Raw genomic sequence first — 51986 nt, 5'->3', positions numbered from 1 at the left:
CCCTGTCTCCACAACAAGCAAACAAAAACCCAAAATAAAAAACAAAAACAAACCCACTATGTGTTGTTATGAAAACCAGCTTGGTGTGGGGTTCAGAGCCTGACTCTACCTTTTTCTTCCTTTTCTTTTTTCTTTTCTTTTCTTTTTTCTTTTTTTTTTTTTTTTTTTTTTTTTTTTTTTTTTTTGAGACGGAGTCTTGCTCTGTCGCCCGGGCTGTAGTGGAGTGCAGTGGCCGGATCTCAGCTCACTGCAAGCTCCGCCTCCCGGGTTTTAGGCCATTCTCCTGCCTCAGCCTCCGGAGTAGCAGGGACTACAGGCGCCCGCCACCTCGCCCGGCTAGTTTTTTGTATTTTTAGTAGAGACGGGGTTTCACCGTGTTAGCCAGGATGGTCTCGATCTCCTGACCTCGTGATCCGCCCGCCTCGGCCTCCCAAAGTGCTGGGATTACAGGCTTGAGCCACCGCGCCCGGCTTCTTTTTTCTTTTCTTTTCTTTTTTCTTTTCTTTCTTTTCTTCCTCCCTCCCTCCCTCCCTCCCTCCTTCTCTCCCTCTCTCTTTCTTTCTTTCTTTTTTCTTTTCTTTCTTTTTTGAGACGGAGTCTTGCTCTATTGCCCATGCTGTAGTGCAGTGGCATGATCTCAGCTCACTGCAACTTCCATCGCCTGGGTTCAAGCAATTCTCCTACCTCAGCTTCTTGAGTAGCTGGAACTACAGGTGCTTGCCACCACGCCCAACTAATCTTTGCATTTTTAATATAGGCAGGGTTTCACCACGTTGGCCAGGCTGGTTTCGAACTCCTGACCTCAAGTGATCCGCCTGCCTCAGCCTCCCAAAGTGCTGGGATTATAGGCATGAGCCACTTGGCCTGGCCGATTCTACCTCTTTCTAGTGGTATGACCTGGTGCAAGTTGCTTTACCTGTCTGGGCCTGTTTCTTCATCCATGAATGGGAGTCATGGACTACCTACCCCCATAGGGTTGCCGGGAGAGTAAAGATCGTGCACAGAAAATGCCGCATAGGTGCTCCATCAATGCCAGCTGCTGTTTAATTAGTGCATGCTTCCCCAGCACACACTGTGTGGCAGGAACCACGGCAGGGCTTTTAGATGATTAATGTACTTAGTAGCAGTGGGGCATAGTGGCTCATGCCTGTAATCCCAGTACTTTTGGAGGCTGACACAGGCAGATCACTTGAGGTCAGGAGTTCAAGATCAGCCTGGCCAATGTAGTGAAACCCTGTCTCCACTAAAAATACAAAAATTAGCCGGGCGTGGTGGTGGGTGCCTATAATCCCAGCTACTTGGGAGCTTGAGGCAGGAGAATCGCTTGAACCTAGGAGGCAGAAGTTGCAGTGAGCCAAGATGGCGCAATGCACTCTAGCCTGGGTGACAGAGCCAGATTCCATCTCAAAAAAAAAAAAAAAAAAAAAAGTTGGGGGGCCGGGTGTGGTGGCTCACGCCTGTAATACCAGCACTTTGGGAGGCCGAGGCAGGTGGATCACAAGGTCAAGAGATTGAGACCACCAACATGGTGAAACCCCGTCTCCACTAAAAATACAAAAATTAGTTGGGTGTGGTGGCACATACTTGTAGTCCCAGCTACTCGGGAGGCTGAGGCAGGAGAATCACTTGAACCCAGGAGATGGAGTTGGCAGTGAGCCGAGATTGCACCGCTGTGCTCCAGCCTGGGTGACAGAGCAAGACTCCGTTTAAAAAAAAAAAAAAAAAAAACAAAGCCGAGCACAGTGGTTCACGCCTGTAATCCCAGCACTTCGGGAGGCTGAGGCAGGTGGATCACCTGAGGTCAGGAGTTCAAGACCAGCCTGACCAACATAATGAAACCTGTCTCTACTAAATACAAAAAATTAGCTGGGCGTGGTGGCGCATGCCTGTAATCCCAGCTACTCGGGAGGCTGAGGCAAGAGAATCGCTTGAACCTGGGAGGCGGAGGTTGCAGTGAGCTGAGATTGCGCCATTGCATTCCAGCCTGGGTGACAGAGCAAGACTCCGTCTCAAAAAAAAAAAAAACACTTACTTATTTGCCACAAAAACCCTATCAGGTGGGCATCTTTATCACTTCCATTGTACAGATGGGGAAACAGGCTTCGGGGTGGGGGCGTAGCCACTTATTGACAACTCCCCAACCAGCAGGTGGTGGTTTTGAACTGGGGCCCTCTCACACTACCTAACAAGGCCAGGACAACCTCTGCCCCTCTCCACCGAAATCCAAGAGGTCAAGTGGATGTTGGAGGTGGCGTGGGCCCAGGGAGGTCTCTGACCTCTGCCCCAGTTCCAAGGTCAGCATGCAGAGAGGGCTGTGTGTTTGCTGTTTGCTGCTTGCAATGTTTGCCCATCTCAGGGACGGGAACAGGCTGAAGGTCATTCAGGCTGGACTTCAGAGGCAGCACACAAACAGCTGCTGCAGGATGGGAGCTAAGAGGTCGGAAGGGGGCAGGGTGGGCCCCAAAACCCAAAAACAGAGCCTGCAACTCTGTTCTCTAAGTCACCAAGCCCCCAAACCACTCTCATCTCTTTTCTCTTTATCCCTGGATCCTGTCCCTGGTCTGAATCCCACCCCCTCATCCCCCAAATCCCTGCACCCTCCTCCCTGCTAATCTTCTGGTGTCGCTAGCCACTCCCCTCCTAGCTGGATACTCTGGGTGATGGTAGGGAAGGCTGGGGTAAAAAAGAGTTTGAAGTGTCCCTCCTAATGCATGTTGAAAAATTGAGTTATAATTCACATTCCATAAAATTTACCTTTTTTTTGAGATTGAGTCTCACTCTGTTGCCCAGGCTGGAGAACAGTGGGGCAATCTCAGCTCACTGTAGCCTCTGCACCCCCAGGTTCAAGAAATTCTCATGCCTCAGCCTCCCAAGTAGCTGAGACTACAGGCACCTGCCACCACGCCTGGCTAATTTTTAAATTTTTAGTAGAGATGGGGTTTCACCATGTTGGTCAGGCTGGTTTCGAACTGTTAAGCTCAAGTGATCTGCCCACCTCGGAATCCCAAAGTGCTGGGATTACAGGCGTGAGCCACTGCATCCGGCTAAATTTACCCTTTTAAAGTGTACAGTTCAATGGTTTCTCCTACACTGGCAACGTTGCACAATCATCACCAGTATCTAATTCAGAACATGGCTCACTGCAGCCTCAACCTCCTTGATTCAAAGCCATCCTCCTACCTCAGCCTCCCGAGTGTCTGGGCCCACAGGTGTGCACCACCATGCCCAGCTAATTTTTCTTTTCTTTTTTTTTTTTTTTTAGGAGGGATGGGGTCTTGCTATGTTGCCCAGGCTGGTCTTGAACTCCTGAGCTGAAGCAATCCTCCCACCTTGGCCTCTCAAAGTGTTAGGATTATAGGCGTGTGCCACCACGTCTGGCAGGGGATGATTTTGGAAGAGAACTGGAGGAAGTGAGGAGGGAGCCAGGCAGATATCTGGACCCCTGGGAAGAGCATTCCAGGAAGAGGAACAGGAACTGCAAGGGCCCTGTGGTGGCAGTGTGCCCAGTACATTGGAGGAATAGCGAGGAGTTGCTTGTGAGTGATAGACAGAGAGACAGAGATGAGGTCATCGTGGACAGGGTAGTGTTCCGTTTATAGGCCTTTGGTAAGTTCTTCTGGGTTGACTCTGAGAGAGTCAGGAGAGTTCTGAGCAGAGGAAGAGCATAGTCTGACTTGAGGCCGGGCACGGTGGTTCATGCCTGGAACCCCAGCACTTTGGGAGGCCGAGGAGAGTTGATCGCTAGAGCTCAGGAGTTCGAGACCAGCCTGAGCAACATGGGGAAACCCCGTCTCTACTACAAATACAAAAATTACCTGGGTGTGGTGGCACACACACACCTGTAGTCCCAGCTACTCAGGAGGCTGAGCAGGAGAATCGCTTGAACCTGGGAGGCAGAGGTTGCAGTGGGCTGAGATGGTGCGGCTGCACTCCAGCCTGGGCAACAGAGTGAGACTCTGCCTTAAAAAACAAACAAAAAATCTGACTTGAGTTCTAACAGACTGCTGAGTGAGAAGAGAGGAGAGTATAGGAGTTTGGAGAATTGATTTTGGGGGAGAAGGGAATGCATTAACCCCAGAGAGTAATATTTATGTATTATTATTAATTATTTATTATTATTTATTTATATATTATTATTTATTTATATTTTTATTTATTATTTATTTTTATATATTTATTTATTATTTATTACTATATATAAATATAGTAATATTTATTATTATTATTAATTTTTATTTATTTATTTATTATTTATTTATATATTTTTATTTTTATTTTATTTATTTATTTATTTAGTTTTTATATATTTATTTATTATTTATTTATTTATTATTAATTATTAATAATACCTTTATTCTTTTTTTTTTTTGAGACGGAGTCTCGCGCCCAGGCTGGAGTGCAGTGGCCGGATCTCAGCTCACTGCAAGCTCCGCCTCCTGGGTTTAGGCCATTCTCCTGCCTCAGCCTCCCGAGTAGCTGGGACTACAGGCGCCCGCCAAATCGCCCGGCTAGCTTTTCGTATTTTTCAGTAGAGACGGGGTTTCACCGTGTTAGCCAGGATGGTCTCGATCTCCTGACCTCGTGATCCGCCCGTCTCGGCCTCCCAAAGTGCTGGGATTATAGGCTTGAGCCACCACGCCTGGCCTATTTATTCTCTTTATATCTTCTTTTTTTTTTTTTTTGGTAGAAACAGTGTCTCACCATGTTACCCCGGCTAGTCTTGAACTCCTGGCCTCAAGTGATCCACCCACCTCAGCCTTCCAAAGCGCTGGGATTACAGGCATAAGACACTGTGCCCACCTTCAGGATTTCCTTTTTTTTTTTTTTTTGAGACAGAGTCTTGCTCTGTCCTCCAGGCTGGAGTGCAGTGGCCCAGTCTTGGTTCACTGCAAGCTCCACCTCCTGGGTTCACACCATTCTCCTGCCTCAGCCTCCCAAGTAGCTGGGACTACAGGCGCCTACCCCCATGCCCCCACGCCTGGCTACTTTTTTTGTATTTTTAGTAGAGACGGGGTTTCACCATGTTAGCCAGGATGGTCTCGATCTCTGACCTTGTAATCTGCCTGCCTTGGCCTCCCAAAGTGCTGGGATTACAGGCGTGAGCCACTGCACCCAGCCCAGGATTTCCTTTCTTCTTTTTTTCTTTTCTTTTTTTTTTTGAGACACAGTCTTGCTCTGTTGCCCAGGCTGGAGTGCAGTGGCACGATTTTGGCTCACTGCAACCTCTGCCTCCTGGGTTCAGGCAATTCTCCTGCCTCAGCCTCCCGAGTAGCTGGGACTACAGGCGCCCGCCACCACGCCCGGCTAATTTTTGTATTTGTAGTAGAGATGGGGTTTCACCATATTGGCCAGGCTGGTCTCAAACTCCTGACCTTGTGATCCGCCTGCCTTGGACTCCCAAAGTGCTGGGATTACAGGCGTGAGCCACCATGCCCAGCCCAGGATTTCCTTTCATGTTTTGAGATGGAGCCTTGCTCTGACACCCAGGCTGAAGTGCAGTGGCATGATCTTGGCTCAATGCAGTCTCCACCTCCTGGGTTCAAGCGATTCTCACGCCTCAGCCTCCCAAGTAGCTGGGATTACAGGTGCACGCCACCACGCCTGGCTAATGTTAGTATTTTTAGTAGAGATGGGGTTTCACCATGTTGGCCAGGATGGTCTCCAACTCCTGGCCTCAAGTGATCCTCCTGCCTTGGCATCCCAAAGTGCTGGGATTACAGGCGTGAGCCATCACACCCAGCTTCAGGATTTCCTTTTCTTTTTTTTTTTTGAGACTGAGTTTTGCTCTTGTTGCCCGGGCTAGAGTGCAATGGCGCGATCTCTGCTCACTGCAACCTCCGCCTCCTGAGTTCAAGTGATTCTCCTGCCTCTGTATCTTGAGTAGCTGGGTTTACAGGCACCCGTCACCATGCCCAGCTAATTTTTTTGTACTTTTAGTAGAGACAGGGTTTCACCATGTTGGCCCAGTTGGTCTTGAGGTCCTGGCCTCAAGTGATCCGCCCGCCTTGGCCTCCCAAAGTGCTGGGATTACAAGGGTGAGCCACTGAGCCCAGCTAGGATTTCCATTTTAAGGCTGCGTTACATTCCATTGCATGTATAGACCACATTTCCTTGACCCATTCATCTGTTGATAAACATTTAGGTTGTTTCCATATCTTGGGTATTGAGCAGAGCTGCAGTGAACAAGGGAGGGTAGATATTTCTTCAAGGTCCTGATTTCAATTCTTTTGAATAAATACCCAGAAAGGAGATTACAGCATCATTTGGTAGTTCTGTTTTTAACGTTTTGAGGAACCCCTATACTGTTTTCCACAGTGGCTGCAGTGTTTGGTGTTCCCACTAGCATTGTAGGAGGTCCCTTATATATTTTGAATATTAACCCCTTATTAGTTATATGGCTTACAAATATTGTTCTTGGCCGGCGCGGTGGCTCAAGCCTGTAATCCCAGCACTTTGGGAGGCCGAGACGGGCGGATCACGAGGTCAGGAGATCGAGACCATCCTGGCTAACACGGTGAAACCCCGTCTCTACTAAAAATACAAAAAAGTAGCTGGGCAAGGTGGCGGCGCCTGTAGTCTCAGCTACTCGGGAGGCTGAGGCAGGAGAATGGTGTAAACCCGGGAGGCGGAGCTTGCAGTGAGCTGAGATCTGGCCACTGCACTCCAGTCCGGGCGACAGAGTGAGACTCCGCCTCAAAAAAAAAACAACAACAACAACAACAAAACAACAAATATTGTTCTTATGAAATCTTAAGCTGGGCAAGGTGGCTCACACCTGTAGTCCCAGCACTTTGGGATGCCAAGGCGGGTGGATCACTTGACGTCAGGAGTTTGAGACCAGCCTGGCCAACATAGCAAAACTCCATCTCTACTAAAAATACAAAAAAATTATCTGGGGGTGGTGGCACATGCCTGTAATCCCAGCTACTAGGGAGGCTAAGGCAGGAGAATCCATTGAAACCAGGAGGTAGAGGTTGCAGTGAGCTGAGATCACACCATTACACTCCAGCCTGGGGGACAGAGTGAGACTCTGTGTCAAGAAAAAAAAAAAAGGCCAGGCACGGTGGCTCATGCCTGTAATCCCAGCACATTGGGAGGCCGAGGCAGGCGGATCATGTGAAGTCAGGAGTTCGAGACCAACCTGATCAACATGGAGAAACCTCATCTCTACTAAAAATACAACAATTAGCCAGGTGTGGTGGCGCACACCTGTAATCCCAGCTACTTGGGAGGTTGAGGCAAGAGAATCACTTGAACCTGGGAAGCAGAGGTTGCAGTGAACTGAGATTACGCCATTGTACTCCAGCCTGGGCAAGAGGAGCGAAACTCCGTTTCAAAACTTCAAAACATAAAAAAAACCTCAACTCCTCATCTCGGGTAGACCACACCAGGAAAAGAGTAGCATAGTGACATTGCCAGGTTGAGGGTTCAATCTAGTCCCAGTTCTCCACTTCCTGGCTGTGTGACTTTATACAAGTAGCCTTACCTCTCTGGGCCTCAATGCCCTTATGGGATTAATAAGGCCCAGTTTGCAACGTTCTTAGGAAGATCCTTTTGAGACCACGGAGTTAAAACATCCTTAGCACAGGGCAAGTAGATGGGGCATTGGAGGGCTTGTGAGGAGTCCCTGAGGTACAGCCTCTGCCCTCTCCCGCAGCCCCTACCCTCTCCGGCACCCCTGGCCCACAGTGAAGAAGCACTCAGGAGAGAATTTTCTATAGGCTTTTTATTGGTGGCACCTGGCGCCACATGGAGGCAGTCCTCAGCACAGGTGCTGGGGTGTGGGAAAGGTGCTCATGAGTTAATCTTGAGTTTCTCCTTCACTTTCCAAATATCTCTGAAAACCAATCCCTGTGGGGAGGGATAAGGAAGGGGGTCACTGTGTGCAGCTCCCTCCCAGGCTGTCCAAATTCTACCTGCTACCTGACTCCCACCTCTTCCCCTTCCTGAATCTCCATCCCCACTGTCTGTGGGATTAAGAGGACTGCTGGGCTGGGTGGGCCAACTTCTGTGCTTTAGTTTCCCAGATGGACCAGAGTACGATGAAGTCTAAACACTTTACCCTTGACTGGGCATGGTGGCTCACGCCTGTAATCCCAGCACTTTGGAAGGCCAAGACGGGCAGATCACTTGAGGTCAGGAGTTCAGGACCAGCCTGGCCAACATGGCGAATCCCTGTCTCTACTAAATTACAAAAATTAGCCACACATGGTGGTGCACGCCAGCTACTCAGGAGGCTGAGGCAGAATTGCTTGAACCTGGGAGGTGGAGATCGCAATGAGTCAAGATCACGCCACCGCATTCCAGCCTAGGCAACAGAGCGTGACTCCGTCTCAGACAAAAAAAAAAAAAGAAAAACTTCACCCTGGAGAAGAAAAACTTCACCCTGGCTTTCAAGGCCTGCCATCTCTTGCTACCAACTCTTTCTTTCAATCTGCCCTTGCCTTAGCTCTTCTCATTCAAAGGTACTTTCCAGTCTCCCTGCCTATGCCCAGGCTGTTCACATGCCTGGAATGCCACCCGCTCTTGATTATGATTATCGATCAACCTTCTTGGCTTAGGACCTTTGCCTCTCCCTTCAGCCTGCCTTCCTTCCTTCCGTCCGTCCGTCCGTCCGTCCGTCCTTCCGTCCGTCCGTCCGTCCTTCCTTCCTTCCTTCCTTCCTTCCTTCCTTCTCCCCTCCCCCCTCCCCTCCCTCCCCCTCCCCCCTCCCCTCCCTCCTCCTCCCCCCTCCCCTCCTCCCCCCTCCCCTCCCTCCCCCTCCCCCCTCCCCTCCTCCCCCCTCCCCTCCTCCCCCCTCCCCTCCCTCCCCCTCCCCCCTCCCCTCCCTCCCTCTCCCTCCCCCCCTCCCTCTCCCTCCCCCCTCCCTCCTCCCCCTCCCCTCCCTTCCTTCCTCCTCCCCTCCCCTCCCCCTCCCCCTCCCTTTCCTCCTCCCCTCCCCCTCCCTTTCCTCCTCCCCTCCCCTCTCCCCCCTTCCCTCCCCTCCCCTCCCCCCTCCCCTCCCCTCTCCCCCCTCCCCTCCCCCCTCCCCTCCCCCCTCCTCCCTCCCCTCCCCCCTCCCCTCCCCTCCCTCCCCTCCCCTCCCTTCCCTTCCCCTCCCCTCCCTTCCCTTCCCCTCCCCTCCCCTCCCTTACCTCCTTCCTTTTTTTTTTTTGACAGAGTTTCGCCTTTGTTGCCCAGGCTGGAGTGCAATGGCGTGATCTCGGCTCACTGCAACCTCCGGCTCCCAGGTTCAAGCGATTCTCCTGCCCCATCATCCCGAGTAGCTGGGATTACAGGCATGCACCACCATGCCCGGCTAATTTTTTGTATTTTTTTAGAAGAGACAGGTTTTCTTCTTGTTGGTCAGGCTGGTCTCAAACTCCCGACCTCAGGCGACCCACCCGCCTCGGCCTCCCAAAGTGCTGGGATTACAGGCATGAGCCAACAGGCATGAGCCACTGTGCCTGGCCTAATTTTGTATTTTTAGTGGAGACGACAGTTTCCCCGTGTTGGTCATGCTGGTCTTGAACTCCCGACCTCAGGTGATCCGCCTGCCTTGGCCTCCCAAGGTGCTGGAATTACAGGCATGAGCCACTACACCTGGCTTCCAATCTTTCTAAGTTTAGTCCTGGTTAGATTTTCCCTCCCTCCCTCTCTTCCTGCCTCCCTCCCTTTCCCTCCCTCCCTTCTTTCCTTCCTTCCTTCCTTCCTTCCTCCCCCCTCCCCCTCTTCCTCCCCCCTCCCTTCCTTCCTTCCTTCCTTCCTTCCTTCCTTCCCTCCCTCCCTCCCTCCCTCCCTCCCTCCCTCCCTCCCTCCTTCCTTCCTTCCTTCCTTCCTTCCTTCCTTCCTTCCTTCCTTCCTTCCTTTCTTTTCTTTCTTGTTGAGACAGGGTCTCATTCTGTTGCCCAGGCTGGAGTGAAGTGGCACAAACAGCTCATTAATCTCCTGGGCTCAAGGGATCCTCTTCCCTCAGCCTCCCGAGTAGCTGGGACTATAGGTACATGCCATCATGCCCGGGTAATTTTTTGTATTTCTAGTAGAGACAGGGTTCTCAAACTCCTGACCTCAAGTAATCCACTCACCTCAGCCTGCCACACCTTCCGAAGTGCTGGGATTAGAGGTGTGAGCCACCGTGCTCGGCATGGTCTTCACTGTTTTATTGCCCACAATGAAACAGTTTCCAGCACTTAGCAGATGCTCAATAAATATGTGTTAAGGAATGATTCTCTAACTTGCCACAGAGAGCAAGGGTGGATTTAAAGATGTACTGAGCATCTACAATGTGCCAGACACCCTGTAGACCTTCTCCTTCACTTCCCCTCAGAACCACCATTTTACAGGAAGGAAACTGAGGCTCACAGTAACGCCTCTCTCTTAAGATCACACAGGGAGTAAGGGGCTCTGTGCCAGCCTGGGGACACAGGTCTGGCCAAGTTTGGGTCCTCCATTACCCCACAAGGCCATCTTTTTTTTTTTTTTTTTGAGACAGGGATTCGCTATTGTTGCCCAGGCTGGAGTGCAGAGGCATGATCTCGGCTCACTGCAACCTCTGCCTCCCAGGTTCAAGCGCTTCTCCTGCCTCAGCCTCCCAAGTAGCTAGGAATAGAGGCATGCACCTCCATGCCCGACTAATTTTGTATTTTTGATAGAGATGGGGTTTTTCCATGTTGGTCAGGCTGGTCTTGAACTCCCAACCTCAGGTGATCGCCCCGACTCGGCCTCCCAAAGTGCTGGTTTACAGGCGTGAGCTATTGCGCCCGGGCTTTTTTTTTTTTTTTAGAGACAGGATCTCTGGGTGTGGTGGCTCACACCTGTAATCCCAGCACTTTGGGAGGCTGAGGCAGGCGGATCACAAGGTCAGGAGTTCAAGACCAGCCTGGCCAAGATGTGAAACCCTGTCTCTAATAAAAATACAAAAAAAATTAGCCAGATGTGGTGGCAGGTGCCTGTAATCCCAGCTAGTCAGGAGACTGAGGCAGAGAATTGCTTGAACCGGGGAGGTAGAGGTTGCAGTGAGCCGAGATGGTACCACTGCACTCCAGCCTGGGCAACAGAGCGAGACTCTGTCTCAAAAAAATAAAAAAATAAAAATAAATAAAAATAGAGACAGGATCTTGCCATGTTAGCCAGGCAGGTCTCAAACTCCTAGGCTCCAGCAATCCTCCCACAGTCCTGGGATTATAGGTGTGAGCCACTGTACTTGAGCAAGACCATCTTTTCTTTTTTTTATTTTTAGACGGAATGTTGCTTTGTCGCCCAGGCTGGGGTGCAGTGGCACCATCTTGGCTCATTGCAACCCTCACCTTCCTGGTGCAAGCAATTCTCCTGACTCAGCCTCCCGAGTAGTTGGGATTACGGGTTCACGCCACCATGTCAGGCGAATTTTTTTGTATTTTTAGTAGAGACAGGGTTTCACCATGTTGGCCAGGCTGGTCTTGAACTCCTGATCTCAGGCAATCTGCCCACCTAGGCCTCCCAAAGTGTTGGGATTACAGGTGTGAGCCACGGCGCCCAGCCCAAGACCATCTTTTAAAATGTGGCCTGGATGGGAGTCCGGGAAACTGTCCCTGAAGTCTGAGATCCTTGAGATCTAGCTGTGTGACCAGAAGGATGTTGTCAGCCTCTCTGGGACTTGTTTTTTTTCAATTTGTCCATCTTGGACCATCCTCCAGGGCTCCACGCAAACACACCCCAGCCCTGCTTTGCCCTGGGAAGGGTTCTAACCGCGTCTTGGCAGGAAGTTCACTCTGTGTGATGAGTTTGATGACTTCCCGAACATTGTCCTCCAGGGTCTTTCCAAACTCCTCCAGGACATCAAAGGGGTTGGAGACGTCCGGAACCCCCTGGGCTGGGGTTGGGCCTGCCAGGAAGATGGGCAGCGGTGCAAAAATTTTTTTTCTTTTTGAGATGGAGACTTGCCGTGTCAAGTGCTATGATCTCGGCTCACTGCTACCTCCACTTCCTGGGTTCAAGCAGTTCTCCTGCCTCAGTCTCCCAAGTAGCTGGGATTACAAACGCGCGCCACCACAACTGGCTAATTGTTTTGTATTTTTAGTAGAGATGGGGTTTCACCATGTGGGCCAGGCTGGTTTCGAACTCCTGACCTCAAGTGATCTGCCCGCCTCGGCCTCCCAAAGTGCTGAGATTACAGGCATGAGCCACCGCACCCTGCCAAAAATTTGTTATTGGAACCTCCTTAGGATGCGATCCCGGGATGGATAAGGAGATCCTTGGGGATCATGTGGTTAGAATGGGGAGGATACTGGAGTGACCGCGTGGGGCTGAAGCCGCTGGGAATTGCCTTACTCAGCACTGACCTCCTCCCACAGCCCCTCGCCCTGATCACCCACTTTCAAGGCTGTAGAAGGAGGACAGCCAATCCCAGAGGTGTGGGCGTCAATACGTCATCAGATGCTAGGGCTCTCGTGGGCAGATTTGGCGCCTGCCGGACTGAACCTGGGAGAATCTGGAGACCCACCCGACCACGATGGGGCAACCACGACCCGGAGGGGGCCCCCAGAGCTCTCAGAGGTCCTCTAAGCCGGGACCCAGGCCTGTAGCCACCTTCACTCTTCCAAAAGTCCAACTCCGCAATTCTCTCATTCCACTTTTACCTTCCAAGACCATCAACAGAACCACCACCAGGACCGGGAGCCACAGGAAGAGCCTCAGGGCGGGGCCGGAGGGGCACTCTGGAGGCAGAGGGATCAGTAGCACCCTCCTCCGTGCCTCCCTTTCTCCCTCCCACGATCCCCTCATCTCCTTTTTTTGAGTTCTTGCAGCGTGGAGGCTGGTGTCCCTCCCAAGCACACAGCACCAACCTGACTTCTTGCTGGAGGGCTCGGTTGGGAGGTCCTGTACCACCAGCAGGACCTTTATCAGGCTGGGGAGGGGGCGGGGCAGGTTGATGTTGATCTCTCTCCTCCTGAGCCTGCCTCCTTCTGCCCACCCAGGTTTTTCTCCTCTGCCCCTGGCCCGTGAGCGCTGGGGTCAGGTGGGGTCCTGGGCACTTCCCTTAGCCCCAAAGCCCTTTACCATTCAGCACCCTCACCTCCCAATCTCCCTGACTCTAGGGGGTCCTCAGACTACCATAGCCCCTTTCCTCAACTCAGAGGACAGCCTCGTCCTGTCCCTGTGGACATCTTCCCTCAGGGGCCTTCCAGTAATAACCCTGTGATCTCATCCACCCCTCATTCACACTGTATCCCTAGACCACCTCTTTCCCCTACTTCTCTCTTAGCAAGCCTCCTCAGCCCGAACAGCATTTCCTTTATGTTGCTGGGGTCTCTCAGTTGGCCCCGCACTCCTACCCCGCGTGCCACCTCCAATTTCTTTCAGATCAGCCCTTGAAGCACCCCAGACCACCCTGATATTCTCTGGGCTCTTAACTTGATGGTTCTCAGTGTCCCTTTTTTGCGAGGGGGTCACCTTAGCTGCACGACACTGTAAAAACCTCACCTGCATTAGCCAGGCGTGGTGGCTCATGCCTGTAATCCCAGCGCTCTGGGAAGCTGAGGAGGGAGGATCGCTTGAGACCAGGAGTTCAAGACCAGCCTGGGCAACATAGGGAGACCTCATCTCTACAAAAAAATTCAAAAATTAGCTGGGTGTGGTGGCGCACACCTGTAGTCCCAGTTACTCAGGAGGCTGAGGTAGGAAGATTACTTGAGCCCAGGAGTTCGAGGCTGCAGTGAGCTGTGATTGCTCCACTGCACTCCAGCCTGGTGGGACAGAGTGATACCCCATCTCAAAAAAGTAAAACCCTCAGCTGAAAAGTTCTGAGTGTATGTCCCTTCCTCCCTTCCACCGGGACTCACCCCCTTTGCCTCACCCCAACACTCTTATCTGCTCTTATTCACCCTCCAAGGTCCCTCCTGGCACCAAGCCTACTTCCCCCCATCACCAGATCCGTCCCCCAAGGCTGGAGTCCAATTCCTTCCCCACCAGCTGCCTTTGACCGCCAGTGACCCTGGCAGCTGGTGGGGAGGGTGTCCTCGGCCCAGCCTCAGACTCTAGGTTGGCTGGCCTTGTGCCCCCACAACCACGTGTCAGCCTGGTGGTAGGGGGATGGTTGTGAAAGGGACGACATAGACAAGACCCTGGCAGGATTGCAACATCCCTCTGGCCAGTTCAGAGCTTCCAGTCCCTGTCAGCCCCAGCCCCATGGGGCCCCCCTACTTCCCCACCTGAGCCCAGCATTCCCCAAACATCCACCCAGATGTCTGCTTCCCTGACCCCACAAGAATAGAATAACAGTGCTCCTGCTTTTCCAGCCTCATCCTCTCCTCTGCTATAGGGGTTTCAGTTTTCTAGATGGGGAAACTCTCGCCCAACCAAGAACATTCAGTAGGGCTCAGTGAGGGGCAAAGAGGGGGCTACTGACTGGGCGCAGTGGCTCACACCTGTAATCCCACCACTTTGGGAAGCTGAGGCGGGAGGATCTGCTTGAGCCCAGGAGTTTGAGACCAGCCTGGGCAACATAATAAGACCTTATCCCTAGAAAAAAAATAAAAATTTGGCCAGGCGCGGTGGCCCACGCCTGTAATCCGAGCACTTTGGGAGGCCTAGGCGGGTGGATCATTTGAGGTCAGGAGTTTGAGACCAGCCTGACCAGCTGGTGAAACCCTGTCCCTGTTAAAAATAGAAAAAATTAGCCGGGTGTGGTGGCACAGGCCTGTAATCCCAGCTACTTGGGAGGCTGAGGCGCAAGAATCGCTTGAAATGGGGAGGCAGAGGTCGCAGTGAGCTGAGATGGTGCCATTGCACTCCAGCCTGGATGACAGAGCCAGACTCCATCTCAAAAAAAAAAAAAAAAAAAAGGCCAGGCGCGGTGGCTCAAGCCTGTAATCCCAGCACTTTGGGAGGCCGAGACGGGTGGATCACGAGGTCAGGAGTTCGAGACCATCCTGGCTAACACGGTGAAACCCCGTCTCTACTAAAAAATACAAAAAGCTAGCCGGGCGAGGTGGCTGGTGCCTGTAGTCCCAGCTACTCGGGAGGCTGAGGCAGGAGAATGGCGTAAACACGGGAGGCGGAGCTTGCAGTGAGCTGAGATCCGGCCACTGCACTCCAGCCTGGGCGACAGAGCGAGACTCCGTCTCAAAAAAAAAAAAAAAAAGGCCGGGCGCGGTGGCTCAAGCCTGTAATCCCAGCACTTTGGGAGGCCGAGACGGGCGGATCACGAGGTCAGGAGATCGAGACCATCCTGGCTAACACGGTGAAACCCCATCTCTACTAAAAAACTACAAAAAACTAGCCGGGCGAGGTGGCGGGCGCCTGTAGTCCCAGCTACTCGGGAGGCTGAGGCAGGAGAATGGCGTCAACCCGGGAGGCGGAGCTTGCAGTGAGCTGAGATCTGGCCACTGCACTCCAACCTGGGCGACAAAGCGAGACTCCGTCTCAAAAAAAAAAAAAAAAAAAAAAAAAAAAAAATTCAGCCGGCTGCAGTGGCTCACGCCTGTAATCTTAGCACTTTGGGAGGCTGAGGCTGACCAACATGGAAAAACCTGGTCTCTACTAAAAATACAAAATGTGCCAGGTGTGGTGGCACATGTTTGTAATCCCAGCTACTTGGGAGGCTGAGGCAGGTAGAGGTTGTGGTGAGATGAGATCATGCCATTGCACTCCAGCCTGGGCAATAAGAGCGAAACTCCGTCTCAAAAACAAAACAAGCCGGGCGCGTGGCTTATACCTGTAATCCCAACACTTTGGCAGGCCGAGGCGGGTAGATCACCAGTTTCAGGAGATCGAGACCATCCTGGCTAACACGGTGAAACCCCGTCTCTACTAAAAGTACAAAAAATTAGCCGGGCATGGTGGCGGGCGCCTGTAGTCCCAGCTACTCGAGAGGCTGAGGCAGGAGAATGGCGTGAACCCGGGAGGTGGAGCTTGCAGTGAGCCGAGATCATGCCACCGCACTCCAGCCTGGGTGACAGAGCGACACTCTGTCTCAAAACAAAACAAAAGAAAAAAACTTACTTATTTGCCACAAAAACGCTATCAGGTGAGCATCTTTATCATTTCCATTGTACAGATGGGGAAACAGGCTTCGGGGTGGGGGCGTAGCCACTTACTTCCCTACCAGCAAGTGGTTTTGAACCCAGACCCTCTCACACTACCTAAACCACGCCAGGACAACCTCTGCCCCTCTCCACCAAAATTCAAGAGGTCAAGTGGATGTTGGAGGTGGCGTGGGCCCAGGGAGGTCTCTGACCTCTGCCCCAGCTCCAAGGTCAGCACGCAGGGAGGGCTGTGTGTTTGCTGTTTGCTGCTTGCAATGTTTGCCCATTTTAGGGATAGGAGCAGGCTGAAGGTTGTTCAGGCTGGACTTCAGAGGCAGCACACAAACAGCTGTTGGAGGATGGGAACTGAGGGGTTGGAAGGGGGCGGGGTGAGCCCAGAAACTCCTGTGTGCCTCTGAGCCTACAGCTCTGTTCTCTAAGTCACCAAGCCCCCAAACCACTCTCATCTCTTTCTCTCTATCCCTGGGTCCTGGCCCTGGTCTGAATCCCACCCCCTCATCCCCCAAATACCTGCACCCTCCTCCCTGCTAATCTTCTGGTGTCTCTAGCCACTCCCCTCCTGGCTGGATGCTCTGGGTGATGGTAGGGAAGGCTGGGGTAAAAAAGAGTTTGAAATGTCCCTCCTAATGCATGTTGAAAAATTGAATTATAATTCACATTCCATAAAATTTACCCTTTTATTTATTTATTTTTTTGAGATGGAGTCTCACTCTGTTGCCCAGGCTGGAGTGCAGTGGGAGAATCTAGGCTCACTGTAGCCTCCACCCCACAGGTTCAAGAAATTCTCGTGCCTCAGCCTCCCAAGTAGCTGAGACTCCAGGCACCCGCCACCACGCCTGGCTAATTTCTTAATTAATTATTAATTTGTTTTTTTGAGATGGAGTTTCGCTCTTGTTGCCCAGGCTGCAGTACAATGGTGTGATCTCGGCTCACCGCAGCCTCTGCCTCCTGGGTTCAAGCGATTCTCCTGCCTCAGCCTCTGGAGTAGCTGGGATTACAGGTGTGTGCCACCATGCCCGTCTAATTTTTTGTATTAATAGAGATGGGGTTTCTCCATGTTGGTTAGGCTGGTCTCAAACTCCCAGCCTCAGGTGATCTCCCCACCTCGGCCTCCAAATGTGCTGGGGTTACAGACATGAGCCACCGTGTCCGGCTACATTTACCGTTTGAAAATGTATAGTTCAATGGTTTTTCCTATATCAGAAAGGTTGCATAATCATCACCAGTATCTAATTCAGAACATGGCTCACTGCAACCTCATCTTCCCTGATTCAAAGCCATCCTCCTACCTCAGCCTCCCACATAGCTGGAACCCCAAGGTGTCCACCACCATGCCCAGCACATTTTTTTTTTTTTTTTTTTTTTTTTTTTTTAGGACGGATGGGGTCTTGCTATTGCCCAGGCTGATCTTGAACTCCTGAGCTGAAGCAATCCTCCCAACTTGGCCTCTCAAAGTGTTAGGATTACAGGCATGTGCCACCACATGTAGCAGGGGATGATTTTGGAAGAGAACTGGAAGAAGTGAGGAGAGAGCCAGGCAGGCTTGAACCTGGGAGGCAGAGGTTGCAGTGGGCTGAGATGGTGCCACTGCACTCCAGCCTGGGCAACAAGAGTGAGACTCTGTCTCAAAAAACAAAAAAAATCTGACTTGAGTTCTAACAGGCTGCTGAGAGAGAAGAGAGGAGAGTATAGGAGTTTGGAGAGTTGATTTTGGGGGAGAAGGGGATGCATTAACCCCAGAGAGTAATATTTATACATTTATTTATTATCTTTCTTTCTTCTCTTTTTGGTAGAGACGGTGTCTCACCATGTTACCCAGGCTGGTCTCGAACTCCTGGCCTCAAGTGATCCTCCCAGTTTAGCCTTCCAAAGCGCTGGGATTACAGGCATAAGCCACCATGCCCCGCTTCAGGATTTCCTTTTATGTTTTGAGATGGAGTCTTGCTTTGATGTCCAGGCTGAAGTGCAGTGGCATGATCTCAGCTTATTGCAGCCTCCACCTCCTGGGTTCAAGTGATTCTCATGCCTTAGCCTACCGAGTAGCTGGGATTACAGGCGCCGGCCACCAACCCTTGCTAATTTTTGTATTTTTAGCAGAGACGGGGTTTCACCATGTTGGCCAGAATGGTCTCCAACTCCTGGCCTCGAGTGATCCTCCTGCCTTGGGATCCCAAAGTGCTGGGATTACAGGTGTGAGCCACTGAGCCTGGCTTCGGGAGTTCCTTTTTTTTTTTTTGAGTTGGAGTTTTCCTGTTGTTGCGCAGGCTGGAGTGCAACAACGTGATCTCCACTCACTGCAACCTCTGCCTCCTGGGTTCAAGTGATTCTCCTGCCTCAGCCTCTTGAGTAGCTGGGTTTACAGGAACCCGCCACCAGGCCTGGCTAATTTTTTTTGTACTTTTAGTAGAGATGGGGTTTCATTATTTTGGCCAGGATGGTCTCCAACTCCTGGCCTCAAGTGATCCGCCCGCCTTAGCCTCCCAAAGTGCTGGGATTACAAGCATGAGCCACCGAGCCCGGCCTCAGGGTTTCCTTTTTAAGGCTGGGTTACATTCCATTGCATGTATAGACCGCATTTTCTTGACCCATTCATCTGTTGATAAACATTTAGGTTGTTTCCATATCTTGGGTATTGAGCAGAGCTGCAGTGAACATAGGAGGGCGGGTATCTCTTCAAGGTCCTGATTTCAATTCTTTTGAATAAATACCCAGAAGTGGGATTGCTGGATCATTTGGGAGTTCTATCTTTAATGTTTTGAGGAAACCCCATACTGTTTTCCACAATGGTTGTGGTGTTTGATGTTCCAACTAGGATTGTAGGAGTCTCTTATATATTTTGACGTGTTTTTTTTTGTTGTTGTTGTTGAGATGGAGTCCCACTCTGTCGCCCAGGCTGGAGGGGGTAGTGGTGCAATCTTGGCTCACTGCAACCTTTGACTCATGGGTTCAAGGGATTCTCTTGCCTCAGCCTCCCGAGTAGCTGTGATTACAGGCATGTACCACCCCACCTGGCTAATATTTTTGTATTTTTAGTAGAGACAGGGTTTCATCATGTTGGTCAGGCAGGTCTCGAACTCTTGACTTCAGGAGATTGGCCTGCCTCAGCCTCCCAAAGTGTTGGGATTATAGGCATGAGCCAATTCGCCTGGCCTGAATATTAACCCCTTATTAGATATGTGGCTTACAAATATTTTTCTTATGCAATCTTAAGTTGGGCGCGGTGGCTCACACCTGTATTCCCAGCACTTTGGGAAGCCAAGGCGGGTGGATCACTTAAGGCCAGGAGTTTGAGACCAGCCTGGCCAACATGACGAAATTCTGTTTCTACTAAAAATACAAAAAAATTAGCTGGGCATGGTGGCACATGCCTATAATCCCAGCTACTCAGGAGGCTGAGGCAGGAGAATCCCTTGAACTCAGGTGGTGGAGTTTGCAAGGCTGCAGTGAGTGGAGATCGTGCAAGTGCACTCAAGCCTGGGTGACAGGGCCAGACTTCGTCTCAAAAAAAAAAAAAAAATATATATATATATATATATATATATATATATATATAAATTACATAGGGTTCATAGGGTTGTTTCTCATGTGTATGTGGTTTAATTTTCCATAAGAGCCAGGCACAGTGGCTCACGCCTGTAATCCTAATACTTTGGGAGGCCAAGACAGGAGGATTGCTTAAGCGCAGGAGTTGGAGACCAGCCTGGCCAACATGATGAAACCCTGTCTCTACTAAAAATACAAAAATTAGCTGGGTGTGGTGGCACATGCCTGTAATCCCAGCTACTTGGGAGGCTGAGGCAGGAGAATCCCTTGAACCTGGGAGGCGGAGGCACCGTACTCCATCCTGGGGGACAGAGTGAGAGTCTGCCTCAAAACAAAAACAAAAACAAAAAAACCCTCAGCCCCTCATCTTGGGTAGACCACACTAGGAAAGTGTAGCATAGTGACATTGCCAGGCTGAGGGTTCAATCAAGTTCCAGTTCTCCACTTCCTGGCTGTGTGACCTTATACAAGTAGCCTCACCTCTCTGGGCCTAAATGCCCTTATGGGATTAATAAGGCCCAGTTTGCAAGGTTCTTAGGAAGATTCTTTTGACACCATGGAGTTCAAACATCCTCAGCACAGGGGAAGGAGATGGGGCATTGGAGGACTTGTCAGGAGTCCCTAAGGTTCAGCTCCTGCCCTCTCCCGCACCCCCTACCCTCTCTGGAAGCCCCTACCCTCTCCCGTAGCCCCTTCCTCAGAGTAAAGAAGCACTCAGGAGAGAATTTTCTATAGGATTTTTATTGGTGGCACCTGGGGCACATGGAGGGAGTCCTCAGCACAGGCATTGGGGTGTGGGAAATATCAGAGCCCTCTCCTGGGATGTCACCCTTCAGGTGCTCATGAGTTAATCTTCAGTTTCTCCTTCACTTTCCGAAATGTCTCTGAAAACCAATCCCTGTGGGGAGGGATAAGGAAGGGGGTCACTGTGTGCAGCTCCCTCCCAGGCTGTCCAAATTCTACCTGCTACCTGACTCCCACCTCTTCCCCTTCCTGAATCTCCATCCCCACTGTATGTGGGATTAGGAGGTCCGCTGGGCTGGGCGGGCCAACTTCTGTGCTTTAGTTTCCCAGATGGACCAGAACACATTGAAGTCTAAACACTTTACCCTTAGTTGGGCATGGTGGCTCATGCCTGTAATCCCAGCATTTTGGGAGGCCAAGGCAGGCAGATCACTTGAGGTCAGGAGTTTGAGACCAGCCTGGGCAACATGGTGAAATCTCGTCTTTACTAAAAATACAAAAAATACCATGCGTGGTGTTGCACACCTGTAGTTCCAGGTACTTATGAGGCTGAGGTAGGAGAATTGCCTGAACCCAGGAGGTGGAGTTTGCAGTGAGACCAGATCGCACCACTGTACTCCAGCCTGGGCAACAGAGCAAGACTCCGTCTCAAAAAATAAAAAAATAAAAAATAAGACCAGGTGCGTGGCTCACACCTGTAATCCCAGCACTTTGGGAGGCTGAGGTGGGTGGATCAAGAGGTCAGGAGATTGAGACCATCCTGGCTAACATGGTGAAACCCCATGTCTACTAAAAATACAAAAAATTAGCCAACGTGGTGGCGGACACCTGTAGTCCCAGCTACTTGGGAGGTTGAGGCAGGAGAATGGCATGAACCCGGGAGGCAGAGCTTACAGTGAGCCAAGGTCGCACCACTGCACTCCAGCGTGGGCGACAGAGCAAGACTCTATCTCAAAAAAAAAAAAAAAAAAAAAAGTAAAAGTAAAATAAAATAAAAATAAGAAATGCTTCACCCTGGCCTGGCTTTCAAGGCCGGTCATCTCTTGCTACCAACCCCTTATTTTTTTTTTTTGATATATAGTTTCGCTCTGTCACCCAGACTAGAGTGCAATGGCGCTGTCTCGGCTCACTGCAACCTCTGCCTCCCAGGTTCAAGTGATTCTCCTGCCTCAGACTCCTGAGTAGCTAGGACTATAGGTGTCTGGCACCACACCCAGCTAATTTTTGTATTTTTAGTATAGAGAGGGTTTCATTATGTTGAGCAGGCTAGTCTTGAACTCCTGACCTCATGATCCGCCTGCTCGGCCTCCCATAGTGCTGGGATTACTGGCGTGAGCCACCGTGCCCGGAGTTTTTTTTTTTTTTTTTTTTTTTTCCGCCTTGTCACCCAGGCTGGAGTGCAGTGGCACGATCTCAGCTCACTGCAACCTCCGCCTCCCGGGTTCAAGTGATTCTCCTCCTTAGACTCCCGAGTAGCTAGGACTACAGGCATGCACCACTACACCTGGCTAATTTTGTATTTTTAGTAGAGATGGGGTTTCTCCGTGATAGTCAGGCTGGTCTTGAACTCCCGACCTCAGGCGATCCGCTTGCCTTGGCCTCCCAAAGTGCTGGGATTACAGGTGTGAGGCACTGTGCCTGGCCTCCAAACAATCTTTCTAAGTTTAGGCCTGGCTGGATTTTTTGATTCCTTCCTTTTTCTTTTCTTTTCCCTCCCTCCCTCCCTCCCTCCCTTCCTCCCTTCCTTCTTTCTTTTCTTTCTTTTTTTTTTTTGTTGTTGTTGAGACAGGATCACATTCTGTTACCCAGGCTAGAATGCAGTGGCACAAACATGGCGCACTGCAGCCTCAATCTCCTGGGCTCAAAGGTTCCTCTTGCCTCAGCCTCCCAAGTAGCTGGGACTGCAGGCGTGGGCCACCATGCCCGGCTAATTTTTTTTGTATTTCTAGTAGACACGGGGTTCTCGCACTCCTGACCGTCTCGGCCTTCCAAGGTGCTGGGATTACAGGTGTGAGTCACCGTGCTCTGCACATTCTTCACTGTTTTATTCCCCACGTTGAAACAGTTTCCAACACTTAGCAGATGCTCAATAAATATTTTTTAAGGAATGAATGACTCTCTAACTTGCCAAAGGGAGCAAGGGTGGGTTTGATGATGTACTGAGCATCTACATGTACCAGACACCCTGTAGGCCCTCTCCTTTACTTCCCCACAGAACCACCAGTTTATAGGAGAGGAAACTGAGGCTGACAGTAATGACCCTGTCAAGATCACACAGGAAGTATGGAGTGCTACGCCAGCCTGGGGACCTAGGTCTGGCCAAGCTTGGATCCTCATTTTTCATTATCTCACAACACCATCTTTTTTTTTTCTAATAGAAACAGGATCTTACCACGTTGGTCAGGCTGGTCTTGAACCTCTGGGCTCAAGCAGTCCTCCCATCTCAGCCTCCCATACTGCTAGGATTACAGGTGTGAGCCACTGTACCTGGGCAAGACTATCTTTTTTTTTTTTTTTTTTCTGAGATGGAGTCTCATTCTGTCGCCCAGGCCGGAGTTCAGTGGCGCAATGTCAGCTCACTGTAACCCCCACCTTCCTGGTTCGAGCAATTCCCCTGACTCAGCCTCCTGACTAGCTGGGATTACAGTCGCACGCCACCACACCTGGCTAATGTTTTTGTATTTTTAGTAGAGACAGGGTTTCACCATGTTGGCCAGACTGGTCTCGAACTCCTGACCTCAGGCAATCCGCCCACCTCGGCCTCCCAAAGTGCTGGGATTACAAGCATGAGCCACCATGCCCAGCCCAAGACCATCTTTTAAAATGTGGCCTGGATGAGAGTCAGAGAAACTGTCCCTGAAGTCTGAGCACCCTGAGATCTAGCTGTGTGACCAGAGGGACGTTGTCAGCCTCTCTGGGACTTGTTTTTTTTTTTCCAATCTGTTCATCTTGGTCCATCCTCCAGGGCTCCACCCAAAACCACCCTCCAGCCCTGCTGTGCCCTGGGAAGGGTTCTAACCGTGTCTTGGCAGGAAATTCGCTCTGTTTGATGCGGTTGATGACTTCCCAAGCCTTGTCCTCCAGGGTGTTTCCAAACTCCTTCAGCTTATCCAAGGCGCTGGAGACATCTGGGGCCCCCTGGGCTGGGGCTGGGCCTGCCAGGAATATGGGCAGGGGTTCAAAAAAAATTTTTTTTTTTTTTTGAGATGGAGTCTTGCTCTGTAGCCCAAGCTGGAGTGCAGTGGTGCGATCTTGGCTCACTACAACCACCACCTTCCGGGTTCAAGTAGTTCTCCTGCTTCAGCCTTCCAAGTAGCTGGGATTACAGATGTGCACTACCACGTCCGGCTAATTTTTTTTTTTTTTTTTTTGAGACAGAGTCTTGCTGTGTCTGCCAGGCTGGAGTGCAGTGGTATAATCTCGGCTCACTGCAACCTCTTCCTCCCGGGTTCAAGTGATTCTCCTGCCTCAGCCTACCGAGTAACTGGGACTACAGGTGCGTGCATCCATACCGGGCTAATTTTTTGTATTTTTACTAGAGACGGAAGTTCACCATGTGGGCCAGGCTGGTTTCGAACTCCTGACCTCAAGTGATCTGCCCGCCTCGGCCTTCCAAAGTGCTGGGGTTACAGGCGTGAGCCACCCTGCCCGGCCAAAAATTTGTTATTGGAACCCCCTTAGGATGGGATCCCGGGATGGATAAGGAGATCTTTGGGGATCATGTGGTTAGAATGGGGAGGATACTGGAGTGACCGCGTGGGGCTCAAGCCGCTGGGAATTGCCTTACTCAGCACTAACCCCTCCCAGAGCCCCCCATCCCGCTTACCCACTTTCAAGGCTGTAGAAGCAGGACAGCCAATCCCAGAGGTGTGGGCGTCAATACGTCATCGGTTGCTAGGGCTCTCCTGGGCAGATTTGGCGCCTGCCGAACTGAGCCTGGGCGAACCTGGAGACCCACCCGACCACGATGGGGCAACCACGACCCAGAAGGGGCCCCAGAGCTCTCAGAGGTCCTCTAAGCCGGGACCCAGGCCTGTAGCCACCTTCACTCTTCCAAAAGTCCAACTCCGTAATTCTCCCGTCCCACTTTTACCTTCCAAGACCATCGACAGAACCACCACCAGGACCGGGAGCGACAGGAAGAGCCTCATGGCGGGGCCGGAGGGGCACTCTGGAGGCAGAGGGAGGGGTGCAGGAGATCAGTGGCACCGTCCTCCCTCCCTCCTTCCCACGATCCCCTCATCTCCTTTTTTTGAGTTCTTGCAGAGTGGAGGTTGGTGTCCCTCCCAAGCACTCAGCACCAACCTGAATCCTTCCTGGAGGGCCGGTGTGGGAGGTCCCGGCCCGCAGGACCTTTATCAGGCTGGGGAGGGGGCGGGGCAGGTTGATGTCGATCTCCTCCTCCTGAGCCTGCCTCCCTCTGTCCACCCACGTTTTTCTCCTCTGTCCCTGGCCCGTGGGCGTTGGGGTCAGGTGGGGTCCTGGGCACTTCCCTTAGCCCCAAAGCCCCTTACGGGTTCAGCACTCTCACCTCCCAATCTTCCTGACTCTGGGGGGTCCTCAGACTACCATAGTCCCTTTCCCCACTCAGAGGACAGCCTCGTCCTGTCCCTGTGGACATCTGCCCTCAGGGGCCTTCCAGTAATAACCCTGTGATCGCGACCGCCCCTCATTCACACCATGTCCCTAGACCACCTCTTTCCCCCACTTCCCCGCTCTTAGCAAGCCTCCTCAGCCCCAACAGCTTTTCCTTTATGTTGCTGGGGTCTCAGCTGGCCCCGCACTCCTACCCTGCGTGCCACCTCCAATTTCTTTCAGACCAGCCCTTGAAGCACCTCAGACCACCCTGATATTCTCTGGGCTCTTAAGTTGATGGTTCTGTCTCCCTTTTTTGTGAGGGGGTCTCCTTAGCTGGACGACACTGTAAATACCTCACCTGCATTAGCCAGGTGTAGTGGCTCATGCCTGTAATCCCAGCGCTTTGGGAAGCTGAGGGAGGATCGCTTGAGACCAGGAGTTCGAGACCAGCCTGAGCAATATAGGGAAACCTCATTTCTACAAAAAAATTCAAAAACTAGCCAGGTGTGGTGGCGCATGCCTGTAGTCCCAGCTACGCAAGAGGCTGAGGTAGGAAGATTGCTTGAGGCCAGGAGTTCGAGGCTGCAGTGAGATATGATTGCTCCACTGCACTCCAGCCTGGTGGGACAGAGTGAGACCCCATCTCAAAAAATTAAAACCCTCAGCTGAAAAGTTCTGAGTGTACGCCCCTTCCTCCCTTCCACTGGGCCTCAGCCGCTTTGCCTGACTACCTCCTCCCAACACTTTATCTGCTCTTATTCACCCTCTGAGGCCCCTCCTGGCACCAAGCCTGCTTCCCCCCATCACCACATCCGTCCCCCAAGGCTGGAGTCCAATTCCTTCCCCACCAGCTGCCTTTGACCGCCAGTGACCCTGGCAGCTGGTGGGGAGGGTGTCCTCGGCCCAGCCTCAGACTCTAGGTTGGCTGGCCTTGTGCCCCCACAACCACGTGTCAGCCTGGCGGTAGGGGGATGGTTGTGAAAGGGACGGCATAGACAAGACCCTGGCAGGATTGCAACATCCCTCTGGCCAGTTCAGAGCTTCCAATCCCTGTCAGCCCCAGGGGCCCCCCTACTTCCCCAAATGAGCCCAGCATTCCCTAAACATCAACCCAGATGTCTACTGCCCTGACCCCACAAGAATGGAATAACAGTGCTCCTGCTTTTCCAGCCTCATTCTCTCCTCTGCTATAGGGGTTTCAGTTTTCTAGATGGGGAAACTGTCGCCCAACCAAGAACATCCAGTAGGGCTCAGTGAGGGGCAAAGATGGAGGCTACTGGCTGGTTGCAGTGGTTCATGCCTGTAATCCCAGAACTTTGGGAGGCCGAGGTGGGCGGAACACTTGAGGTCAGGAGTTGGAGACCCGCCTGGCCAACATGGTGAAACTCCGTTGCTACCAAAAATTCAAATGTTATTCAGGCATGGTGGTGCGCACCTGTGGTCCCAGCTACTCAGGAGGCTGACGCAGGAGAGTCGCTTGAACCTATGAGGTGGAGGTCCCAGTGAGCCGAGATTGTGCCACTGCACTCTAGCTTGGGTGACAGAGTGAGACTCTGTCTCAAAAACATAAAAAATAAAAAGAAGGGGCTCTTTGTCCTTCTCCTTCCCAGGCTCCAGGATGTCTCTCTGGATTGTTGCTGGATCAGCTCCTGTCCCATACGACTCCCTGCCAGCCTTTGTTCTGGAACCTCCTTCCCATCCTTGTATCACCTCTGGATCTGACTGGGGATGTGGTGAGATAGGGTGCCCTGTCTGCTTAGACGTCTTCATAGGTCGGCTGGGCGTGGTGGCTCACACCTGTAATCCGACCATTTTGGGAAGCTGAGGCAGGAGTATCTGCTTGAGCCCAGGAGTTTGAGACCAGCCTGGGCAACATAGTAAGACCCCATCTCTAAAACAAATTTTAAAATATGGCCGGGCGTGGTGGCTCACGCCTGTAATCCCAGCGCTTTGGGAGGCCGAGGCAGGTGGATCACCTGAGGTCAGGAGTTGGAGACCAACCCGACCAACATGGTGAAAGCCCGTCTCTACTACAAATACAAAAATTAGCCTCGTGTGGTGATGTGCGCCTATAATTCCAGCTCCTCGGGAGGCTGAGGCAGGAGAATTTCTTGAACCTGGGAGTTGGAGGTTGTGGTGAGCCGAGATGGTGCCACTGCACTCCAGCCTGGGCCACAGAGTGAGACTCTGTCTCAAAAAAGAAAGAATTAGCCAGGTATGGTGGTGGGTGCCTGTGGTCCCAGCTACACAGGAGGTTGAGGCAGGAGGGTCACTTGAGTTGGAGGCTGCGGTGATCTATGATCGTGCTACTGCACTCTAGCATGGTCGACTGAGCAAGGCACTGTCTCAAAAAAAAAAAAAAAAAAATTCTTATAGGTGAGAACTCAAGGTTCGACTCTTCCGGTGGCAGATGTGACTGATGCTGATCCCCTCATTGACATCTGGGGAAACCGAGGCTCTGAGAGGGTGCTGCTCCAGCCCCTGGACACACGGTGAATCAGCAGCAGGCCCAGAGGACCAGGACCCCTGCCTGTGAGCACACTGACCCTTCCCCTCCTCACTCAGCCCTGGTGAGTCATCTCCAGGGGAGGGGAGCTGCCTCCTGGTGGGTGATCAGAGCAGCGCCAGGGAAACCACCGAGTTCAGGATGTGCAGGAGCCAAGGCGGGCAGAGGGACATGCAGACATTGCAGCTGGCCCAGGAGATACAAGCTCAAGTCCTGGCCTGTCCCCCGTTGGTGGGAACCCTCCTCCCCGTCTCTGAGAACTGAGGGGGTGGGAGGGGAGGAGAGTGCCGGCGGCTCCTAGGCTTCCGTCCAAGCTTCCCCTCTCTGAGCGCCAGCTCTCATCTCAGCATGGGCCTGGTGCAGACTTTGACAAAGGAGCCGCTCCCTTCTCTTCCCAGCCTGGACTCAGTACCCAGTAGGCTTGTTGGGAAACATGAGGGGTGGACATCACAACTGGAGGAAAGGATAGAGAATGAGGGATGGTCTGGGTGAGGTGGTTCATGCCTGTAGCCCCAGCACTTTGGGAGGGTGAGGCAGGCAGATGACTTGACGTCAGGAGTTCGAGACCTGCCTGGCCAACGTGGTGAAGCTTTGTCTCTACCAAAAATACGAAAATTAGCTGGGCGTGGTGGGACACCCCTGTAATCCCAGCTACTCTGGAGGCTGAGGCAGGAGGATCTCTTGAATCCGGGAAGTGGACGGTGCGGTGAACCAAGATCACACCACTGCATTGCAGGATGGGCAACAGAGCGAGACTGTCTCAAAAAAAAAAAAAAAAAAAAAAAAAAATGAGGGTTGGGCAGGGAAGCCCAGTTCACAGCGGGTGAAGGGACAGCTAGCTCAGAGGGAACTGGAGAAGCAGAGGGCTCAAACCAAACCGAGCGCTGGAGCGAGAAACCCAGATGAAGGGAGTTGGGGGTAGAAACAAGCAGGCCAGGGAGAGAGAAACCGTAGGAGGAAGAGATAAAAGATAGAGGTGGAGGAAAACAGGAAGCCAGAGTCTCCTAAGGAGAATAGGGAGACAGAGGGGCGGGGCGGGGTGAGGGGTGGGAAGGAGGTATCAGATAAGACTGGAGGAGAGGAGGGAGAACAATGACAGCAGAAAAAAATAAAAATGGATTCATAATAAAGGCACCAATCTCAGGTCATTTGGAGTTGCAACTCTGAGGAACAGGTATTAGGTTGGGCAGGCCGGGCACGGTGCCTCACGCCTGGAATCCTAGCACTTTGGGAGGCCAGTGGGGGAGGATCGATTGAGTCCAGGAGTTTGAGACCAGCCTGGGCAACATAGTAAGACCTTGTCTCTAATAATAATAATAATAAAAAGCGGGGTGTAGTGGTGCTAGCCAGTAGTCTCAGCTACTCAGGAGGCCATGGTGGGAGTATCGCTTGAGCCCAGGAGTTCCACATCAGCCTGGGCAACAAAGCCAGACCCCATCTCCACAAACACACACACACACACACACACACACACTCCACAAATTAATCCTGGTGGTGTGCACCTATAGTCTCAGCTACTGGAGAGGCTGAGGTGGGAGGATCACTTATCACTTGAGTCCAGGAGGTGGAGGCCGCAGTGAGCTGCGATGGCGGGTGACAGGGTGAGACTTTGTCCCCCCCGCAAAAAAGAAAGAGGGGCAGAGGCCAGGCATGGTGGCTCAGGCCTGTAATCTCAGCCCTTTGGGAGGCTGGTGAGTGGGTCACTTGGTCAAGAGTTTGAGACCAGCCTGGCCAACATGGTGAAAGCTTGTCTCTACTAAAAATACAAAAATTAGCTGGGTGTGGTGGCATGAGCCTGTAATCCCAGCTATTGAGGCAGGAGAATCGCTTGAACCCAAGAGGCAGAGGTTGCAGTGAGCCAAGATTACGCCACTGCACTCCAGCCTGGGTGACAGAGCCAGACTCCATCTTAAAAAAGAAAAAAAAAAAAAAGGCAGAGAGAAAGATACAGACATGCAGACACAGAGAGGAGGCAGCTGAGAACTATGTGGCCAGTGTGCGGGCAGAAAGAGAAACAGGCTGGGGCTTAGAGGAAATCACACAGGGAGGCCAGCACATGCGGTGAAACTTGGCGAATCTTTATTATAAACTAGGGCCCACCCCAGGAGGACGGCTGGGGCGGGGACAGGGTCTCCCGCTGCAGGCTGAGCGGAGGCAGGAGGCACGGGGTGGAGTCGGGTCACATGGCTGTAGGCCTGGGCGTTCAGTGATTGTCGCTGGGCACAGGGGCGGTGCTGGCGCCCACGGCAGCCTGCACCTTCTCCACCAGCCCGGCCCACTGGCGCTGCATGTCTTCCACCAGGGGCTCGAACCAGCTCTTGAGGCGGGCCTGGAAGGCCTCGGCCTGCAGGCTTATCTGCTGGGCCTGTTCCTCCAGCTTGGCACGCACCTCCGCCACCTGCTCCTTCACCTCGTCCAGGCGGTCGCGGGTCCGGCTGCCCACTTCCTCCATCCGCGCGCGCAGCCGCTCACCCCAGGCCTGGGCCCGCTCCTGCAGCGGCTGGCCGGCCAGGGAGCCCACAGTGGCGGCCCGCACGCGGCCCTGCTCCACCAGGGGTCCCAGGCGCTCGCGGATGGCGCTGACCCCGCGCTCGGCGCCCTCGCGGGCCCCGGCCTGGTACACTGCCAGGCGCTTCTGCAGGTCATCGGCATCGCGGAGAAGCCGCTTGCGCAGCTTGCGCAGGTGGGAGGCGAGGCGCGCCCGCAGCTCCTCGGTGCTCTGGCCCAGCATGGCCTGCACCTCGCCGCGGTACTGCACCAGGCGGCTGCGCACGTCCTCCATGTCGGCGCCCAGCCGGGCCTGCGCCGCCTGCAGCTCCTTGGACAGCCGTGCCCGCGTCTCCTCCGCCACCGGGCTCAGCTGTTCCTCCAGTTCCGATTTGTAGGCCTTCAACTCCTTCATGGTCTCGTCCATCAGCGTTCTGCAGCCGAAAGAGCGGGAGGGTGTGCGCACGGGGGTGGGGGGGGCGAGAAGGGCTGGGATAGGGGTGGGCGAGATGGGGATCAGCCAGAGAGACCCGAGAAGGAAGAGAGGAGAGTTTCCTAAGGAGAACAGGGAGAGACAGAGGGGCAGTGAACCAAGAGAGAAGGAACGGGACAGAGGCAGAGACGAGACAGAGACAGACGCAGACAGCAGAGGCAGAGACGAAGAAAGAGCCAGGAAGCCGGGCAAGGTGGCTCATGTCTCTATTCCCAGCACTTTGGGAGGCAAGGTGGGAGGATCGCTTGAGCCCGGAAGTTCAAGACCAGCCTGGGCAACACAGTGAGACCCCATCTCTCTGTGTCTGTATAAAAGAGCTAGTGAAGAACAGAGACAGAGCCAGGACGAGTGTGAGAGGCTGAGTCAGAAGGGAAGAGGGAGAGACAGAACTGAGAATTCCAGAGAGCTAAAGCCAGGAGTCAGAAATGGGAAGAGGAAGCTAGAACCAGCAGAGACCCAGGACCCCCAAGACTTAGTGGCAGGGGCAGAATGAAACCTGGACCTGGGGAGGTATAGCCACCCACCAGGAGGGTCAAGGGCGGGGATGGGGACACTCACGTCAGTTCCTGGGTGACCTGGGAGCTGAGCAGCTCCTCCTGCACCTGCTCAGACAGTGTCTGCACCCAGCGCAGGTAATCCCAAAAGCGACCCAGTGCCAGCTCCCAGGGCTGGCCGCTCTGCCACTCAGTCTGCTGGCGCAGCTCGGGTTCCGGCTCTGACTCCACAGGTTGCTCCACCTTGGCCTGGCATCCTGTGTGGAACAAGTTGAAGGTGGTTCAGGTTCCTTCTGACCCCGTCCAGGCACCTAGTACCTAGGGGCACACAGAAGGTGCTCCACAAATGCTGCTTTGGAGCCATGGTGGGCAGGGTGAGGGGGGAGTCTGTTTAATCACTTGAAAAGCGTTATTTATTTACAGACAGGGTCTTGCTCTGTCACCCAGGCTGGATTGCAGTGGCCTGAACATGGTTCACTGCAACCTTGACCTTCTGGGCTCAAGCGATCCTCCTGCCTCAGCCTCCTGAGTAGCTGGGACCATAGGTGTGTGGCACCACGCCTGGCCTATTTTTGTATTTTTAGTAGAGACAGAGTCTCACTATGTTGCCGAGTCTGGTGTTGAACTCCTGGGCTCAAGTGATCCTCCCATCTTGGCCTCCCAAAATGCTGGGATTACAGGGGTGAGCCACCGTGCCCAGCGGAAAAGCATGTATTGAGTGTCCTTGTGTGCCCCAGGCAGGGCTGTGTGGGGTGATGGAGAATAAAGATCACAGCTGTGTCTGGTATTCTAATGCAATGCATTAGAAGCCTCTTAACTCCCAGCCAGGCGCGGTGGCCCACGCCTGTAATCCCAGCACTTTGGGAAGTTGAAGCAGGCAGATCACCTGAGGTCAGGAGTTCCAGACCAGCCTGGTCAACATGGTGAAACCCCGTCTCTACTAAAAATACAAAAAAAGTTAGTCGGGTGTGGTGGTATGTTCCTGTAGTCCCAGCTACTCCGGAGGCTGAGGCAGGAGAATGGCGTGAACCTGGGAGGTGGAGCTTGCAGTGAGCCCAGATCCAGCCACTGAACTCAAGCCTGGGAGCCACCGCACTCCAGCCTGGGCGACAGAGGGACTTCATTTCAGGACTTCATCTCAAAACAAAACAAAAACAAACAAAAAAACCCTTCTAACTCCTATATTAAGGATGGGGGAGGCCAGGCGCGGTGGCTCATGCCTGTAATTCCAGCACTTTGGGAGGCCAAGGCGGGCAGATCACGAGGTCAGGAGATAGAGAACTTAGCCAGGCATGGTGGCGGGCGCCTGTAGTCCCAGCTACTGGGGAGGCTGAGGTGGGAGAATAGCGTGAACCCGGGAGGCGGAGTTTGCAGTGAGCTGAGATCCGGCCACTGCACTCCAGCCTGGGCGACAGAGCGAGACTCCGGCTCAAAAAAAAAGCAGAGGGGGAACCGAGGCTCACAGAACGTCAAATCGCTGTTCTGAGCCAGAAAGCAGCATAGAAGCCTCAGACCTAGGCTTTCCCCTCAAGGGGAAGACAGACCAGCAGAAGAAGAGGGGGCCCAGGGTCTGCCTGAATGGGGCCAGGAGGTTGAGGTGAGGATGAGAGGAGGAGGAGCGGGGAAACCGAGCAAGCCCCGCCCCCATACCTGCCAGGAATGTGACCAGCAACGCAGCCCACAGAACCTTCATCTTCTTGCCTGTGATTGGCCAGTCTGGGGAGGCAGAAACTGTCAATCAACCGCCAGTGAGGACTCCTCCCACCCCCAGCCCGACCCCAACCCGGCCCCACCCCAGGTTAGCCTTCCAAGCCTTGCTCCATTATCTGCAACAGCCTAATCCCAGCACAAACAGTTACCAAGCCGCCCCCAACCCATTCCCTATTTAACTCCCTCCTGGTCTTCTCTTATCTTCCCATCCCCAGGTCGGCCTCCATAGTCAAAATTCCATCTTTCTCTCCCGGGGTTCAAATTCCACACCCCTCCCCCTCCCCACCGCCGGTTCCATCTCAGTCCCAATCTCGCATTCCTCATTCTCCCTTCAGATTCTAAGCTCTAACCTCACATTTAAGCGCCGTTTTCCATTTATGAGCTAATTCAGTCCTCATTTTAAAGTTCTCCAATCGACGGCTAGCTACCGTGTCGCTGCCCCTGGCTCCCCAGTTATGGAGATCTGAGGACACTGGGGACACCCAGTAGGTGCTCGATAAATGACAGTGACAACTCGTGGGGGTCCTGCTGTGGCTTAGCTCCTAGTCCAGCTGCTCTCCCCACCCCACCTTCTAGCGGGTCGGGTCGTCTCTGCTGCCCAGCCCTTCCCAGGTCCAGTCCCCTGCTGCTGGCCTCACCCCCGCTCCTCCTCTCCCCAAGCCCGACCTCGAGTAGCTCTCCTGAGACTACCTGGAGGCCAGGGCTTCCCGAGGTCCCAGCTACATCTTTCTAGAGGCCCCTGAGCTCATCCCCGTGCCCCCGACTGCGCTTCTCACCGGCTCCTGGGGAAGGACGTCCTTCACCTCCGCTGGGGCTGAGTAGGACTCAAGGATCCCAGACTTGTCCAATTATAGGACTCCCCCTGTCCCGCCCCCTCCTCCAGGGATAGGGCGGGCTGGGCCAGCCCCCAGTCACGAGGTAGGCTGTTCTCCCCCTGCCCCAGGCACAGCAGGGCAGAGGGAGGAGGTGGGGCATAGAGGCCTTTTGACCACCCCCCCCCAGTCCCCAGGAAGGGAGGACACCTCGCCCAGTAATCCAGACACCCTCCTCCATTCTGGGGGCCAAGCGTGGAAGGGGAATGTGCAGGCTGTTGCCCAGAGTCCTCCTTCCCTGACCCTGTCCTTTCCTGTGCCTGGATGAATGCAATCTGGAGAGGGGGCTGGGGATCTGGACTCCTGGATCCCAGAAAGAAAGTAGGGCTAGGGGGCTGGACAGAAGTGGGATGGGAGGGGCTGGGCGCGGTAGCTCACGCCTGTAATCCCAGCACTTTGGGAGGCCACGGTGGGCGGAATACTTAAGGTCAGGAGTTTGAGACCGGCCTGGCCAACATGGTGAAACCCCATCACTACTAAAAATACAAAAATTAGCCAGGCATGGTGGCGGGCGCCTGTAATCCTAGCTACTTGGGAGGCTGAGGCAGGAGAATCACTTGAACCCGGGAGGTGGAAGTTATAGTGAGCCGAGGTCTCCCCACTGCACTCCAGCCTGAGCAAGAGTGAGGCTCCCAAAAAAGAAAAAGAAAAAAAAAAAAAAAAAAAAAAAGGAAAAAAGAAAAGAAAGTGGGGCTAGGCGACTGGACAGAAGTGGGATGGGAGTGGGGTGGGAACAGTGTGGTGCATCTGCTAAAAGTCTAGGCTTTGCGAGTGGGACCTGGGTTTTAATCATAGCTTCCTCTTTAGTTGTGACCTTGAGCACAGGGGACCCCCCCCTCCCCACGTGTGAAATGAGATTCCAGCACCTCCCCCTGGCTGCCACAGGCATTGTGGTTTCCAGGGTCTTGAGGTTGTGCTTCTGGGTTAAGGTTAGGATTCTGGAGTCAAACTGCCAGGGCTTGAATCCTGACTCTGCCAGTTGCCAGCTGTGTGACCTTGGACAAATGAATTGTCCTCTCTGAGCATCGGGTTCCTTTGCTCATCAGACTGGGAAAGCAGCGGCATGGATGTTTGGTGACAAGCTAACATGTGTATCGAGCACGGAGGACAGCCTTGGCACAATGATCCTGTTAGGGCTAGCAATGGACAGGCCACAGTGAGCGCTCAGACGCTGTCACTTTCCTAACAGCCCTGATATAAATCCCAGATGTTTCAGAGGAGAAACCCGAGGTTCAGCAGCGAGATGAATGGCAAAGTCACACAGCAAGAACTGGAGGGGGTGGGATCAGAGGATTCTGCGAGTCAGGGGAGGCTGAACTCCTGGTCCTGGGAAGGAACCCCCAGCGCCGGGCCGGGCCTGTTTGCTTTGGCTGGCAGGGGGTGGCTGAGGTGGCTTCTGTGGGTAACTTGGGGTCAGCTCTACTCAGCAGCCTCCCTCCCTAGACCCTGGGGGCAGACAGGGTTTCAGTTCCCGGAGGCACGGGAGTGGTGCTGGTGGTGTTGGGTGTCAGCTGACACCAGCCCTAGGTTGGCAAAATCCAGACAGCACTACGTCCTCAGACATAGGTGACCCAACCCCCATGGCTGCATAAGGAGCCTAGTCTGGCCTAGGCCCCTCTTCTCATGCCTGCAAGTCCTTGAGCCCCTTCTTCCCGACACAGCAGTTCCTAGTACCCTAGTTGTTCTGAAGCTGTTCCAGTAGCTTGAACCTTCTCCCAGCTCCCTGCCCCCGTCTGCACTCAGAGACAGTCATCTCTGCTGCTGCAGTTTGCAGGAACAAAGTCTTCTACAGTCACTATGGCCAGGTCAAGCTGGGGCAAGTGACCTTGAGACCCTACCCTCGGGCGAGAGAAAGCCCAAGGTGTCCGCCAGCAGGGCAGATGTTCCGGATGGGGAGACTGCGATCCCGGGCCTCGCTGCGCCCCTCTGGGCCGGACTCAATGCAGCGTCAAGCCAGGCAGTGGTGCGGCTCCGCAGCTTTCCGTGCTCCGGCCCTCTGGCGACCCCTGCAGGCGGCTGGGGGAAGGTCAGGGCGGCCGGACTCCCGATGAAATGCTCCAAACAAGCCAAGCACACTTGAGAAAACGGAGGCCTCCTATCTTTTTTTTTCCCCACGTATATTTTTTGTTGTTTTTTGTTTTTTTTCTGTAAAATGTCCCGGTTCTTCCATAACTTATAAACATGATTTATACCGAGGAGTAGATGGGAAAGTGGACAGGGCAGGGTGGACTGACGGGATGGGGAAGCTCCTCTCGCTGCCCCCTCGGGGCGGGCCCAGGCCCTTTGGAGGATGGGGACGCCAGGACACTCCTCCCTGAGGTTGTCTGGCCGCCTCTGCCCCTGGTGCTCAGAATCCTGCGTGCCCCTCAATTCCGGAATCCTTCCCGGGACCCCAGGCCCACTGGGCACACTGCCCCTAGTACTCAGAATCCCGAAGCGCCATTCCGTTCCAGAATCCCCTCCTCAGCTGCTGGGGTGGCGGGGTCCCTCCTTTCCGATGTCCCCCCCGACCCCCAAGGGGGGAGGGAAGGGAGGGGGGCTCAGGTCTCCCCTCTGAGGCAGGGGGAGGTGGAGGTGGAGGTGGAATTGGAAGGGTGTGGAAGGCGGGGGCCAGGAGGGCTCAGCCGATGGTGAGGCCAAAGCCACACTGGAACTTGTTCTTGCGGTGATTCAGGAAGGCCCCGAGGGCCAGTGTCAGGGGCAGGGGCGGGAGCTTCTTCTCCAGCGTGGCACCCACGATCCAGTTGCTGTCCACAGAGCCTGCAGGGAAGAGCTGAGGTGAGAGGAGTGCCAGCTTCCCACCATATCCATGCAGAGTTCCTGGCCACCCTAGATACCAGTCTCATGCTGACAGCTTCCAGACCTCCAACCAGACTGCTCCTGCCACCCAGAAACCCCATCACACCCCCAACAACTTCACGCTGGAGCAAATGTCTCACTCCTCCTCTGCTCTCCACTCAGTGACCCCTGCCCTCTGAAAAGCCCTCCAGACCCCTGGGTTCCCCCAACCTAGTCCTGCCCACTCTGGGGATGGATCTGTTCCTCCCGCTGAGTTCCGTGAAGACAGGGCTGGTCACTGCTGTGTACCCAGCAGTGCACAGCAGGAGGCTCAAACACCCAAGTCTGTGAGCCACAGATACCCAAGAAGACTTAAGACTGGACATTGGGACTATGGCCAGTGAGCCTAAGATGAGGTTCTGGATTTGGCTGTGACCTTGAAACCTCTGGAAGCCTCCATTTCCACTAATGTAAGATGAATGGGGGAAGGCTGGATGCTTCCAAAGTGCCTTCTACCCTGGCTGGGTGTGGTGACTCACACCTATAATCCCAGCACTTTGGGAGGCCAAGGCTTGAGTCCAGGAGTTCGAGACCAGCCTGGGCAACATGGTGAAACCCCGTCTCTCCCAAAAAATTCAAAACAATGAGCCGGGCCTGGTGGCATGCACCTGTGTTCCTAGCTACTCAGGAGACTGAGGTGGGAAGACTGCTTGAGCCCGGGAGGTGGAGGCTGCAGTGAGCTGCAATTGCACTGCTACACTCTAGCTCGGGCGACAGAGGGAGACCAGTCTCAGAAAAACAAGAGGGTCAAGTGCAGAAAAATAAGAGGGGATGGGCAAAGCTCCAGCTCGGCCCAAACACTCATCAGATGCTCCACCAAAATTTTTTTAAACATTTATTTACTTATTTCATTTTATTATTATTATTATTTTATCTTTTTTTTATTTTTATTTTTTTTTGAGACGGAATCTCGCTCCGTCGCCCAGGCTGGAGTGCAGTGGCCGGATCTCAGCTCACTACAAGCTCCGCCTCCCGAGTAGCTGGGACTACAGGCGCCCGCCACCTCGCCCGGCTAGTTTTTTGTATTTTTAGTAGAGACGGGGTTTCACCGTGTTAGCCAGGATGGTCTCGATCTCCTGACCTCGTGATCCACCTGTCTCGGCCTCCCAAAGTGCTGGGATTACAGGCTTGAGCCACCGCGCCCGGCCCACTTTTTTTTCCAAGCATAAAACATAATAGAGGGTCGTCCACCTACTTTTTTTTTTTTTTTTTGAGACGGAGTCTTGCTCTGTTGCCCAGAGTGCGGCAGCGCCATCTCGGCTCACTGCAAGCTCTGCCTCCTGGGTTCATGCCATTCTCCCGCCTCAGCCTCCTGAGTAGTTGGGACTACAAGCACCTGCCACCATGCCCGGCTAATTTTTTTTTTTGAGACAGAGTCTGGCTCTGTCGCCCAGGCTGGAGTGCAATGGCGTGATCTCAGCTCACTGCAACCTCCACCTCCTGGGTTCTTGCTATTCTCCTGGCCTCAGCCTCGAGTAGCTTGGACCACAGATGCCCGCCATCACGCCTGGCTAATTTTTTTTTGTATTTTTAGTAGAGACGGGGTTTCACTGTGTTAGCCAGGATGGTCTCAATCTCCTGAGCTTGTGATCCGCCCGCCTCGGCCTCCCAAAGTGCTGGGATTACAGGTGTAAGCCTCCGCACCCGGCCCCACCTACTTTTTAACAAGTGTTCCCTGGTAATGTGGAGGCCCACAGGGTCGCAGCACACCATCCTCCAGCACCTGTGGTGTCCCACACACCCACTCAGAATTGAGTCACCTCTCGCCTGTTTCCCGCATAGGGAAACCGAGACCTTTACCTTTGAAGAGGAGGTTGGCCTTGGGCAGGTCCAGCTGGTACCCGAAGGAGACACTGGTATCCTGCATCCTTGTGCTGGCCTCAAACTCCACACCTACCTGCAGCTGGAGGGGCCGGAGCAACACACGAGAGTTAGCGAGTGGCCCCACCTGAACTTCCAGGCCCAGCAGCCCCTGGCAGCACCAGCTAGTCCCTGTACCCACTCACCTGGTCACTGGCTTTATGGTAGTATGTTGCGTGCATGCCTGCCTGGCCCAACGTTACCGTTGCCAACCAGTTGTTCACTGTCAAGAGAGCGGGGTGGAGGCAGGGGCTCATTCCCAAGGGGATTTGGGCATCTGGGAACCCAGGCCTCCTCCCTCAGACCTAAGTGTCCAGGGCCCAAGCCCGAGCTCCCTCAGACCCAGGAGAAGTCCAGGGGCCCAGCCCCTCCACCCTCAGACCCAGGAGTCCAGGCCCCAAGCTCACATGTGTATTTCCCAGCTAGAGACATGACGGTGCCCTCCTCCCCAGGCCGCCGGTGGTAGACCAGCTCTCCGCCCAGGGCCAGGCAAGGTGTGATGCTCTGGAGGTAGTGGGCTACGAGGATTCCTGTGGGCAAAATGACGAGCAGTTTCCACCCACCCTGGGTGCCAGGCCAGACTCCACCTCCAGGAAGCCCTCTAGGTTCACCCCTGCTGGAGGCTTGGGCTTGCTCTCAGGCCTCCCTCACGGGTTCCTTTCTCCTAACCCATCACCCAGTGGTTCCCACCGCTGAGCTCAGCGTCCCAGGCCCTGCTATGACTGCATTACCTGAAGGACCTCATCTGGTCGACACAAGCCCATGTGGTCAGCGTTTATCCACCCCCAGTTACAGAGGTGGTCACCACCACTTACAGAAGTTTACAGGGTAAGTCACTCACTCATGCTCACAAAATTTGTCAGGGGCAGAATCCAAGCCTCCACACCTCCCAAACCCAGGCTCTGAGTCACTCTGCTGCTGAGAGGCCATTGAGTAGAGTGGGTAAGAACGCACAGCCTGGGTTCGAATCCCAGCCCTGCCACAGGCTGGCTGGTGACTGTGGACGCTGGCATCATCTCTCTGTGAACCTAACTGCCTCTTGGGGTCTTGAGGAATCGAACGCTCAGCTGTGGCTCGGACTCGCTATGCTGAGGTCCAAGTCTTTGTTCCTCTGCCCCTCCACTGTAGGGAGTGCTTGCTGAACAAGAGAACTGCCACCTCTGGGCTGCCTTCTCAAGCCTCAGGATGGAGATAGATTCACTCTGGTTTCTTTCGAGCCTAGCAGGGTACACACCACAAATGTGGTTTTATAGGGGCAAAAGAATTGGGGACGAAGAGAGTGGGAAACAGAGAGGGAGGGACAGGGAAAGAAAGCAAGCCTGGCGTGGTGGCACGGGCCTGTAATCCCAGCTATTTGGGAGGCCAAGGAGGGAGCATCGCTTGAGCCTAGGCACTGAAAGCCAGCCTGGGCAACATGGTGAGACCCCGTCTCAAAAAAAAAAAAAAAAAAAAAAAAAGCCAGACGCGGTGGCTCATGCCAGTAATTCCAATGCTTTGGGGGGCTGGGGGGAGAGGATAGCTTGAGGTCAGGAGTTGGGAGACAAGCCTAGGTAACATAGTGAGACCCCATCTCTACAAAAAATTTAAACACTTCGAACTACAGATTATCACAGGAAAAAAAAAAAAATCACAGCCAGGCACAGTGGCTCATGCTTCTTGTAATCCCAGCAGTTTGGGAGGCCAAAGTGGGAGGTTCATTTGAGCCCAGGAATTCAAAACCAGCTTGGGAAACATGGCGAATACAAAAATTAGCTGGGTGTGGTGGTGCACACCGTAGTCCCAGGTACCAAGGAGGCGGAGGTGGGAGGATTGCTTGAGCCTAGGAGGTGGAGGCTGCGGTGAGCCATGATAGTGCCACTGCACTCCAGCCTGAGTGACAGAGTGAGAATCTGTCCCAATAAACAAACAAAGAATAAATTTAAAAATGTAGCCAGGCATGGTGGCACATGCTTGTAGTCCCAGCTACTTGGGAGACCGAGGCGGGAGGATCACTTGACCTCGGAAGGTCAAGGTTACACCGAACTATGATCATGCCACTGCACTCCAAACTGAGCAACAGAGATCCTGTCTCAAAAAATAAGACATTTAAAAAATTTTTAAAGAAAAAAAGAGGCTGGACACAGTGGCTCACACCTGTAATCGCAGCACTTTGGGAGGCTGAGGTGGGCGGATCGTCTGAGGTCGGAGATTCGAGACCAGCCTGGCCAACAGGGTAAAACCCTGTCTCTACTAAAAATACAAAAAATTAGCTGGGTGTGGTGGTGCACGCCTGTAATCCCAGCTACTCAGGAGGCTGAGGCAGGAGAATCGCTTGAACCTAGGAGGTAGAAGTTGCAGTGAGCTGAGATTTTGCCACTGCACTCCAGCCTGGGAGACACTGCAAGACTCCATCTCAAAAAGACAGGAAAAAGAAAAAAAAAAAGGAAACGACACGTCTGCAGAGATGGAAATGAAAGGAGAAGAGGGACTGAAGATTCACAGTTGAGAAATCCACCACAATCGAGCAATCTCCTAGGTTGCAGCCCTGGAGAGGAAGACACGTGGAGAAGGGAAGGGAGGTTGGGGGCCACGAGACTGAGGGCACACAGAGAAGCTGAGACAGCACAGAGCAAGTCAGGTGTGAAGATGCTTCCCAGAGGCCGGGCGCGGTGGCTCACGCCTGTAATCCCAGCACTTTGGGAGGCCGAGGCAGGCGGATCACGAGGTCAGATCGAGAATCCTGGCTAACACGGTGAAACCCCGTCCCCACTAAAAATACAAAAAATTAGCTGGGCGTGGTGGCGGGCACCTGTAGTCCCAGCTACTCGGGAGGCTGAGGCAGGAGAATGGCGTGAACCCGGGAGGCAGAGCTTGTAGTAAGCCGAGATCGTGCCACTGCACTCCAACCTGGGCGACAAAGCAAGACTCTGTCTCAAAAAAAAAAAAAAAAAAAGATGCTTCCCAGACCAAGATGACCAGAGGGGCAGACTTGGGGCCCCCCAGGGGGAGCAGGCTGGCCTGCTAGCCTGGAGCCGGCCTGGAGCCAGCTCTCTGGAGCTGCAGGAATAGGGGCCTTTCATACCTGCAGGAATGGCTGGGTGGAGCTCTCAGAGGGGCTGAGTGTTAGGTGGCACCCCCCAAGATGAGCCTGGTGAGTGTGACGGAGGCCATGAGTTCATGGCCAGTGCCCTGGTGGCATCTTCTGGGGAGGCTGAGATCAGAAGTGGGCTGGAGCCGGTTCCTATGGGCTTGCGCAAGTGACTGTGTGACTCTCCTTCCCAGATGAGATGAAGCAAATGAACCCCTGAACCCACTACTGGTTGTTAAATCACCATCACACGGGCAGGGCACAGTAGCTCACACTTAGCACTTTGGGAGGCTGCAATCTTAGCACTTTGGGAGGCTGAGGCAGGAGGGTCGTTTGAGCCCAGGAGTCTGAGACCAGCTGAGGCAACATGGTGAGACCCCCATCTCTCCCCCTCTTTTTTTTTTTTTTTGAGATGGTGTTTTGCTCTTGTTGCCCAGGCTGGAGTGCAATGGTGCCATTTCAGCTCACTGCAACTTCTGCCTCCCGGGTTCAAGCAATTCTCCTGCCTCAGCCTCCCGAGTAGCTGGGATTACAGGTATGTGCCACAACGCAAATATACAAAAATTAGCCGGGCGTGGCGGTGCGTGCCTGTAATCCCAGTTACTTGGGAGACCGAGGCAGGAGAATCGCCTGAACCCAGAAGGTGGAGGTTGAGGTGAGCTGAGATTGTGCCACTGCACTCTAGCCTAGGCAACAGAGACTGCGTCTCGGGGCAGGGGTATGTGAGTGAGGGCAGGGGAAGAAAAAACAATCACTACCATTACCACTCTGGTCAGTGTCATCCGCTCATTCAATCAAGGGGGAGACTGGGGCCCACAGAGGGAAAAGCAGCCATCTAGAGCGAGTGACTTAGAATCTCTGGCCTCTGAGCTCCAGGAACTGTTGGAACTGAGGCCATAAGCCCTCAAGTATCTTTCTAACCATCCTTTCCCATCTCCTGGACCACCCGCCCAGTTTCTCTACCCACAGCCTCCTCTCTAGTCTCCTGCCCCAACTTCAAGTGACCTCACAAACAGCAGACAGAGGGATCATGTTAAAGCACAAACTTGACCCTTTGACCCCCTGCCCAGAACCTGCCATGGCTCCCTTGTGCCCTGAGAAGATATGGGTTCCTCAGCACAGCTGCAAGGCCTTGGATGGCTTGGCCCCAGCTTCAGAATAGAACCACTTCCCCTTCCCAGGCTCCCAAGTAGCTGGGACTACAGGCATGTGCCCTCCCAGCTCAGCCTCCCTAGTGGCTGAGACTACAGGCATGTACCACTATGCCTAATTTCGAATTTTTTGTAGAGATGGGGTATTGCTATGTTGCCCAGACTGATCTTGAACTCCTGACCTCCAGCGATCCACCCACCTCAGCCTCCCAAAGTGCTGGGACTATAGGTGAGCCACTGTGCCTGACCTGGGACCCCCATGAGGGCAGGAATGGGTTGTCTGGGTCACTGCTGTGTCCCAGCCCAGGGCTGGGCACACATGAGGTGCTCAGAGTGAAGCAGAAAAGGAGCTGCCGCCATGGGGAGGGGCTGGGGAGGCTTACAGGCTCCTGAATTAGGCTTCCATTCCAATCCCAGCTCCTCTGCTTCCTGGCTGTGTCACCCTGGGCAGCTGACTTCACCCCGGGCTGAAATGGGGGTTCCTGTGGGCTCTGGCGCCACGGAAATGCCAGCGTGGAGCAAGTGGTGACTGTGCCTATGGCCCAGTGCTGAGGACGAGAAGTCGGGCCCTCTCATGGACTCCTTCACTGGGAGGTAGTTGCTCCTATTGTGTCCAAGTGACAGATGAGGAGACTGAGACCCAGAGGGGCTGAAACCACTTGCCGGAGGTCACAGAGCCGCCTGGAGGTAGAGACGCCCTGGGTCAAGTCGGAGCTGTTGGTGGCAAGAGACTCAAGAGCCCAGCCCTGACAGGGCACACGGCAGGCACTGTTCTCATTGGTGTCTGGGGGAAGAGGCACTCGAAAAAACTAGAGACCAAAACTCGAAAGAACTAGAGACCAAAGCATCACTGGTGGCCCTGGGCTCCAGGAGGCCAGTGGTGGGAAGCATGAAAGGCCCAGGCTGGCAAGGAGGCACAGGGAACGGGGTTACAGGCACCGTGAAGAGCTGGGACATTGGAGTCCCACTGGCCATGTGCCTTTAGTGGAGAACCTCCTCTTGGCCTTGCAAGATGGGGACAGTGGTGGCCTCTACCTAGCAGAGAGAGCTTTCCTCCCAGCTAGCTCTACCCCAGTGCCCAGCCTGAGCGAGGGAGAGGACGCACACAACAGTCTTAGGGAAAGGCAGAAGTGGGATGTCCATTACCCGGGCATGCTCCTTCCTTCAGTATTTCCTGAGCCCTCACACTGTTCCTAGCATGGTTCCTTGCACTGAGCAGACAGTGGAGGAGACAGGCAAGTCCAGGAACCCCAACAGCTGACACTGTTGTGTGGGCGACTGGAGACAGTGAGCAAGACCGTTTCAGAAGGAAGTGCGACCAGGACTAGGGGCCAGGAAGAGGTGATGAGGTGCAAAGACGGCTACCGCGTTCACCACTGCAGGCCTGCTCAGAGGGCGATGTGCACCCGCAAACCTTGCCAGCTGTGTCAAGACCAGAGGGAAGAATTCCACGCAGCAGGACCAGAGCATGCATCGGTCTTGGGGTAGAACCAACTCGGTGCTTTGAACCGTCAGAAAAGCTTGCATGGTTGGCCAGGCGAGGTGGCTCACGCCTGTAATCCCAGCACTTCGGGAGGCCCGGGCGGGTGGATCACTTGAGGTCAAGAGTTTAAGACCAGCCTGGACAACATGGCAAAAACCTGTCTCTATTAAAAATACGAAAATCAGCCAGGCGTGGTGGCACATGCCTGTAGTCCAAGCTACTAGGGAGCCTGAGGCAGGAGAATCGCTTGAACCAGGGAGGCGGAGGTTGCAGTGAGGTGAGATTGCAACACTGCACTCCAGCCTGGGCAACAGAGCAAGACTCCGTCTCAAAGAAAAAAAAGAAAAATGCTCATGTGGCTCAGCTGTAGTGTATGAGAAGATGGGGTGATGTCACCACGTGAGCTGGGACAGGAAAGGTTTCTTCCTCATGGGGCCCTACAGATCAGCCTCACCTCGGAGGCCTCTCTGTACCTGCTGCATCTCCAGCTTCCCTGTCTCCTGGGTTTTCCGCCATGGCCCTTCCCTTCCCTCATCCCTGTTCCTACTGCTCCCTGCCTGGAATCTTCTTGCTCCTGTCCCCCAGCTGGAGTAGCCCCTTCTCCTCTGGCAGCTCAAATGTGAACACTTCTCTGAGTCTCCCTGGGCTCCTGCAGGGAGAAGTGGTGACTCTCCCTAGGCACACCCAGGGGTCCGAGGCCAACCCTAGCTCCCCTCCCTGCCTGCACGAGTCATACACTCAGGACTCAGCGCCCAAGAGCCTGCTCTCCATGACACAGCAGATGGGTGTGCAAAGACACAAAGCGGGCAATCAGAAACTCCATCCTTTCAGTTCCAGCCAAAAACTACGGAGTCATCACCCCCATCCAGTCTCTCAGCAAATCCTGGCAGCTCTGCCTTCAAACAACATCCAGAATCCAACCTCCCCTCCCCGTCCACTCCCTCCCAGTGGTACCCTTTGGAATCTGCTCTCTACGCCAGCTTCAGGGTCCTGTGAGAAGCTATGCCTTGGTTTCCAAAAGCCTCAGACTCACTCAGAGCGAAGGCCAAGGAGCTGCAAAGCCTTATGGAATCAGGTGACCATCCTCCCTGAGGTTCCTTTCACGAGTCCTGACTGCACTTGCTGCAGGCTGAAAAGCTCTTTCCCTGGCCAGGCGAGGTGGCTCACACCTGTAATCCCAGCACTTTGGGAGGTCAAAGTGGGAGGACTGCTTGAAGCCAGGAGTTCCAAGACCAGCCTGGCCAATACAGCAAGACCCCATCTTAAAAACAATTTTTTTTTTTTTTTTGAGACAGAGTCTCGCTCTGTCGCCCAGGCTGGAGTACAGTGGCCGGATCTCAGCTCACTGCAAGCTCCGCCTCCCGGGTTTACGCCATTCTCCTGCCTCAGCCTCCCAAGTAGCTGGGACTACAGGCGCCCGCCACCTCACCCGGCTAGTTTTTTGTATTTTTTAGTAGAGACGGGGGTTTCACCGTGTTAGCCAGGATGGTCTCGATCTCCTGACCTCGTGATCCGCCCGTCTCGGCTTCCCAAAGTGCTGGGATTACAGGCTTGAGCCACTGCGCCCGGCCAAAAAAATTTTTTAATAAAAAAGAAAATCTCAGTTAAGACTACACTGATTGGCCGGACGTGGTGGCTCATGCCTGTAATCCCAGCACTTTGGGAGGCTGAGGTGGGTGGATCCTGACTTGAGGTTAGGAGTTCAAGACCAGCCTGACCAATATGGTGAAATCCTGTCTCTACTAAAAATATAAAAATTAGCTAGGCGTGGTGGCGCATGCCTGTAATCCTAGCTACTTGGGAGGCTGAGGCAGGAGAATTGCATGAACCCAGGAGATAAGAGGTTGCAGTGAGCCAAGATCGTGCCACTGCAATCCAACCTGGGTGACAAAGCAAGACTTCATTTCAAAAAAAAAAAAAAAAAAGAAGACTGCGCTGGCTCTGAACTGTCTCACCCACTATAGCATATTGCCTGATGTTTCAAAATCACTCCTGCTCAACCACTTCTCCAATGGCAGAAAAGGAGGTTCACAGAAAGGGTGGATTTGCTGGGAAAGCCAGAACTGCAGTTTTGTGACCACTCTCCAAGCCCTCCGCCTCTTACCTGAACCCACGAGGACGTCTGGGTTCCCCAGGGTGACGGCTGCTGTGAAGTCAGAGCCCCGATACTCCCCGTCCACCTGCCAGTTCACAAACTTCGACTGCTGGGTCTGTGGGGAGGAGGGGGTGTGAGGGCGGCTCCTTGCTCACGGTGGCCGAGGGGAGCAGCAGCCTCCGTGCCCCACTCACCTGGATGGCCATCTTGGATCTGAGGCCGGGGCCCAGCTGGTGAATGACCTGAGCGTTGAGGCTGCCGCTGTTGTCCATGTCACCCACCAGTACAGGGAACGCCTGTGAGGCAGAGAGAAAGGCAGGAGTCAGAGGTCGCACACTGTGGAAGTAGGTGAGGTGGGCCAGGGTGAGAAGCCTAGGGTCAGAAAGCCTCGGATGGGGGTCCCCTCCTCCATGAAGTCCTCTCTGACCACCTAGGTTGAGTTAGACTCTCCTACCTTTGAGTTCCCCCATGTCAGCCCTGCCCATCCTGGCTTGTTTGTTTTTTGAGACGGAGTCTCGCTCTACCACCCAGGCTGGAGTACAGTGGCCGGATCTCAGCTCACTGCAAGCTCCGCCTCCCAGCTTTACGCCATTCTCCTGCCTCAGCCTCCCGAGTAGCTGGGACTACAGGCGCCCGCCACCTCGCCCGGCTAGTTTTTTGTATTTTTTAGTAGAAACGGGGTTTCACCGTGTTAGCCAGGATGGTCTCGATCTCCTGACCTTGTGATCCGCCCGTCTCGGCCTCCCAAAGTGCTGGGATTACAGGCTTGAGCCACCGTGCCCGGCCCCTGGCTTGTTACTCTCTGGGAACAGGTATGTTCTCTGTCCCACTGGTGAGTCCCATGGCTTTCAGTCATGTGTGCCAACACAGGGCTGGGCACAGAATATGTTGTGCAATGAAGGTTTGCAGGATAAACTCATTTACTGAGGGGAAAAGATAGAAGCAGAGACCTCATTCAGTCCCCCATACCCTGTCCAGGCCTCCAGTGTTGCCCTTCTTGATAACTAGCCCCACACGGCCGCCCCAGAGATGCTGCTAAAGAGATTTCGGCCGGGCGCGATGGCTCAAGCCTGTAATCCCAGCACTTTGGGAGGCCGAGACGGGCGGATCACGAGGTCAGGAGACGGAGACCATCCTGGCTAACACAGTGAAACCCCGTCTCTACTAAAAAATACAAAAAACTAGCCGGGTGAGTTGGCGGGCGCCTGTAGTCCCAGCTACTTGGGAGGCTGAGGCAGGAGAATGGCGCAAACCCGGGAGGCGGAGCTTGCAGTGAGCTGAGATCCGGCCACTGCACTCCAGCCCGGGCGACAGAGCGGGACTCTGCCTCAAAAAAAAAAAAAAAAAAAAAAAGAGAGATTTCTACAGCGGCAACCTGTGGACCACGTCTTTCCCTTGACCAAACCATGCCATGACTCTCCACAACCCCCTAGAGAAAGTCCAAAGCCTCGTTTGGCATTCAAAGTTCTGCATGATCTACAGCTCAGCTTTTTCCACCCTGGGTCATCGCTGTCTAGTGAGAGTGCGGCCGTGGTCACACCCCCAGCATTGCTCAGCATGGGGCCAGGCAGAGAGCAGGGGTTCAGCGGACGTTTGCTGGATGAAGGAATTACTCGTGTTCCACTACACCTCGGAGAGCTGCAGTCCCCATCTCCAAGTTCTCGGCAGCTGGGACCTTTTCCTGATGACGCCAGTCTTAGCGTGGCATCTGGCTACACATTTGTTATTAGAAAGATACAACGAATGGCTGAGAAAGGAAGCTCACCTCTGTGGGACTCAGCTGCTTTGTCCCCACATACGTGACCCCGAAGTGGTAGTTGGACTCCCCGATTGTGCTGAGGGCTACTGTGTGGTTCACCTGGGAGGAGAGCGAGGGCTGTGAGGATGCTGGACAGATGGGCTTGCCCACTGAAGAGGGCAATGAGAAGGTCTCTGGGCTGGGCAGGGATGAAGACTGGGAGGCACGGCCTGACTAAGAGACTCAGAGAAAGGAGGTGCTGCCAATAGGCCCACATACCTGTTCCTTGACTCCAGCCTAGCTGCTATGGGGAGACAGTATCTCTGGATTCTAGGTCCCCAAACTGAGTAGTCTGGCACTGTATCTCTGAGTCTTTTCAAGTATCAGGGAGCCCAGTTCTTGAGAGAGGAGTAAGGGGGCGAGTGTGCGGATTCAGGGAGGGGGACGGTGGGGACGATCTCTGGTGGGTAAGGACACCAGAAAGGCTCACCTGGAAATGGTTACTCAACCCTTTGTTGACTGTGAGCTTGACACCCTCCATCTGAATGGGAAACAGCTCTGGAGAAAAGAAACGCTGTCACACTCCACCCCAACCCCACACCAACTCTCATCTCTTCCTTCCCTACTGTCCCCAGCTCTCTCCAGAGACCCATAGCAGAACATCTCACAAAGGCTTCCACCTGTAAAGAGGCAGTACAGCCTAGTTAGACAGGGCCAGGGCCTTTGCCTGCTCAAATCTCACTGCCACCAAGTTGACCAACTTTAGGTCAAACTCACCATCTCTAAGATGGGACCCTCACCACATAGAATTGGCCCAAGGATCTAATGAGTTAACATATAATGAACACCAAAACAGAACTCCATAAACCTCTACCACTATTACCACTCTGATTGCTCCAGGCTGGGATCCGGAGGCTTTGGGTTCCACCCCCACGGAACCTTGCTGACACCGTGACCTTGGGCCTCAGTTGCGTTCCCGATAACAAGAGAAGTCTGGCTTGGCTGATCCCGGGGCTCTTGAGGTCCCTAAGGCTTTTCTCTACTGCTATGACATTCCACCCTGTTTCCACCATTTGATTCCATCATTCTAAGCCCCAAGTCCAACGTTCCACCATTCGATCCCAACGTCACCTCCTAGTGCTGTTGAATAATTCCAATGGTGCGCGCCAAATCCCAAAGTCCCCAGTGTCCTCCCCTTTCCCCCGAGATCCGGGCCATCGCAGCCCCGCGGGGGCCGGTCGCCCCTCACCCTTGCACTTCCGGTGGCACTCCTCGAATGTGCCCGGGTTGGGCAGACAGCCGCAGGCCCCATCCTCGGCTGCCCCTGCGGCGCTGGCGGTTGCAGCCCCGGGGGTCCGTTCCGAACCTCGACTCGTACTGGTGCCGGCGCCCAGGCCGCCTCCCAGCGGTGGCAGCGTGAAGCCCGGCGGCGAGGGCGGAGGTGGCGGCAGCCCCACGAGGGCCGGCGCAGGCGGCGGTGGCGGCCCTGCGGGCGGCGAGCTGGCGGCCAACACGTTCCCCATGGTCGCCTGCGAGGGGAGAGGTCAGAGGGCGGAGGTCAGGGCCCGTGCGCCCCAGACTCAGCCCCAGCAAATCCCCACCCGGCTCCGGGCCCCGGTTCTCACTGGCGGCGGCGCCTGCTCCCGGCCTGGGCTCCGCTCCTACCCCGTGCGCCACGCGCAACCGAACCCGCTGCCGCCGCCGCCACCACCGTCTCCCCGCCCCGCCTAGCCCATTGGTTTAGTGTGCCCTGAGGCCCGCCCACCAGCGTCAAGACTCGGTCTTCCCATTGGACTTGTGAATAAAGTCCCGCCCACTTTTCCTAACTGTCCTTTTTTATTGGTTCTCACTCGCAGGCAGGTCCACGGCGCACCTCTCGCCCTTCTCATTGGCTCACCGCGCTTACGCCTATTGGCTCGCGTCGCCGCGGGTTCCGGTGCTAGCCTGCCATTGGTGTGTGCTGCGCATTTTGCCACGCCCGCTGAGGCATCGCCCCGCCTCTCTCCTGGAGGAGGCCCTCTTTTGATTCCGCCCCGCGGCGAAGTTGCTGTGATAATTGGTCGGCTTTGACCCTTGCAGCATTTTGATTGGCTCCAATGTGTACGGGGGCCGACCTTGGTGGCGTATCAGCTTGGTACTCTCATTGGCTAACGTTCCAGGGTCGAAGTACAGGTAAAGGTGGGTTGCGCGGCAGAGACGGCTAGGCAGCAAGGTCAGGCCTCGCGTCCCACCAGGCACCGCGGCAGCGGGGCACCCACCCCACCTCTGGTCCGGAGTAGCTGACCTAAAACCGGAAGTGCTGGCCCTTCCCAGAGTGCCTCGGGAGAATTGTAATCTGTTCTGAGAACCCTTCGCTGTTCCTCATTACCCACAATGCCCTCATCACCTCTTAGACCCACCCCTTTCGTTACCCATCATGCCTCTTGTTCCTCGCGTCACTGCGGCTTCTATCTTTGGCCCATTCATTCTTCTCCCATTACCCATCGTGCCTCTGCCCCATTCATTTGAGCTTCATTGCCCGGACTACTTTTAGCTCCAGCAGCCTGCTCACTTTCATCGTTCTTCCGGCCCTTCTCTAATTAGCCATCATGTTTTGGATCCATGAATTCCTGTCCGTTACCTCCCTTGCCCCCGGTCCCTGTTTTTTCATTATTCATCACTCTGCCTCTGGCTCCTTCATTCAGGTTTATTACCCGTCATGCCTTGGGCTCCTATTACAACATTATTCATGATTTTGCCTTTGATCTATTTTTGCTTGCTATTTATCCATTAAACTTGAGCCTCTCATAGTTTCGATACTGCTTTTTTAATTTTTATTTTTTTAGACACAGGGCTGGACTCTGTCGTCCAGTCTGGAGTGCAGTGGCGCCATCATAGCTCACTGCAGCCTTGAACTTCTGGCCTCAATCGATCCTCCCACTTAGCCTCCAGAGTAGCTGAGACCACAGGTGCGTGCCATCAAGCCTGGCTAACTTTTGTAGAGGCAGGGTCTCACTGTGTTTCCCAGACTGGTCTCTTAACTCCTGGACTCAATCGGTCTTCCCGCCTCAGTCTCCCAAAGTGCTGGAATTACAGGCATGAGCCACTGCACCTGGCCAATTGCTGTTTTTATCTTTGTTCCATTCATCATACTGCTGTTGCAATTATTCATGTTCATTAAACAGCATGCCCTGGACCCCTCCCCATTCCATTACTCAACATTTTTTGATTGATAGGTTTTTGCTCATTACTCTCTCAATTCTTATTTTGTATCTTTGGTCACTTTTTGTCTTTAACTCTCTTGACCCCTAGTTCACTGATTCTCTTAAGCCCTTAGCCTCCTTCTTCATTCCCCTTCATGTCTCACCCCATTCCCTTCACATCCCACAGAAAACGCAAGTTCTGGTCAAAGTATGAATTCATATTTTGTAGGAAATGTAGTTTACAAAACAGTATCAATCGCTATCCCCAATCCAGGTGACCCACTTTCCCCCAAAGGGAGACGTTTAGGTCCTATTTCACTGGGCAAGGGTAAAATGATTCAGTAGTCTTCCAGGTTAACAGTAAATTCTTCTCCCAAGGCTGGGGGCGTCAAGGCACAGTCTGTATGAGGCTCACCCTGTCTGGCCCTAGGCTGGGGCTGCTTGCTCGGTAGGCAGGAATTGGGGTGGGGATGGGGGCTCAGGGAAGGATCTGGACCCTGAGACTTCTGCTTACAGGAGGGTGCTGGGAAAACTCTGCGTTGGGCTGGGGAATCCCCTCTCTCCCATCTTTGGGGAACAGGGTGGGGAGGGGGTAAGTGGGACCCTGCTGCCTGGAGGGCTCAGGTCTGAGCAGCAGGGAGCCCTCAGCGCCCACTCCAGCAGACCTATTGGGAATTTACTACCTAAAGACAAATTATAGGTCTAGGGTCTTCTTTGTGATTTTGGGGGAGTTGAGGCATTGGTGGGGGGTGAGAGGTATGGTCTAAGGTCATAGTCTGGGAGAGGAGTCCTTGGGATCAGAGGTTGTACAGAAGCACCTTCCCCACCTCCCGCCTCATGAGATAAGGTTGCCAGGATTCCATTATCATGGTGAGTTTCTCTGGGCTCATGGATTAGGGGTCTTAGTGGAGCCACCAAGGTAGAAATCACAAATGGGATGGACGTGTGTTAACTGACAGTGGCCTGGCCAGAGGTCAGGGGGCACTAGATCCTTGGCAAGAAAGCTAAGGGATCAACAGGTGAGATGGGAGATGCCAGGCGCGTGGCAGCTCACACGTACATGGCCCGGGACATGACAAAGCCTTTGCCCTGGTAGGAATCAGAGGGGCTGCTGTAGGACAGAGCATCGTAGATGGGATTG

The 51986-nt window shown here is 53.8% G+C and overlaps 5 protein-coding genes across 5 annotated transcripts in view; all 5 read right to left on the bottom strand.

The window, feature by feature from the left end:
• Positions 1–7741: 7741 nt before the first annotated feature.
• On the bottom strand, positions 7742–12741 carry LOC104673505 (apolipoprotein C-I, acidic form). The gene is made up of 3 exons (XM_010377571.2): positions 12597–12741; positions 11707–11842; positions 7742–7851 (listed from the first exon to the last, which is right to left on the bottom strand). Exons 1-3 carry the CDS (start codon positions 12739–12741, stop codon positions 7821–7823), a joined length of 312 nt encoding a protein of 103 aa, XP_010375873.2. The 3' UTR covers positions 7742–7820.
• A 7528-nt stretch (positions 12742–20269) lies between these two features.
• APOC1 (apolipoprotein C1) lies at positions 20270–24705 on the bottom strand. Its single transcript, XM_010377512.1, has 4 exons — positions 24597–24705; positions 24385–24462; positions 23311–23446; positions 20270–20445 (listed from the first exon to the last, which is right to left on the bottom strand). The coding sequence occupies exons 2-4, from the start codon at positions 24440–24442 to the stop codon at positions 20388–20390; spliced, it is 252 nt and encodes an 83-aa protein (XP_010375814.1). The 5' UTR covers positions 24443–24462; positions 24597–24705; the 3' UTR covers positions 20270–20387.
• A 4727-nt stretch (positions 24706–29432) lies between these two features.
• On the bottom strand, positions 29433–33308 carry APOE (apolipoprotein E). Its single transcript, XM_030942663.1, is given in 5 exon segments — positions 29433–30296; positions 30914–31106; positions 32500–32565; positions 33250–33283; positions 33285–33308. Coding segments are annotated over 5 exon segments (1035 nt in total). The 3' UTR covers positions 29433–29578.
• A 2224-nt stretch (positions 33309–35532) lies between these two features.
• Positions 35533–49384, bottom strand: TOMM40 (translocase of outer mitochondrial membrane 40). Its single transcript, XM_030912794.1, has 10 exons — positions 49289–49384; positions 48913–49192; positions 48154–48221; positions 47691–47783; positions 46120–46221; positions 45935–46040; positions 38537–38659; positions 38276–38352; positions 38070–38172; positions 35533–36191 (listed from the first exon to the last, which is right to left on the bottom strand). The coding sequence occupies exons 2-10, from the start codon at positions 49184–49186 to the stop codon at positions 36052–36054; spliced, it is 1086 nt and encodes a 361-aa protein (XP_030768654.1). The 5' UTR covers positions 49187–49192; positions 49289–49384; the 3' UTR covers positions 35533–36051.
• A 1661-nt stretch (positions 49385–51045) lies between these two features.
• Positions 51046–51986, bottom strand: part of NECTIN2 (nectin cell adhesion molecule 2) — a 23476-nt gene continuing 22535 nt past the window's right edge. Inside the window, exon 3 of the mRNA XM_030942345.1 lies at positions 51046–51981. Within this exon, the coding sequence (XP_030798205.1) occupies positions 51896–51981 (86 nt within the window). The 3' untranslated portion in view covers positions 51046–51895. The remainder of the gene's footprint in view (positions 51982–51986) is intronic.

Source organism: Rhinopithecus roxellana, chromosome 12, assembly GCF_007565055.1.
Source record: "Rhinopithecus roxellana isolate Shanxi Qingling chromosome 12, ASM756505v1, whole genome shotgun sequence".
Classification (NCBI taxonomy): domain Eukaryota; kingdom Metazoa; phylum Chordata; class Mammalia; order Primates; family Cercopithecidae; genus Rhinopithecus; species Rhinopithecus roxellana.
The sequence above is the reverse complement of the archived record's forward strand: the minus strand, read 5'-3'. Positions and strand labels throughout refer to the sequence as shown.

Coding starts and splice junctions, on each gene's coding strand:
- APOC1 (XM_010377512.1), bottom strand. CDS start 24,442: ATGAGGCTCTTCCTGTCGCTCCCGGTCCTGGTGGTGGTTCTGTCGATG. Junction 23,447..24,384: donor TCTGTCGATGGTCTTGGAAG/GTAAAAGTGGGA, acceptor TATTCCTGGCAG/GCCCAGCCCCAGCCCAGGGG. Junction 20,446..23,310: donor GAATTTCCTGCCAAGACACG/GTTAGAACCCTT, acceptor CCCTCCCCACAG/GGATTGGTTTTCAGAGACAT.
- TOMM40 (XM_030912794.1), bottom strand. CDS start 49,186: ATGGGGAACGTGTTGGCCGCCAGCTCGCCGCCCGCAGGGCCGCCACCG. Junction 47,784..48,153: donor GGTTGAGTAACCATTTCCAG/GTGAGCCTTTCT, acceptor CTCTCCTCCCAG/GTGAACCACACAGTAGCCCT. Junction 38,173..38,275: donor ACCATAAAGCCAGTGACCAG/GTGAGTGGGTAC, acceptor CGGCCCCTCCAG/CTGCAGGTAGGTGTGGAGTT.
- LOC104673505 (XM_010377571.2), bottom strand. CDS start 12,741: ATGAGGGGATCGTGGGAGGGAGAAAGGGAGGCACGGAGGAGGGTGCTA. Junction 11,843..12,596: donor TCTGTTGATGGTCTTGGAAG/GTAAAAGTGGAA, acceptor TCTTCCTGGCAG/GCCCAACCCCAGCCCAGGGG. Junction 7,852..11,706: donor GAACTTCCTGCCAAGACGCG/GTTAGAACCCTT, acceptor CCCTCCCCACAG/GGATTGGTTTTCAGAGATAT.